This window comes from Phyllostomus hastatus, unplaced genomic scaffold (genome assembly GCF_019186645.2).
Source record: "Phyllostomus hastatus isolate PE091 unplaced genomic scaffold, TTU_PhHast_1.1 phas_contig_133, whole genome shotgun sequence".
Lineage (NCBI taxonomy): Eukaryota > Metazoa > Chordata > Mammalia > Chiroptera > Phyllostomidae > Phyllostomus > Phyllostomus hastatus.
In genome coordinates, this window is record NW_025333577.1 from 571,127 (window position 1) to 641,237 (window position 70,111).

At 41.4% G+C, this 70,111-nt stretch overlaps 4 protein-coding genes and 1 non-coding gene across 10 annotated transcripts in view; 4 read left to right on the plus strand and 1 right to left on the minus strand.

Moving 5' to 3' along the window:
• The window catches only part of ZNF471 (zinc finger protein 471), a 10,321-nt gene extending 9,847 nt beyond the window's left edge, over positions 1-474 (plus strand). The window contains exon 5 of the mRNA XM_045850415.1: positions 1-474. This exon is cut by the window's left edge and continues 1,765 nt beyond it. Within this exon, the coding sequence (XP_045706371.1) occupies positions 1-259 (259 nt within the window). The 3' untranslated portion in view covers positions 260-474.
• A 4,795-nt stretch (positions 475-5,269) lies between these two features.
• On the plus strand, positions 5,270-23,405 carry ZFP28 (ZFP28 zinc finger protein). Of its 5 annotated transcripts, XM_045850377.1 has the most exons (11): positions 5,644-5,679; positions 6,087-6,178; positions 6,735-6,782; positions 7,067-7,128; positions 10,094-10,141; positions 13,554-13,680; positions 13,819-13,914; positions 15,416-15,579; positions 18,050-18,161; positions 18,460-18,555; positions 20,398-23,405. In XM_045850377.1, exons 6-11 carry the CDS (start codon positions 13,647-13,649, stop codon positions 22,101-22,103), a joined length of 2,208 nt encoding a protein of 735 aa, XP_045706333.1. In that variant the 5' UTR covers positions 5,644-5,679; positions 6,087-6,178; positions 6,735-6,782; positions 7,067-7,128; positions 10,094-10,141; positions 13,554-13,646; the 3' UTR covers positions 22,104-23,405. The 5 variants fall into 5 exon arrangements, with proteins under 5 accessions (XP_045706325.1, XP_045706314.1, XP_045706346.1 ...); XM_045850386.1 differs by lacking the exon at positions 6,735-6,782 and having other exon boundaries at positions 5,637-5,679; XM_045850390.1 differs by lacking the exons at positions 6,735-6,782; positions 7,067-7,128 and having other exon boundaries at positions 5,636-5,679.
• Positions 23,406-45,440: 22,035 nt separating this feature from the next.
• ZNF470 (zinc finger protein 470) lies at positions 45,441-59,530 on the plus strand. Its single transcript, XM_045850445.1, has 6 exons — positions 45,441-45,738; positions 46,681-46,813; positions 49,234-49,318; positions 52,627-52,753; positions 52,924-53,019; positions 54,611-59,530. The coding sequence occupies exons 3-6, from the start codon at positions 49,262-49,264 to the stop codon at positions 56,485-56,487; spliced, it is 2,157 nt and encodes a 718-aa protein (XP_045706401.1). The 5' UTR covers positions 45,441-45,738; positions 46,681-46,813; positions 49,234-49,261; the 3' UTR covers positions 56,488-59,530.
• On the minus strand, positions 50,394-50,528 carry LOC123826942. The gene has a single exon (XR_006787149.1). It is a non-coding gene; the product is annotated as a small nucleolar RNA SNORA79 (small nucleolar RNA).
• A 5,318-nt stretch (positions 59,531-64,848) lies between the features above and the next one.
• LOC123826428 (zinc finger protein 420-like) overlaps positions 64,849-70,111 on the plus strand; it is a 13,609-nt gene continuing 8,346 nt past the window's right edge. The window contains exons 1-3 of one of the 2 annotated variants that reach the window (XM_045850434.1): positions 64,849-64,904; positions 66,181-66,249; positions 68,053-68,179. In XM_045850434.1, coding sequence (XP_045706390.1) covers positions 66,202-66,249; positions 68,053-68,179 — 175 coding nt within the window. In that variant the 5' untranslated portion in view covers positions 64,849-64,904; positions 66,181-66,201. Of the gene's footprint in view, positions 64,974-66,180; positions 66,250-68,052; positions 68,180-70,111 lie in introns of both variants that reach the window. The other variant, XM_045850427.1, reaches the window with a different exon arrangement.

Genomic DNA, 70,111 nt, shown 5'->3' on the forward strand with positions numbered 1-70,111 from the left:
TAAAAGAGTCCATACTGGAGAGAGATCTTACAAATGTAAGGAATGTGGAAATGTCTTCAGACAAAGTGTATACCTTGCTCAACACCAGAAAATTCATGCTGTAGAGTCTGCTCAGTCAGCCAGCTTTTCCTCATCCCTTATACCACCAAGTCCTGTGGATATATCTGCTAAATATTTTTGGAATTCATCCACTTATTTCAGTTCTCATTGCCCTAGTCCAAAACCGAGTCCTTTTTCCTGGACTATTCCAATTGTATAAGAACTGGTTTCCTTGCATCCTCTTTTGTCCCTCTTTTGAATCCCCTTGAAATTCATTGTTCACACTACTACCACAGCATTATTTTTAAAATGAAAATGTAATAATATTACTTTCCTCCTAAAACCCTGCTAAGAAATTTATTTTTTTTAATATTTATTTATTTATTTTTAGAGAGGAAGGGAAGGAGAAAGAGAGAAACAGCAATGTATGCTTGCTTCTCATGTGCCCCTTACAGGGGACATAGCCCACAACCCAGGCATGTGCCTTGGAACCCTTTGGTTCACAGGCTAGCGCTTAATCCACTGAGCCACACCAGCCAGGGCGTGTTAAGAAATTTTAAACTAGTCAATGCATATAAAGTGCTTAGCATAGTGCCTGACTCTTTCGTGCTTATTTAATGTTGGGTCAGTAATCTTAAGAGTCTGTTTTAATAAAACAGTAAACTCTGGAAAACAGTATATCAGTACCGGGATATCATAACAGGTTTGGAACTCAAATGCCATCTTTGATGGATGATGAAGATTAGCATTGGTATGTTTAAAGCTTGGTGTTGTAATAGTTAAAGAGTGGGTTTCTCATGAATCTGAGGCTGTGTTCTTCTGTTCGTGAGGAAATTCAGTATGACCTGATGAATAGTATATGTTACAGGTCGTGTTTGGAGCTCTGGATAAGACGAGAACCAATGAATTAGAATTTGCTGGGAAAAATTAATATTTAGTCCAGGAAGAGAAATAAATGTTACTAATAAAATTAAAGACATAGAGAACTTAAATAATCTAGCCCCTTTTCAAGTTGCCAGTAATTAAGCTGTTATAGAGTATAGAAAAATATATTTGAAATATTACATTTTTGTCATGAGGCTAACTCATCTGTGATGTCAACCCCAGAATAAAATGAAATTATAGATGAATTTACTCACAGTTATATATAGAAGGGAAATTATTACCCTCTACTGAAGAAGAACAGAGACTTGGGATAAATGGAGATCTATACAGATTTTTAGGTGGAATTTTCAACATTGTATAGATGTCTGTACATTCACTCAATTGCAGTCACAATCTTTGTATGATATTTTTGCATTGACTGTTTTCTGAAATTCATGTAGGATAGTAACTGGGCAGGCATCTCAAAAAATTTTTGAAAAAGATCACATACCCATCAATTTAGTATATTACAAAAATGGTATTTTTGACGTGTCATTGAGAGAGATGGATTATTTAAATGTTTGACAAGTAGTTCTCTAATTAGAAATAAAGTCAGATCTACATGTTATCCCTTACAGACAATTGCATTAACTATGGATTAGAGATGTAACAAAAGACACATATGAAGATTCAGGAGCAGAATGCAGAATATTTCTACCATTTTGGGTTGAGGAAGAAGACTTTGGTAAACAGAACACAGAGTTTAGGAGCCATAAAGAGAAGTGACATGTAGGACCATGTAAAAAATTTAAACCTTTTCCATGGTATAAGTCACTGTATGCAACGTTAACAGGTACAGAACAAGCTGAGAGATAGTTCAAATGTATATCATGAAGGATGTAGCCCTCATCAAAAGTACTATTGGAAACCAGCAAGGATAAGATAAAATATACAGTCCGGCAAAGCATACCAACTAGCAACTCTTCCATGAAGAACTTAAAACAATCAAATAAAATAAAGTCCTTAATAATACTAATTACCAGATAAGTGCAAAATTTAGAAGTCCTCACTAACAACATCCAACCCATGTGAATGTATAGGGTGACTAATATTTTCAGACCAAAGTACTCAAACATCTTCCATCTTGAGTAATTCAGTTCTCAGACATGTTGTTCATGGAAAAAATGTCTCAGTTGCTGAACACAAGTTCGGTTCTTGACCTTACAACTCTCTCATGCTGATACCTGTATGATGGGTCACACTTCTCTCAGGAGACAAAGGAGAGAATGTCTGAATATGACAATGATTTGGTTTTCAAGCAAACTGCTTCTTGAACAGCCTTCTAGAATGAATTAACTTCTAGATATCACTGTATCCAGTACTGTTGCAGATGTGAGAAATGATGTTTTTATACATTGGGAGGCTAAATTGTTGGAAAACCACTTTAGAGGGCAATGTGGCATTAACTGTCAACATTGTAAATGTATTTAATTAATTATTGTCACAATTCTACATCTAGGCATTTAACTTAAAAGTACAAGTGCAGAAATATACACACATAAGCACATTTATTATAGAATTGTAAATTACTTAGAACAGCTATAATGCCCAACACTAGTAAACTGTTTACTTAAATTATGGAAAATTGGTTCAAGAGATGATTATGCAGAATAAGACATCTCTATACTCACAGAAAGTGTTTGTAGTTTATTAATTGAAAATTTAATTTCTGTGACTATATAATATAATATGGCAGTTTTAAATATATAAACTATAAAGTTAAAATTATAAAAATGTATATATATCAGATAGTTTTTCTCTACAGTACAAATAAAAAACAAACAATTTTACACAAATTTCTTTGCTGAGCCACTTTGACCCACTTTGATATCATTCTATAAGGTTTTGCTCGTGTTAGCAGTTGTACAGGGTTCACTTTAATCCAATCACATACTCTCCTTGGTACACAGGCGGGAGATGATATGAACATCATTTGGCCACAATTCAAAGATGGTGCATAAGTTCCTGCTGTTCTTGCTAGAGGTAGCCTTGTACGTGTTCTTACCAGCTTGTATCCCAGCAGTAGTTTCTTCTCCTTATAAAATGAGATTAAATTATTTTGCTGTCAATCAAGGAAACCCAACCAATAGAAAAATTGGTAGTATAGGGTATGTTTCATGCAAAAGATCCTCAGAAAATGTGGATTATTGTTAAAGTTTGTTATTGGGTGAAATGGAGTAAAAGTTGCTGGGTCCTAATCTTCCTGTCAGGAAAGCATGCACTGATAGCAGCAGTCAGCTGTGGTCTAGCTCACTGTTGCCTTAAACCAATAGAAAGAGTACAAGATGTGCCAGTGTAAGGAATATGTGTGATGCCTGTCCATATGGAATTGGGTAATATAAAGTAAAAGAAAGGATGACTTACAGTTTAAAAATTTTGCTTTAAGGCATGAACTAGAATGCAAGCCATGTTTGTAACATAGTTGTCTAGTTGATTTCTTCCTTGTAGCACTGTATTTATGATTGCTAAATGTCACAGTGCCAATAAAACTCACTGTTTTGTTTGGCATTGTGGTTACTGAAATGAGGGTTTGGGAGAATTTGGGATGTTGTAACTCCAAACCCCAAGAAACCTTAAGGACCCCTGCCAACTAAAGCTCCATTGTTTAAGATAGTTATGGATGAAGGTTAATGAATTTTCCATATTATGGAAAAATCACTGAAGCCAATGATTATGGCTTCAGTGATTTTTTTTAAAGAAAAAACTTTTTATTTCACATTTTGAGTATTTCAGTTAGATGAAGTCAGGTTTTTTCACTCTACTGCCTTTCAGATAGATTCATAAAAACATAACTCAGGAAAGACTTAAACTCTTGGGCTGAGACTTTTTTCCCCATTTTACTTTTATAGTAGGTTAAGAATAAATATTCTTTACAATAAAAGACAAAGTTTGTTATATTGGTTTCCATTCACAAAACTATTGTTGGCACTTTTTCTTTCTACCCTGAACCTAAAAAAAGCATAATTTTAACCAAAGCTGAATAAAAGTATTTGAGGTTTAGAACAATTTTATTATTATTTTTATTCAGATGAAGTTATTCCTAGTATAGTAAGCATTTTTTTCTTAAATTACAGATCCATCTTGGATTTTATCAGATGCATTTTCCTCTCGTATTTAGATGATTAAAGGATTTTAAAAATCTTTTTTATTTTTTTAAGATTTTATTTATTTATTTTTAGAGAGGGAAGGGAAGGAGAAAGAGAGAGAAACATCAATGTGCGGTTGCTGGGGGTCATGTCCTGCAACCCAGGTATGTACTGGGACTGGGAATCGAACCTGCGACACTTTGGTTTGCAGCCCGCACTCAATCCACTGAGCTATGCCAGCCAGGGCTTAAAGGATTTTTTTCACTTTTTGTTTATTAATGATGACTTTCATTAACACATTTCCCACCCTGGCACTCCTATGACGTATTCTTGTAAATGAATAGAACTTCAGCTAACTCCGATAATGCTATGTAGAGGGTTTTAAAAGGTCATGAGGGGTGGTACTTGTGCCTGGGATGTTGGGCAGCCTTCTCTGAGATGACTAGTGAATGACACCAAGGAGCCACCCAGGTGGAAAAAGTTTGAAGCAAATGAATATTATTTTTAAAATTAAGATAATATACAGAGTTGCAAAGAAAATAAAATCATAATCCTACCACTGGTAACATTTTGGCCAACGTACCTGTCTGTATACAGAGCTATTCTTTTTATAAAAATAAGATTATAATATATTGATGTTATAAAATACATTATAAAGTATAATATATACTTCATAATTTGGGTTTTTAAATGTAACATTATGGGTAACTTTAATGATGTTAATAATTCATTGGATTGCTTCAGACCTAGCGTCGGCGAGTAACGTGGACAGCCGCCTTTGAAGGATAGGTGTGGCAGGTAGGGAGGCCGGAGTGTCGGGGAGTAGGGACCGCCCGGGGTCAAAGTGCGCTTCGGACACACGAAGTCCCAATCTCTCTCTCTCTCTCTCTCTCACACACACACACACCGTTAAACTCTGGTACCTGGCATCGCCCAGCATTGCTGCCCCCTATTCTGACAACGGTGCCACCCCGAAAGACGATCCTCCAAGGACCACCGGACCACCGTACTTGCCCCGCCCACCATAGTGTCCGTTCTCCTTGAGGCCCCGCCCTCGCCTAGCAATCGCGCCCGCCGCTCCTACGCCAGCGCGCCTCCCAGAGTCCCCTGGGGCGCGGCTCTGTAACGCAGGGTGGCCTGTACGCCTGGGGCTTCGCGGACGGACGCCGTGTGATCGCGGAGTGGACCTGCGCCTCGCAGTCAACGCTCCACGCGACGCCTTCAAGACCGTGGCGGGACTACGTTTCCCAGAGGGCGCGGCGGCGGCCCGCCCACTTCCTACCGCGGCTCTCCGCCGGCTCTCGCGAGCCCTGCGGGGCGTAGGTCTAGTCGGCCGGAGTCCACACGGGGCGGGGACAGGGCCGCAGGGGGCCGGGAGTGCCTAGCGTGGGTGGGTGTGTTCCTAGAGACATGCGAGGGGCGGCAAGGGCGGCCGCGAGCGCGGGGACGCACAAGCTGGGGTCCCCGGCGCAGCGAAGCGCCCTCCGCCCAAAGCCCGGGGCGGGCCGAGGCGCGACGGCGGCGTTCCCGGCTTCTCTGGCCCGCCGGGGCCGGGGAAGGCCGCGCTCCAGGAACGGCCTCATTTTTCAGGGCCAGCGGCGAGCGGTGATGACGGGGCCTGAGACCAGAGGTGAGGATGACAGGTGGCCTTGCGGGGTTGGTGGGGACGACCTCATCCCTTCAGGGTGAGAGGACCCAGAGTCTGGACTTTGAACGTGATTCAGAGCACCCCGGTACTGGTGCAGGCAGCGACCTGGACTGGCCCGGAGTCACCTGCCCGACGCTCCCGTTTTCGGGGTCCTGGAGACGCGACACCTCGTTCCTCCGATAGCCGCCAGAAGGGGAGTAAGGGCCATGTACTAGCTGCCCCTTCACGCCTGGCCTCATCCTGCTGGTGCCGGAGTGTTGGGTTCTCCACCTGCGGAAGCCCTTTGCGGTTACGGTTCGTGGGAGACTGAGCCTGAGGGCAGCGTCTCCAGGATGCTGAGTCAGGACGCAGATAGACCTGACCGCCCCTTTGTCTCCCCGGACCCCCAGCTTTGCCTTTCAGAGATGCCGCCCTTCTCCAGCGCAGGAGGCACAAGCAGGAGGCTGCAGCAACAGGAAATGAATCGGGAGCTACGTCCCAGGTGAGTTCATGTTTTCTGTCTCCACCTTGCTTTTCAGGACTGCATAGTGCTTATTTTCTTTAAAAATTTTTTCAGATTACTTTTACATTCTGTTTAATGATTACAAGTACCCACCTGGCACCATCTACAGTTGTTACATTATTGGCTATGTACCCTATGCTGTACTGCACAACCATCTGTTTTGTAACTGCCGATCTGTACTTCGTAGTCCCTTCCCTTTTTAAAAACAATCCTCATCTGAGGATCTGTTTATGGACTTTTTTTTTTTTTTTGAAAGAGAGAGAAAGAGAAAGGGAAGGAGAAAGAAAGAAACATCAATGGGTTGCCAGGGATCAAACCTGAAACCTAGGTATGTGCCTTGCTGGGGGATCAAGCCCGCAACGTTTTGTTGTATGGGACGATGCTCCAACCAACTGAGCCACCTGGTCAGGGCACAATCCCCTCACCTTTTCACCCAGTCTTGCAACGCCCCTCCTCTGTGGCAACCATCAGTCTGTTCTCTATTTATGAGTCTGTTTCTGTTTATTCGTTTATTGCTCTTTGTTTTCCTCTTTAGATTTCACTTAGCACAATACCCTCTAGGTCATTCCATGCTGGCACAATGGTAAGATTGCATTTTTTATGGCTAAATAATATTCCATTGTGTAAATGTACCACAAGGTTTTTTATCCACTTGTCTGTTGATGGGTGCTCGGGTTGCTTCCAGTTTTGGGCTGTAGTAAATAATGCTACAGTGAACATAAGAGTGCTAAAAGGTTTCAGTTGAAGAGATGTGCTCTGGGAGCTGGTTCCCATTTCCTCCCATTTTGGTGAGTGATGGGCTGTGGGGCTGCCCAGGGCCTCCCTCCTTGCTTCCTCTTGATCCCATTCAGTGTTCCTTCTTCATAGGCCAAGTGACTCAGCCCCTCCCTGTGCCACTTTACTTCGAGGGACTCTGAGGAAGCAGAAAGGTACTCCTTGGGGGAAACATGACCGCTCCTTGTGCTGTGCCTGGTTTGTTGGGTGTCCACTTCATGCCAGTCCCTGGAGAAACAGGTGGCTGAGCCTGAGCCCCTTCGAGTAGCCCACAGCCCTGTGGTGGAAGATGTGGAAGCAAAAAAGCTCCAGACTACAAGAGCTTGGACCAGTCCTATGACACGGGCTGTGCTGTGGAAGTAGATAAGGGAGTGTTTACTGAGACAGGATTTGAGCCATGTTTTGTTTAGCTTTTAAAAGATTTTTATTTATTTATTTTTAGAGAGCGGGGAAGGGAGGAAAAAAGAGAGGGAGAGAAACATAGATGTATGAGAGAAACGATTGGCTGCTTCTTGCAGGGCCCCATCTGGGTACCTGGCCCACAACCCAGGCATGTGCCCTAACCAGCAACCTTCCCTCAAACCGGCAACCTTCCAGTCTGCAGGCTGGTACTCAGTCTACTGAGCCATATCAGCCAAGGCTGTTTTGTTTGTTTGTTTGTTTGTTTGTTTAAGATTTTATTTACTTATTTTTAGAGAGAGGGAGGGGAGGGAGAAGCGGAGCAAGAAAATTATTGATTGGTGGCCTCTTACACGCCCCCAAGCAGGGACCCAGCCTGCAACCTAGGCATGTGCCCTGATGGGGAATCACTGGAGGCGTTTTGGTTTGCAGGCCGGCATTCAACCTCCTGAGCCATCTTTTGAAGGGAGAGGTGATATTTGGCAGGCAAAAGGGGGAAGGGCAGCATTTTTGGTACAGTTTGAAAGGGTCATTTTCCCACTTGATTGTGTAGCTTCTTAAAATGACAGTTGTTTTTGTCAGCTGTTTCTCATAAATATAGGAACCAGGTTCCACCTTTTTCGCCCAGACTGCTTTTAAGGAGGTCACCTGTGATCTCCACATTACTAAATGCAGTACTCAGTTTTTAGTCTTTTTTGGATTCTCTTTGGTTCTTGAAATAGCTCATGTGTTGGCAGGCTTTCAGGGTATAGAGCTAGGTAGTAAATATTTTAGGCTTTCAGGGGGCCACTCTACTCTTCTCCCTGAAGCTAATGCAGCCACAGACCTTAAGTAAATGGATGGTGGGGTTGTATTCCACTAAAACGTTATTTACAAAAAAAGGTGGCTGCCAACCCCTGATGGGGTTATCCCCACGCCTCCAATAGCTCCTAGGAGGCCTTCCTCTTCTGGCTTTTCTCCACTTTCCTGACCCTCAGTTTCTGTGGCTCGTTCTTCCTGTCCTTCACTATAACTGGGCGCACCTCAGGGCTCTTGGCTCTCTCTTGTCCGTCAGCACACCTTCCCTGTTGTCTGTGAAAACTAGCCACATGTTGGTGTCTTCTGAATTCTCCTTTCTAGCCCAAACCTCTCCTCTGAGCTCCAGGCTTGTGTATCCAACTCAACTTCTCCACTTGACACTACCAGACCCAAATTCCTGAGATTCTCCCCCAAACTGCTCCCCCAAACTGGCCTCTCCCCCAGTTGTGTCTGGCTCAGACTGTGGCAGCCCTGCTCTCAGTTACTCAGGCCAGAAACCTCGCACTGTGCTTGTCTTCTCTCTTCCCTCACCGACCATATTTGATCTGTTTGCAAGTCCTGTGGGCATTGTTTTAAATTGTGTCTGGAATCTGAGGGTCATCACCACGCTCCCCACCACTGCCTTACTATTGGTCCTAACTCTGCTTCTGTGACCTCCTGCTTCTGCTCCTGTTCCCAAGGTCACTTCCCAACACAGCAGGCACAGTGATATCACTTTCTGCTCAAAGTCTGCTAGTGGCTTTTCTGAATGAGGCTGGAATCTTTCCTGTGACTGGTGGCCCCACATGACCTAGCCCTTGTAGCTCTGACACTTCTGACTCTGTGCTTATTCAAAAATTGCCTTTTGCACTGGCCAGGTTGCTCAGTTGGTAGGAGCATGGTCCCATAAACCAAAAGGTTGCAGGTTCGATCCCCAGTCAGGGCATGTACAAGAGGTGACCAGTTGATGTTTCTGTCTTTCTCTGTGTCTTTAAAATCAATAAACATATTTAAATTTTAAAAGTTTTAAAGATTTTTATTTATTTTTAGAGAGAGGAGGAAGAGAGGAAGAGAAACATCTATGTGTAAGAGATACACCAACTAGTTGACTATTACATGCCCCCAACTGAGGTGCTAGCCTGCAACCCAGGCATGTGGCCTGACCAGGCATGGAATTGGTAACCTTTCGATTCACAGGCCAGCACTCAATCCTCTGAGCCACACCAGCCAGGGCAAAATAATTTTTTTTTAATTGCCTGCTCATTTTTCTGTCTGAAATTCCAATCCTTCCACCAGATCTTTACTTCCCTCATTCCTGCTTCACTTTCTTAAACTCTTTATCACCTATATATGTTTTACTTTTAAGTTGTTTTACTTTATTTATCTTGTCTGATTCCCTACTGCAGGGGTCACCTGACACCGACAGAGATTTTAGACAGTTTTGCCCCAGTGTCTAATACAGAAAATATTTGTTGATTAAATATTTTAATATAGTCTTAAAGTTCTCTTATAGCCAATGTCTTGCTAATTTAATATAGTATCAACTATTTAGTATATTCATTTTTGTACCTGAAAATGTGCTTTACCCTGGTCATTTCCTATGAATACGTTTGCAGATTTTCTTACTTTGTGAATTAAAGTTTACCATACTAAGATGAAATCAGAACGCTTTTAAAATTATATTTCAATGAAACAGCAATAGGGCCTCAATAGCTAAAATTCATGCTTTAAAAAAGAATTACCAAAAAAATTTGTTGCCAATTTTTGATTTGTATACTTTCTAATAAACTAAATTGAATGGGATCAAAAAACCTCTTTTATGAATTTTTCATATAAAATACTTTTTATTCAATTCTTGTGAAATATTAATACAAAATATTGTTCTGTAAGTATAGAGTTGCTTTTGCAGTTTGTCTTTAATGACTCTTTCTCATCTTTATTTAGATTACAAGTTAAACACCTAATCAAATTCTGACACCTGGAGAAGATTCTGTACGTGCGTGTTTTCTCTGGTTTAGTATGACACTGGGAAACCCATTTAGAAAGTTCCATATCTCTGTGGAAGTGACAGGAATAAGAATAGGGGCTGTACAGTTGAGAGTGTTTTGCATGTCCTGAATGAAGCGGGGTGATCCATCATCAGATAGTGAAAGTTTGTTTCATCTGAAAACCATGTTGTCCAGCGGACCTTGTTTTCTGTCAGGGTGATTGGGCATCAAGCATTCTTGCTGTGGTCACCGTGGAACCTTTTAATAGTGGCAGGGTCACATACTGGTCACAGGCATGGACTAGCGAGCCAGGCTGCCCGGGTTTGGATGCTAGCTCTAGCCTGTAATCACTGTATAACTGTAAGGCAACTTAAATGACCACATTTCTTCATCTGTAAAAATGGGGATTAGCCCTGGCTGGCGTAGCTCAGTGGATTGAGTGCAAGCTGCGAACCAAAGTATTGCAGGTTTGATTCCCAGCCAGGGTACATGCCTGGGTTGCAGGCCACGGCCCCCAGCAACTGCACATTGATGTTTCTCTTTCTCTCTCTTTCTCCCTCCCTACCCTCTCTAAAAAAAATAAATAAATCTTAAAAAAAATGGGGATAAAGGCAGCACTTGCCTCCTGGTTCTTGTCAGGGTTACATAAGTTAATACACGGAAGGTGTTGGCACGTGTTAAACTCACTGAGTGTCAGTGATCAGCAAGTCACACCATCTTGATTGCTGTATAAATTTACAGGCACACCCTTAGGTGACATTCATTAACCACACAATGTATATAATGTGGGACAGGTGGGCAAACTGACCTGTGGGCCACCTCTGGCTTCCCCCGTTCTTTTGGTATGCAAAGCTCATGAGCTGTGAATGGTTTTTACATTTTTCAGTGGATGAAAATGATTGAAAGGAGAATGATATTTTCTGACATGTGAGAATTAATGAATTTCACACTTTGGTGCTCATGAAGAGCTTTCTTGGAGCACAGCCTACTCCTTGTCCAAGGCTGCACTCCTGCTTTGGGGGCAGATGGAGTGGTTGTGGCAGGCTCCACGGCTCCCAAAGCCCTTTACAGAAGGACTTTGCTGGCTGTGATGTGGAGGGTGAGTGCATGGACTGTGGAGCCAGACTGCCAGGCTCAGGTCCTGGTTCTGCAGGGGACTGTGTGATCGTGGGCCAATCACAGCTCTGCTTCCTCACCTATAACATGGGAACAAAATCGGACTGGTTGTTGGGGTGTTAGGGGGTGAAATAGCTTGTGTGTCTGTCTGGAATATTGTAAGCACCGTGAGCCATGGTTGTTGTTATTTGCAGTACAGAGTATTGGCAAACACAAGGCACTGGTTGTGTGCACGGACGGACACCATGAGAATGGACACATACTGTGAATGTTGGGTCCCTCGCGAGCCCACGTGGGGTTAGACAGTAGAGAGGGGCCCTTTCTTATTAAGGAAAAATCATCAAACCCACAAGAATCCTGTTGAAAAGTCTAAGAAAATGTTAAACATAGGTTCTTAAATTTAACAGCCCACTCGTTTCAGTTTTCTTACCCAATGCAACGTGATAACAAACACGAGAGAAATGGGCATCATTTTCTTTTGTATCAACAGACTCACCGAGTTACTATAAAGATGCTGTAAACATATTGTAAAGATTTTTAAAACATAATTAGTAAAGGATGTCTGAACAATAGGTGAGTATTTGAAAGAAATAAGTGCGTGACTTGCCAGCCCAGGAGCAATTAGACTGGAGTCCGTGACCATGTCTGCTGTCATTGGGTCACAGACACAGAGCGGCATGTGTCCGAGCACCTGTGTCTTGGAACACAATTTAAAATAATTGCATTAAAATGGCTTTTTTGTTGTTAAACCACTTTCTTGAGTTATGATGGACGTGTAAAAAACTGCCTGTTTTTCATGTGTACCACTCTGAGTTTGAAGCTAAGTCTACACCCATGAAACCATCACCACCATCAAGACCAGGAACCTGTCCATCACCTCCCAATGTCTCCTCCTGCCCTTTATCATAATATTGTTTTTGGTCATAAGAACCTTTAACATGAGATCTGCCCTTTTACCGTACACTGTTGTTAGTATGAGCACTGGGTTGCGTACAGAGTCTCTGGAACTCACTCACCCTGTGTACCTGACTGTCCTCTCTGACCATCTCTGACCATCTGTCCTCTCTGACCATAACCTCCCAGCTCCTCCTCCCCTTGGCCTCTGGCAGCCATTGTTGTCCTCTCTTCTGTGAGTTGGACAATTTTATCTTCCACATCTGAGTGAGATCACAAAGTATTTGTCTTTCTGTGTCTGGCCTATTTTGCGGCACATTGAAATGTTAGAGTTCCAGGATACTTGAAGATGTCTACTGCTAAACCTCACACAGCATTCAAAATTTAAGACATTCAGCAAATTGCTGGTGTGATGTGTGTCAGCAACAGATCAACAGGAACAGCCACAGGGCTACCATGGTGTCTCTCTTATGAGAGGCACACTCCCATGCATTATTCAGCCCTCAGATCAGTCCCTCTGCTTGGTGGCCACATGCTCTGCCAGCCCTCCCACATTTGTTTCAGACCAGCTCGCTCAGGGGGGCACATGAGCATGTCTTTGGCTCAGGGCTCTGTATGCTGTTCTTGGCTCTTGCCTGCAAATACTGTTTGTTCTGTTTTAATGAACATTCAACATCTAGTGAACATGTCACGTAGAAAGCCTTAGAGCCCTGTCCGAGGTGTAGGGATTGGTTGTGCTGTTCTGAAGCATGTGCCCAGGTTTACTTCTCCATGTGTGTGCTGAGCACCCCAGGCGCTTAGAGTGTCCTCATGTGGAAAATGCTCTGCCCTGTCCTCAGGGAAATGCCCTGTTGTACATGGAACATTTTACTTTTGTGATGTATTGCTTGAATTGATGTCAGAGCTGTTTCTCACGTGTACCTCCTTTCACCCACACGGATATGCCAGTTCCCCTGGGCAGGGGCTGTCTCCATAGTTTTGTCTCAAGTTTGTGACATTAAACTAGATTTCCAGATTACCAGATACTACTCCTTACATGCTCATTCTCTTACCCAAAATGAAGAGAAGGCAATCCTTAAATCCTATGTTAGTTTGGGAAGGCTTCCATGACAAAATGCCACAGACTGGGGGGACCTGAACAACAGAGGCTTCTCCCACACTTCGGAGGCTAGAAGTCAAAGATCAAGGTGCCGGCACGGTTCGTTTCTTTTGAGGCCTCCTTAGCATGCAGACAGCCCCCTCTTGCTGCCTCTTCACTAAGTTGCCCCTCTGATCCCTCATTCCTGATGTTACTGGGGGCTAGCACTTCAACATACAAAGTGGGAGACACAGTTTTGTCCGTAGCAGCCCCCACATGTGAGGGGCATGAGCACTGGTTGAATGAGAACATGGCCTTGTCCTTGCAGAGCTTGGTGACGTTTGGGGATGTGGCTGTAGATTTCTCCCAGGAGGAGTGGGAACTGCTGACCTGTGCTCAGAGAACCCTATACAGAGATGTGATGTTGGAGAACTACAGGAACCTGGTGTCGCTGGGTAAGGGTGTTTCTGCCCTCTCTTGCACCTTCCCCTTGTCCAAGCCCATAACTCAGAAGTGTCATTCCTTGAGCACCTAGCCCTCTCCCATCACAGACCCACAGCCCGACCACCACCTATTTCTTTTTATGGATTTAGGACTTTGTTTCTCTAAGCCCGATATGATCTCCTCATTAGAACAAAGGGAAGAGCCCTGGATGGCCAAGAGAAAGATGACCAGAGGCCCGTGTCCAGGTGAGCATGGGGGACCCTGGTGGGGGAGCCACTGTGGGTCACATCTCAGCATCCTCAGACATGCAGGATCATCAGCAAGCTCTTCCTAAGCTCTGGGCCTGGGAGCAAATTAAGTCCTCTTGAAAATGGACTCCCCAAATTTTTACCCCAAGGTTGCCCCTCTTCCTCTAAACATAACTTGATTCCTATACTCTGGCTCCATTTTTACCCCAGCTACCTCTCAGACCCTTTGACATTCAGGCTTACGTAGTAATCTCCTTTCATTCAAAAATCTTTGGCTGACCCTGATGTTGTTTTTACCGTCTTCTTTTTGATGAAATGATTGTTTGGTATACAGACTTTTTAAAACCAATTCTTCCTGGGTGTCAGCTTTGAGCATCAGGTGCTGGCCAGTAAGATGGGTATCTGCCAGTAAGAATCAGCCACCTCCCAGGGGAGACAACACATACCTGTACATGACTTCATTGAAATGGAAACTGCCGTCCTACGTCTGATAAGTGCAAGAGAGGCTAAGAGGAAGAAGAAATGCATTCTGAGTTTCAAGCCAGGAGAATGAGATTGGAGCCTTTAGTGGGAACATAAGAATTAGGTTAGGAGATGAGTTTGGGTTCAGCCGTAATGGTTTGGGGTTCACGCGGACTGCCTGGTAGACAGGCAGCATGAAGTTGAGTGAGTGCTCTCAGAAGAAAAGAATATGGTTCTGATTTGATGGACTATTCTTACAGATACTGTGGTGCTATTTGCACCACTAGGGAATACAGAGATGTTGACCACAGTGTTATTTCTGGAACAACAAATTAATCAAGTAAGACTAGAAATCAGAATTGCAGATCTGTCAGAGGTTACTATAACAGGAAATGGTGAGGAATTCTGAGGGGTAGTTTTGTGAGACCTCTTTGTTCAAATCCTGCTTCAGAGGGACCGTGGTATCTACAGGATGGGTGCCCACAGTGACAAATGACAACGGCTCACGTGTCATCGGGTGGCACAGAACTGTAGGGGTATTTTGGTCAAAATTTTCCATTTAACTTGCATATTTAATCCCATTTTTATTATTAACAAAAAAAGAGGCATATTGGGCTAGAGAAGACATTTTGCTGGATAAAATGGGAATTGCCAAAGCAACTTCTACAGAATAAGCTCAGATAAGGATTATACAGCATTTTCTTCTGTAGTCTTCCCTCCCTGTTTGTCTGTATTTGCCACATTTTATCTTAGATGTAAATTTTTGTGAGCTCGCTTATCTGGTCTTCGATTTCTTTCTTCATTCTTCTACTAACAGCATAATGTGCCCTACATAGTTAGCATTTTGGTGAGAAAGCTTATATATCATTTAGGGTTAAAGCTGCACAAATTGGGGAACATAAGGCTGGTTAGTCAGGGAAATGCTTTCAAAATGATATGTTCTCCTGAGGATTTTAGTTCATCTGGTTATATTTGGGAAGTTGTCTTCATACTAATCCATAATGAAAGCGATGCCTACTGTTTTGCTGTCTTTCAGACTGGCAGGCTCTGCCGGGGGCCACGGAATCACCTGCAGAGGGGGCTGTGTGTGAAGCCCCATGGTCTGAGGCAATGCTGATGGAGAAACTTGCCAGCTGCCATGTGCAGTGCTCCATATTAAGGGAACGCTGGGATTATGAGGCTCTGTTCGAGAGGCAGCCGGTAAGGCAGACCATGTGTGGAGGGAAGAGGGCATGTTCCTGGGTAACTTGCATGAGGAGGAGTTTGCAAAATTTGCAGCAGGTCACTAGAGGGCAGAGGAGAGGGTTCCCAGGCACGGCTTCCTTGTTTCAGTGGCACAGAGTAGGCAGAAGTCAGACCAAGGAGGCAGTGCCCTGCATTAAGAAACTCATCCCAGGATGGAGACCATGGCCACGCTCTGAGTGCAGTGCCCCCTGCAGACAGGCTGGCCTCCAGGAGGAGGAGCATAGAGTCATGAGACACGTGGGAAAAGCAGGGGGGTTCATTTTTTAAAATATATTTTATTGATTATGCTATTACAGTTGTCCCATTTCCCCCCTTCACTCCCCTCCACCCTGTACACCCTCTCCCATCCATATCCCCACCTTTAGTCATGTCCATGTGTCATACTTATAAGTTCTTTAGCTTCTACATTTCCCATACTATTCTTACTCTCCCCCTATCTATTTTTAACCTATAATCTATGCTACTTTTTCTCTGTACCTTTTCCCCCTCTCTCCTCCTCCCACTCCCCTGCTGCTAACCCTCCATGTGATCTCCATTTCTGTGGTTCTGTTGCTGTTCCAGTTGTTTGCTTAGTTTCTTTTGGTTTTGCTTTAGGTGTGGTTGTTAATAATTGTGAGTTTGCTGTCCTTTTACTATACATGTTTTTTCTGTATCTCCTTTTCTTAGATAAGTCCCTTTAACATTTCATAAAATAAGGGCTTGGTGATGATGAACTCCTTGAACTTGACCTTATCTGAGAAGTACTTTATCTGCCCTTCCATTCTAAATGAAAGCTTTGCTGGATAGAGTAATCTGGGATATAGGTCCTTGTCTTTCATGACTTGGAGTACTTCTTTCCAGCCCCTTCTTGCCTGTAAGGTCTCTTTTGAGAAATTAGCTGACAGTCTGATGGGAACTCCTTTGTCAGTGACTGTCCCCTTATCTCTTGCTGCTTCTAGGATTCTCTCCTTCATTTTTACCTTGGCTAATGTACCTTGGTGTGTTTCTTCTTGGGTCCAACTTCTTTGTGGCTCTCTGAGCTTCCTGGATTTCCTGGAAGTCTGTTTCCTTTGCCAGATTGGGGAAGTTCTCCTTTATTATTTGTTCAAATATGTATTCAATCTGTTGCTTTTCCTCTTCCCCTTCTGGTACCCCTATAATTCGGATGTTGGAATGTTTAAAGATGTCCTGGAGGTTCCTAAGCTTCTCCTCGTTTTTTTTCATTCTTATTTCTCCATTCTTTCCTGTTTGGTTGTTTTTTTCTTCCTTCTGGTCCACTCTATTGTTTTGAGTCCCAGTTTCCTTCCCATCACTATTGGTTCTCCGTGCATCTTCCTTCATCTCTTTTATGGTAACCTGCATTTTTTCATGTAATTTGCGCCCAAAATCAACCAATTCTGTGAGCTTCCTGATCACCAGTGTTTTGAACTGTGCATCTGATAGATTGGCTATCTTTTGGTCGCTCAAAAGGATTAGTCCTGGGGCATTGATCTGTTCTTCTGTTTGAGACATGTCTCTCTCTCTCTTTTTTGGTCTGGTCACTTCTGTTACAGTGAGGGGCGGAGCCTTAGGTATTCACCAGGGCTGGGCACCCCAGTTGCTAGATTGTGACATTGTACGTGGGGGCGGGGGCAGGAGGGAACAATGGTGGTAGCTCCGCTCTCCTGGGACCTCAGTCCCTTCTCTGGGATCCTGGGTTGCTCACTGTGCCCTGCTCCACAATCGCTGCCTCACTGGGTCCGCCAGCTGCTGCTCGCATACTCAGGGTCCACCCGCTGCGATCTTGTGCCTTACGCATTCCTGGTTGCCTAATGGCCCAGTTCTCCCTGTTCTCCGCGTGCCACGACCCACACCTGGCTGCTCCTCTCTGTCCCTCCGACCGGGTCTGGATGAACTGGTCTACTTCAACTTCTTGGCTGTCTGACTTCCATTCAGATAAATTCTCTATCAGTTCTGGGTGTTATTCTGCCTCTAAATTGTTGTTGTTCCAATCTTGGTTGTGCGTGGAGGTACGGTGTGTCCACCTATGCCTCCACCTTGCTGGAAGTCCCAGGGGGGTTCATTTGTAACAAGTCTAGTGAGATCAGAAATGTTCGACATGTAATGAACATGAAGGAACCTCAGGCAGGGCCACAACCTTTCCTTTTCATCAGAGATTTCATGTGAGAGGAAAAGCCTGCAGACTTACCCAATAACGTGTCTTGAATGTGGGGAAGCTGTCAGTCAGCATAAGAAAATTCATACTGCGTGTAAGCTGTTCTCTGCAGAATTATAAATTCTCTTTCCCCCAAACATATGTGCCATTTATGACAAGGCACAGTCATCACGTGACCCAGATCACTGGGAACCTAGAATTCTCACAGTGTGTGGACACCGGCCACCCTGCCAGCGCCATTTCAGGTTTGCGAGTATGGTTTGGTTAGAAATTGTGTTTGTGCTATTTCAGGGCTTAGTGACCATCGTGAACATGGCCAGTGACTTCTCCCAGCAGCCAGATCCATCTCCAGAGAGTTTCCGTAAGAACGTGACGTGGGAGACCCGTGACCTGGAGGCAGCAGGTGAGGCTGTGCCTCCCCCCAGCTCTTTCTTTCCTCGGTTCTGAATTGTGTGTATGTGTACTGGGTCTTCTGAAGCATTGGACTGAGTTTCTGCTCTAGGTTTCTAAAGTAAGAGTTTGCCCCTGGTAGAACTGAACGTTGGTATCTTCATTATGCTGGAAGCCTTGTCCCTGCTGTCAGGCATTCCTCGCTTTCCTTTCTGCTTTTTCCTGTAATAACACTTTCTCTCAAAGCCCAGGAACTGGTTCTCCAGGATGCCAGGATCATGAGTGGACCCCCTGTCTTTTCCCACACGCAGGATGCTGTGTTTCTAGGCCAGATGTGGTGTCTGTATTGGACCAAGGGAAGGAGCCCTGGCTGGTGAAGAGAGAGCTGACAGACAGCCTGCTTTCAGGTGAGTGCAGGAGGCTGGGCGTGAGAATGCCACCATGGCTGAGATGTAGCTTTTCCTGGGGCCAGGTCCTCACTAATGTGCAGGAGAAAACCTTACCAGGTCTTCCTACAGAGAAATGAGGCCCACCCTTTCAAAACTATTCTTCTTACTCCTCCTTCTATGGGGTGGCACTCCTGCCGAGTTGTGCTCCTTCTGTTCCCAGCCACTCGGTTCCTTCAGTGACTTTTCCTGACCCAGAGTGCGTTTGAGCTGTCTTCCAAAGGTTCACTCCTCCACGGCCAAAGGCCTGTTCACTTCCTCATGCTTTCATTCCTATAAGAACCACAAGTTGGCCACACAGCTTGGCATTAGCAGGTAGTAAGAGGGAATTTACACATATGTTACTCAAACCATTACTCTAATGGGGAGCGGGCTGTGGGGATAAGACATATTCACAGGTAACTGGCATGAGGAAGACTTAGCAGAATTTCCAGTAAGGCATTGCAGGGGCAAAGGAGAGGACCCCAGGTGCAACCTTGTTTTCACACATGGTGAGTGGAAGTTGGATGACAAGAAAGCATCAGTGGAAGATTTTTCTCATTTGATACACAGAGGAAGGAAAAGACATTCTTTTAAAAAAAATAACACTTTGTAGAAAATGTAATCCTCCAGTTTTGATGACTTAACTTATTAGGTCTGATACTTAGCTTGTGAATTCTTTTGGGTTCTATATGTGAAATAACATCATCAGCAAATGTGGATGCCTTTTATTTCTATTTCTAATTGTTCTGGCTAGGACATCCAGACCAGTGTTGAGTAGAAGTTGTGAAAGCAGACCTCCTTGTCTTGCTTTGATCTAAGAAGGGAAGTTTTCAGTGTTTTTTTGTCCTTTAAAAAAAGACTTTCTCCTTTTTCCTTTTTTAACATCATCATCTTTTTCTAGACATTGTCTTTCTGCATCATTTCCTCATACCAATTTCATCTATGTATATTTATTAAGATATAACTACATCTGAACAATTTTTGGTATATGCTAACTGATTTGGCAAAAGGATTGCAGATATATTTACTCCTCCCTATAAGCTTCAAGTATGAGATAAGATGTATACATTTTCAGTAGTATATCTAAACATAATTAAATATAATATTAAGAGTCATCATTGTTATAAAAACAATCTCTTCAAAATGAGAAATTAAATTGCACGACCCTATCCTCAGTAACTGGCCAGGAAAGAAGTGAAGATTTTGTCAGGCTTGTGGACGCAAGCAGGTAAACAAATGTAAAAATGATTTTATGGGACCACTGAACTGTGGCCATTGGTTGGTAGTGCAGTTTTGTTAAAATTACTCAAATAAAATATAGTTTACAGAAGCACCATTTTCTGGTTGTAGGAAAATAATCTGGCTTTCAGATACTCCTCATGAACGTTGTCAAGTACAGTCTCTTTTTTTGTGCTTTGGGATGTTTCTTGGAACAACTTTTGTGATGTGATGACTGCCCTGGCATCCAAAGCAGGATCGATGGAGAGTGAGAGAGAAGTTAAAATCTGTGCATGTTATAGTGTAGTTTTAAGTGGTGTGATTGCAGAATGTTTTTTCAAATCCTTGCTCTTCTGATACGTAACCAATTGTACACATATATATATATTTTTTTCTACTAATGTCTTCTAAGGTTCCTGTATGAATTCAGTCTGGGGTCTCTTTTACATACACCATAAGCAGCATGTTTAAATAATGCAATAACTTTAGAAATGCATAATTTTTATGGTTTACCATTTAGTGAATTCATTTACAATTTTCCTTTTAGCATATATTTTTCTAGTATATGATAAAAGAAATATTTGTTTTCTTGATATGTTTCAGGCCACCAATCTCTACATGAGACCCAGGAATTATTCCCAAAGCAGGATTTATTTGCTGAAGTGGTAACAGACAGAACTTTATGCACTAATGTGGAGTGTTCCACTGTCAGAGAAAATTGGGATTCTGAGGGTGTGTTTGAAAGGAAGCTGGTAGGTCAGGAGACACAATACAGGGAAGAGACAATCACTAATAACAAAACCCTCTCTAAAGAAAGAGAGCATACATATACCAAACCTAGAAGATGGTTCCCTTTGGACGTTTCAGAAGAGAGAATTCAGAATCATGATTCAGTTAAGAAGAGTTTCCCCCAAAATACAGTCATAACAAAACATATAGGAATCTATGCAGGAAAAAAACTTTTCAAATGTAATGAATGTAAGAAAACTTTCACCCAGAGCTCATCTCTTACTGTTCATCAGAGAATTCATACAGGGGAGAAACCCTATAAATGTAATGAGTGTGGAAAGGCCTTCAGCGATGGCTCCTCCTTTGCCCGACATCAGAGATGTCACACTGGCAAGAAGCCCTATGAATGTGTTGAATGTGGGAAAGCCTTCATACAGAACACATCCCTTATTCGTCACTGGAGATATTATCACACTGGAGAGAAACCCTTTGAATGCATCAACTGTGGGAAAGCCTTCAGTGATCACATAGGACTTAACCAACATAGGAGAATTCATACTGGAGAGAAACCCTACAAATGTGATGTGTGTGACAAATCCTTTAGATACGGCTCATCCCTTACTGTTCATCAAAGGATTCATACTGGAGAAAAACCATATGAATGTGATGTTTGTAGAAAAGCCTTCAGCCATCATGCATCTCTCACTCAACATCAAAGAGTGCATTCTGGAGAGAAGCCTTTTAAGTGCAAAGAATGTGGAAAAGCTTTTAGGCAAAATATACACCTTGCTAGTCATTTGAGAATTCACACTGGAGAGAAACCCTTTGAATGTGCAGAATGTGGCAAATCCTTCAGCATCAGTTCCCAACTAGCCACTCACCAGAGAATTCATACTGGAGAGAAGCCCTATGAATGCAAGGTTTGTAGTAAAGCCTTTACCCAAAAGGCTCACCTTGCACAGCATCAGAAAACTCACACAGGAGAGAAACCATATGAGTGTAAGGAATGTGGGAAATCCTTCAGCCAGACCACACACCTTATTCAACATCAGAGAGTTCATACTGGAGAGAAGCCCTATAAATGTATTGAGTGTGGGAAGGCCTTTGGTGATAACTCATCCTGTACTCAACATCAGCGACTTCACACAGGCCAACGGCCTTATGAATGTATTGAATGTGGAAAGGCATTTAAAACAAAGTCATCCCTTATTTGTCATCGCAGAAGTCACACTGGAGAGAAGCCTTATGAGTGTAGTGCATGTGGCAAAGCCTTTAGCCATCGTCAGTCCCTTAGTGTACATCAGAGAATTCATTCTGGAAAGAAGCCGTATGAATGCAAGGAATGTAGGAAAACCTTCATCCAAATTGGACACCTTAATCAACATAAAAGAGTGCATACTGGAGAGAGGTCCTATAATCATAAGAAAAGCAGAAAAGTTTTCAGGCAGAGTACACACTTTGCTTCTCAGCGAATTCATGCTGGAGAGTCATCAACTCACCCCTCTTTACCTTCTACATCAAGTCCTATGGATCTGTTTCCCAAATATCTCTGGAACCCATCCTCACTCCCATCCCCATAGGCTCAGTGTCATTATTTCAGCTAGACGGACCATACCAGTCGTTAAAAACTGGCCTCACTGCTCTTGTATTTGTCTTCTACAAGTTTAGTTTCCACATGTCAGTCAGATTGATTTAGGCATAAATGTAATAATTCCTTCACTTTTCATGTGAAAATATGCATTGAGGTCCTTTTAAACTGGTTAGTGCCTAAGATACTCCTAAAACAGTGCCTTGTCCATCCAAAGTGTTGAGTAATTTTAACTCTTTTAAAAATATTATTTTGGGACATTGAAGCTTTACCATAATTACCTCTGAATAAAAATGATGCATAGAACAGGCAGGCACGGGAGTTCTGGGTTGTCAATAGCTTTGCCTATGTTGGTTTAAAATTTGATTTCATAATGTTGAGTTAGTGTTGTGGTTTTCCAATTTATTGGCATAAATGTAAGGTGCACTTGGTGAGGAAATTTAACATTATCTCTGACCACAGTTTTAGAAAGCAAATAGAGAATATGGATGAGTGGGCCACCTGGAACAGTCAGAAAAATGTGAACTTCATATGAATAAAGTTAAAACTACAGACATGTTAAGAATTAGAAAATCTGGCAAGATTTAATCTATCTAAAGCTACCTGGACTCATAAATGAATTCTGTTAAACTCCCAAAGGACCATTAACCTGAACTACACTCATCAAGAGTGGGGGTCTGCAAACTGAGTCATGGCTAAAGTCTCATTGAATATTTTTATATGGCCCATGATCTAAATTGTTTTAGAATGTTTAAATGGTTGAACAAGTGAAGAGGATAACATTTGATGACAACATGAATATTATATGAAATTTGAATTTTAATGTATGTAAATAAAGTGTTGGTTCACAGCCCCATTCTTCTTTTACATACTGCCTCTGGCTGCTTTCACTCTACAAGGTCAGAATTGGGTATCTGTAGCAGATACAACATGGCCTGCACAACCTCAAATATTACTGCCCTTTTACAGAAAAAGTTTGCCCTTGCCTTATCACAGAGAAGTAATATACAAAAGTTTCAAATTATTTCCTTGAGGAAAATACAACTCTCACATCAACAAGAAAAACTGTCAAGCGATTTATAAGTAGAGGCGAAAGGAAACTATTAAACCATGTTGAACAATAGAAAATATGTCAAAAAGATAATATTTTTATATATGAAATACTTGATATTGTTAAATACTGTTAAAATATTTGTAAATTGTTTTCCACAACAGAGTCCCAGTAGGATATGTTCACTTCATCAGGTGTTTTTTTTTATTAAAAACACATGAGGAATGATAATTTGTAGATTGTAGCGAGACATTTTAAAAATTAGTTTCTAGCGCTGGCTGGCGTAGCTCAGTGGATTGAGCGTGGGCTGCGAACCAAAGTGTCGCAGGTTTGATTCCCAGTCAGGCCACATATCTGGGTTGCAGGCCATGGCCCTCAGCAACCACACATTGATGTTTCTCTTTCTCCCTCCCTTCCCTCTCTAAAAATAAATAAATAAAATCTTTAAAAAAAAATTCCCATAGGCACATGTTCTTTAAAAAAAAAAATTAGTTTCTGTGCATGTGAGATTTTGGTATATAAAAATACCTTTTTAAAAAAATTTGGGGGGCAAATGATATTTTGACAGTACATTACCCTCCAAAAAAAAAAACCACATTTACACCTTCCAGGGACATATAATTTTATATAATACAGATGAGTTATCTAAGTAGGACATAGAGTCCTAGAAGACACAAGGAAGAAAATAAGTTGGCCTATATAAAGATTTAAAACTTAGGCATTGTAAAGGCCAAAAAAAAAAAAAAGATGTAAAAGTCAATTGACAGGAAAATATACAAAACTTGCATTAAAAGAAAAGCTGTGCTATTTAGGAACAAAGTGCTATAATACATTCAAAGCAGTGGGGGGAAATTTGACAGTGCATACCAGCAGGCCTTGCACAAATCACGAATTCAAATGGACAAAGAAAATTTCTTACATTAACTGTGAGAAAGCAGGCACTTGTTCATCATTAGCTGTGTATGTTTTTCTCATCGTTTTGAACACAATATGACATCTATCCACATTAGGAATGTGCATTTGTCTTGAAACTAATTCTAGATCTAGGAATTTTTATTCCATTGCAATAAATAGGTAGATGTAAATAACATTTATTGCAACATTGTTTTAATTATGACAAACCGGATTGCAGTGTGCCAAACAGATTAAGTTGATTATTCAACACTATTGTCCAGTCAGTAGAAGGGGACTAAGATCTATGTGTGCTTCTATGGAATTTCCTGTCCACAATATATTCAATAAGATATGTGTGATTTGCACAGACTTTGGTGTAATATGATCTTGTAGTCATAGCATCAATATTATTATTGAATATATCTTTGCATGTATATACATCTGTGTGTATATATATTTTTCATTATATATGTTAAAATCTGTTTCTGTCTTTAACACACTTTTCTTGGTTAATGCTTTTACTTCTATATTGTTTTGGGAAACTACCAGTTACAAGGCTTCAATTGAGGCAATCAGATTGTTTCATTCTTTGTGTTTTAATTGGAGATTCGAGGACAGGAGCAAGGTCAATATTTGGCTTAATGTAACGCCTGAATAGATGCTTTCTTTCAGTCAGTATTCACTTTGATTGGTTGACACCCTTATTGTACCTTCTGTTAACTACATGAAACATCACTCCTGGACCAGAAGTAGTTGTAGTTGAGTCATCCTTGGGCAGTAACCTAAAGATTTCTGCCTCTCTACCTATCATTCATCCATTAAAATGTTTTCTGCTTTTTCACATGCTAATTTTGTTCTAATTCTTTATATCTGCAAGGTACCTTGTATTCTTCTAATATTTAACTTCTAATTCTAACTGAGAGTTATCATCTTTGAGCCAAAGAAAGCTAGCCTGTATAGGAATTGGTGTTAGAGAATGATTGTCAGATTGTAGAGAAGCAAAGTGTTAAGGATTGACAATTGGATGAGGAAGATCAAAAGACAAACCTGGACCCCTGTTTTGTACTAGGGAAGGGTATGCATGATACAGCAAGTCATAATAAGCCCATTTTGCATTAGGGGCTGGAAAGATGTTACCACAAATTACATGTAATGAGGGATGCTAGTTCCAGAAGTTTGTGATGCTTCTTCACAATGAAATGAGATCATTACAAGTAGAAGGCCTCTTAAATTTTGACCTTAAGCAAGACATTGAAGTTAGGACTTTTTTATTAGTTTTTTAGGAGTCATCTTACTGCTGCTAATCATGGGGCTGCCGTTGGTGGAAACCAGATGGAGCAGTAGATCCAGGTAGTTGCTGACCTATGGTGCTTGACTAGATTCCCAGCCTTGCCACTTCTCTTAAATGAAATTGAAGTCCTGGGAAAGGTGGGGATGGGGCTATCACAAAGGATTATGCATCTTAGAAAACTTTGGCTCCCTCAAACCTTAAGAAACTTCCCTACTAACTTTCCTTTTCACACCTTCCTTGTGACAGAAAACTCTTAATTTGAGTCTGCTCTTGTAGTCCCGCCATCATTACTTGGTTGGTAACCAACATCTGAATTTAATATGACCTGTAGTTTGAAAGATAGATAGGAGATTAATCTCATTCAGAAATATTTACTGTTCTTCACTAATTATACCATCAAAAATTTAGGAAATGGCACTGGCTGGTGTGGTTTGGGTTGAGTACTGTCCTGCAAACCAAAGGGTTGCCAGTTCAATTCCCAGTGAGGCACATGCCTGGGTTGCGGGCCAGGTCCCCAGTAGGGGGTGTGGAAGAGGCAACCACACATTAACGTTTCCCTCTCTCCCTCCATTCTCCTCGGTCTAAAAAATAAATAAAATCTAAAAAATCAAAATTTTAGGAAATGTATTTAGATGGTTAGGATTTAGTTTGTATAATATATTAAGGACAAGCATTTATACTGCTGGATTGGATCATTTATGTTTATGCCCCTAACATATCTTTTGAAGGACCCCTGTCCCAGACCCAGTAGCCTTTCCATGTTCTTTTGAAATGAAAAAAGCACCAACATCTTAAATTTTTTCTTATGTTTTGTCATCTAGATACTGGGTCTTCTCATGAGAGCAATTGCATTTGGAAAGGGTATTGAGCTTTGGCATCTGTAATAGCTGAATTACAGGGAAGCAGTTAACCATGAGAACAGAGTGAAATGGTCCTAATAAACCTCAGAATTCCTCCACTGCACTTAATAATTGATCCTTATGGTTGAGACTGCATTGGAGTTTTAATTAAAAGCACTCCCATGACATGGTTTCGAGTACCACATCCACTTGAGTCCATACAAAGAGGACTGAGTACACTTGAATGATTATAATTAAAATCACCATGAACATTTCCACTGGAATTCCTGAAGGATTTTAGTTTCTTTTATACAGAGTGAGGAATTTGGGGGGAGTTTTATCTAATGTAGGTTATAGCAGTTCCAGTGACCACAAGTCCATACCGTGGTTATTTTCCAAGATCCTGAGTATGTATTGGTTAATGATATCTACAATATGACTAGATGACCACCAAAAGTTTGTGCTTTTCTTTCTAGTGTCTGGAATTGATTCTGGAATGTGACTGCCCAGGCACATCCTACATTACTCAGCCACTATTGCTTTTAGTTGTGGCTATTAAGTTAATTTTCTTCAGTGTGGTTTGAACAGGAGTGATATATGTCACTTAGGACTTGGTTCTTAAGAAGAGGATGTACCTTCAAGCCAGAAGAAGACTGTTAATTGTATGAAATGGCAAAGCAGGAAGATGGAAGAACTCTGGGCCCTGAGTCACCCAGGAATACCATCAATGGGTCATTATATGAGTGAAAAGTAAATGTATATGTGCTAAGGTAAATAAGGTAATGATAGTTGGGTTTTTTGGTTTGTTTTGTGTGGTTTTTTTTAAAGATTTTATTTATTGTTAGAGAGAGGGAAAGGGGGAGAGAAAGACAGGGAGAGAAACATCAGTGTGTGGTTGCCTCTCGTGTGCCCCCTACTGGGGACTGGGCTTGCAATCCAGGCATGTGCCCTGACTGGGAATCGAACCAGTGACCCTTCACAGTCTGGTGCTCTATCCACTGAGCCACAGCAGCCAGGGCAACAGTTGGATTTTAATCATAATAGTAGCTACTGTAATTCTTCTTAACATGGTATCTTTGACTACAGATAGAGTTTCTATGTTATCAATAATTCACTGAATCAGAATAAGCTGTGATAGTATGTTATTGTGTAACAAATTACCCTCAAGCTTAGTGGCTTAAAACAAACATACATTATCTCACAATTTCCTTGGGTAAGGGATCCAGACGTGGCTTATCTGGGCACCTGTGGCTCCCACAGTCTCTTTTACAAATTTGTAGTCACCTGAAGTCTTTATTTGAAGAGAATGATCTTCCAAACTCATTCAAACTGTTGGCTGCCCTTGAGACCTCACTGATTTTTGGCTGGACACATCAATTCCTTTCCATGTGGGCAGCTTGCAACATGGCAGCTGGCTTCCTTGAAAGTGGGAGGCAAGAGAAGGTACCCAAGATGGATGTGAGAATCTTTTTGGAAACATATTACAACTGACATCCCCTGATCTTGTATTTGGTTAATTAGAAGTGAATCACTAGGCCCAGCTTGCTTCCAAGGGAAAAGCATTATGAAAAGGTATGAATAACAGGAGGCTGGTATCATTGGGGTAACCATCTTAATGCTTACCTACCACAGTCTGGCCCTTAGTGATTTGTGTCCCTTCCACATGCAAAATACACTTACCCCTTCCAAGGCCCTCTCAAAGTCTCCTCCCTTAACATCAAGTCAAAGTCAATAACCTTGTCAAGTAAATTGCATACGAGTGCTGCTGAGGCTCATAAGGTTTAATTTGTAAAGTACAGCTCCTCTTGATCTGCAGACCTTTGGAAATAAGACTTTGTCTGTTGCCCCCTCTCCCAGCCAAGAGGGTGAGGTCACTGGCACATAGCAATTCTGAAATCTGGCCAGAAAAATGTTTGGAAATTCTCGATTATATTTCACAGCCTAGGAATAATTCTTCACTCTCTGGACTCTTGATTCTGCCATGAGTTGGCAGCTCAGTTGTTTTCTAACCTTGCTTACTGGCATTTTAATTTTTGGAACCCAGTGGTCTCTTTATTTTGAACCGTCTTTATCCTTGTTGCTCCAAGCTGGTGGTGTATCTGCTGAGCTAATTCCCTTGAAAACTTTGTGAATTTCATGTGAATCTCATTGAGAAAAACTTCCTAGAGGCCTCATCATGTAGATCAGAGTACTTCTAAAGGTCCCCTTTAATCTCTTTCCAGAGCTTTTGGGTGACTAAATAGTATTCTGGGATACCAAGAATCTTTGATCTTTTGAAGGTTCCAACAAAAGATTTTATAGTTTTATTCTTAGTTTTTTTTTCTCTAGACCAGTTCCTAGCAGTACCCTGGATTTTATCTTTGCCTAGAAGCTATTTGTTGATTTTAGCATCATCTGCCATCAGTGAGGCTATGGATTTTCAAAAGCATCAAGTCCTGACTTGTTAACAGTCAGTCCCTCAATTTTTATCTCTCCTTTCACATGTTTTTATAGACACCAAGGATAAAACAGCCAGAATCTTCAACACATTGTTGAAAGTCTCCTTACTTCTACTTTCCACATTAACTGCAAATAATAGAATTGCTAAACTTTCTGCTACCACACAACAAGAACCCTCTATACTCTTAATTTCTAATAAGATTTTACTCACTGTTCATTACACCTTCATCAGAACTTATTTTTTAAAGTCCAAAATTTTTGACTAATCCCTTACAAATGCAAACATTGGACAAACTCCAAGCATTCAAGCTAATGCTGAAAGAACTAAGTATTTGCTTCAGCTGCCACCTAACTCAGAAAAGACAGAGTTTGGAGATTGAGTTTAACCAAACTCAACTTTTGTTCAACTTAAACAAAAGTCAGTACTCTTTACAGGAACATAACAATCCTTCTACATGTATTTTTCATGATATCTATTATGCAATAAAAATTATTAGATATATGAAAAAAAAAGAAAACATAGCCATATGCAAAAGAAAAAGCAACTGAGACCAATGCTGAGACAACCCAGATATTGGTGTTAGTAAACAAGAATGTTAAATTCCCTATTATAATTCTAGAGGATATAAAGGAAAGTGTGGAATTAATAAATGAGCAGATAGGAATTTCAGTCAGTGAATAGAAATAATTTGGATATGGGATTTCTAAAAATGAGAAATATAGTATCTGGATGTAAAAATTAACTGGATAGGTTTAACAGCAAAATGGAGGTGGCAGGATCAATGAAGTTGAAAAAGGTACATTAAAATACAGAGAGGAAAGGATTGAAAGAAAATGAATAGTGCTTCAGTGATTTGTGTGATAATATCAAAAGTTTTTACAAACAGAATTTTTAAAAGGGATAAAATAACCTGCCTGGCGTAGCTCAGTGGATTGAGTGTGGGCTGCAAACCAAAGCATCACAGGTTCGATTCCCAATCAGGGCACATGCTGGGTTGCAGGCCATGGTCCCCAGCAACCGCACATTGGTGTTTCTCTCTCTTTCTCCCTCCATTCCCTCTCTAAAAATGAATAAATAAAATCTTTTTTTAAAGCATTTTTAAAAAAGGGATGAAATAGAAAATCTGCTTAAATAATGTTCAGCAATTCACTAAATTTGGTGAAAGATACATATGTCCACATTCAAGAATGTGATAAAACCCCCAAAACAGGATAAATACAAAGAAAACCACGTCTGAGCATATCATAAATTTGCTAAAGCCCAAAGATAAAAAGAAAACTTCGAAAGTAGCCAAACAAAATGATACATTACAGGCAGGAACAATAATATGAATAATGACTGGCTTTTCGTAATCAGAAGCAGAGGCCAAAGTACAATGGGATGGCTTTTTTTTTTTTTACATGCTGGGAGAGAAAAAAAGGAAACTTTTCAACCTAGAATTCCGTATCTAGAGAAAATGTCCTTCAAAAATGGAGGTGTAAGAGACTTTTTTATATAAAAAAAAAGACATGAATTTCTTGCTAGTAAATCTGCATGGCATTAAGTACTAAAGGAAATTTGTTCAGGCTTGAAGTAAATACTTGAGAATACTTGGATCTCCAGGAAAGAATGAAGAGCACCAGAAGTAGTAAACGTGTAGTTAAAAATTTTAAAACCTACTATTTATTCTCAGTTTTTACCAACTGTTTAAAACATGATTATTATAGTCAAAATTATAGCAATGTATTGTGGAGTATATAGTGTGTATAAATGTAACATGTATCTGTATCATAAGTGATAAGTACATAAGTAGAACTGTATGTTTCAAATTCTTTACATTTAACAGGAAAGGGCATGATCTTTTTTTAAAATATTTTATTTATTTATTTTTAGAGAGGGAAAGGAGGGATATATATATATATATATATATATATATATATATATATATATATAGAGAGAGAGAGAGAGAGAGAGAGAGAGAGAGAGAGAGAAACATCAATGTGTGGTTGCTGGGGGTTATGGCCTGCAACCCAGGAATGTACCCTGGCTGGGAATTGAACCTGGGACACTTTGGTTCCCAGCCTGCGCTCAATCCACTGAGCTATGCCAGCCAGGGCCTGAAAGGGCATGATCTTAATTTCAAGTACATTGAAAAATTAAGGAGGTATAATACCTTGAACAATCACTAAAATATACTCAAGACAGCATAAATGTAAAATATACTAAGTGTAAAGAATTATAGCTAAAAATCAGTTAGCACTGGCTGGTGTAGCTCAGTGGGTTGGACACTGCCCTGTGAACCAAAAGGTTGCTGGTTTGATTCCCAGTCAGGGCACATGCCTGGGTCCCTGCTTGGGGGCCTGCGAATCACTATTTCTCTCACACATTGAAGTTTATCTCTTTCCCTTTTCCTCTCTCTGTCAATAAAATCTTTTAAAAAATCAATTAAAATAAAGCTCTAAAAAATACTAGTTCAAAAGAAGTCCGGAAAGGAGAACAAAGGTAGCTAAAACAGGAAGTTAAGAAAACAGCAAAATAATAAATCTAAATCCACCTATATCAATAATTACTTTGAATGTAAACGGACCAAATACTCCAAGTTAGAGATTGTTAAAATGGATTTAAAATAATGGGAATTAGGGAAAATGGTGGCTTTACTCTAGGCAGCGTTTTTCTTGGCTTCTGTGAAGAGGAGGGAAACTCGCGGATCAGTGGAGAAACAGAGCAAGTGGACTAGGTTACCGAATCATTTTTGAAAGCAGGACATCAAAAATTATTGCAATCACTGAAAAACCAGATGGTAAGGAGACTGCTTCAGGACAAAAGGGACCCAGGGATCAGCACGGGGTCTAGGGGTGTGCAGTCCCCAGGTCCGATGCTCCCGGGTCTGCCTCAGGGCTCCCAGGAGAGGGGAGTCGCTGCTCCCTCCCCAAATACAGGGGGGGTGAGCAACTCCAGGAGAGAATGTGTTGCTAGAAGGAACAGATTGGCCAATTGGACTGGGAAAAAATCGCCCAGGGACTATGAACACCCGTCCAGAGACCTGGGAGAAGTGAGGGCCTCTAGCTGACACAACCAGGGGCAGCCTGGAAGAGCACCTGCACCCCTAGCCCCGTGGAAGTGCAGATGGGTGGAGAGCACAGAGCCAGGCCTCGCTCAGCTCGCACCCCATAGGGAGGCCTGAATCGCGCACTATGATCCCAGGACAGATGTGGCACTTGGTGCGTTCCTACAGTAGTGGCTCAGAAATTTCCAGCCAGCCCAACCAGGGGAGCCAGGAAAGGCGCCAACACCCCAGCCCCATTGGAGTGTGGTTCAGCGGGAAGCGCGGAGCTGGAAAGGGCTGGGCTCGAGCACCATCGGGAAGACTGACTTTTGCGCGCTGTGAACCTGGAAGGGTCGCGGCGAGGCGCTTAGGGCAATCCTAGACCCTGAATCTCAAAACTTTGGGGGATCGCCCTTTTACGATTCCCAGGGAGGGCACAGTGAATCCCAAAACATCGCGGGTGCCTCCTGAGATCGTAGAGCTGGAACCCTGCAGGACCCCGGAGTCCGGAAGAACGAGGAAGTGAGATCCAGAGAGCCAGTGTGCTCGGGAGCGCCCAGGGTACCTGACAGACTTGCTGAGATCTGGCTAGGAGAAAGAGAAGCATTTCAAAGGTCCCTCAGCCGGCTGAAGCCAACAAGATCAGAAAAACTGGTCTGGCCACTTAGAAACCAACAAGAGGTGTTTTGTTTGTTTGTTTGTTTGTTTGTTTGTTTGTTTGGTTGGTTGGTTTTTGTGGCTGTTGTTGGGTGATTGATTTTATCTTGTGTTTTATGTGACATTTTATTTTTCAATTCTTATTATTTTTATCTCTCAATCCCTTATGTTTCTCTTCCATTCAGCCTAATACTATTTTTTCCACTCCAAATTTATCTCTCCTGCACTACATCTTCTGCTTTTCTTTCCTTTTTTTTAATCTTGCAAGTTACTGTAAATTTGTATTATCTTTTTCTCACTTTTCCAACATTTTTTATTTTAATAATATTTTGGTATTCTTTTTCTTTCTGTATAATCTTCTTTGCTTGGCTGGTTATACTGTCATTTGATAGGTTCCCCATGGTATCTCAGTCACAATGTGTTGATAAGTTACTATCCATCTGTATTCCATTAATACACTTCTCAAGGTTCTATACTCTTTATTCTTTTTATCTAGACCTCATCGATTCTGCCACAAGACTGTCACTTTACTATTACTGTTAGTAAGACCTAGTCTATACAACTGTAAATACTACTCAATACCCCTACCTGATCTCAGCCCACTTTGCAATTTTCTGAACTATACTATCTTGTGGGTTGTCTCTATTCTTTTACACACTACTCCCATATACTAATCTTTAATCCAACCCTACCTTAGAATCTGACCTCCCACAGCCTCACAGCTTCCTAGATCCAACTAAGAATCCTCTCGTCCCCAATAAGAGTCTTACCTTCTTTCCAACCTTTCTAAAACGTGGATAGTGGGGTGGAGGATCACAGTTAACACTATAAGGAGCCAAAGGATAACCCATCTCTTCTCTACTGGCTGCTAATGTAAATATCATAGTATACTGTCTTGCTGTCTTAAACCATTTTGCCTTACTTCTCCAAATGATCACAAAAAAGAGTAGGGGGAAGCTGTGAACACCAGGATACATGAAGGAGATAGCACCACTGATTCTCACAAATATTCTACCACAGAAGTTCACACCATAATTACAGGGAATCAGAACAGATCAATATAACAAACAAGAAGAAAAAAGAAGAAACAATGAGAAAACAAAGAAACAACCCCCAATTGAAACGAGGAAGCCTCAGGAAAAATGCTAAATGAAATAGAGGCAACTCAACTATCAGACAGTGAGTTCAAAACGATTATCAGGAAGTTCGATGAACTCACAATGAGCTATCAGAAATTAGAGGGAAACTACATCAATCTTACTGCAAACTATATAAACATGAAAAAAGAAATAGAAACTGTCAACAAAGGTCAAGAGGAAATGAAGAATACAATTTCTGAACTGAAGAACACAGTAGAAGGAATGAAAAGCAGGATCGATGAAGCAGAAGACTGGATTAGCGAGCGGGAGGACAAAGTAGAAAACAACATCCAGAAAGAGCAAGAAAAGGAAAAGAGGCTCAGAAAGAATGAAGAGGGATTAAGAGAAATGCAAGACAATATGAAACATAATAATATACGTATAATAGGGATACCAGAAGGAGAAGAAGAAGAGCAAGGGATCGAAAACCTAGTTGAACAAGTAATGAAGGAGAACTTCCCTAATTTGATGAGAGAAAAAGTCACACAAATCCAGGAAGCACAGAGAGGCCCAATCAAGAGGAACCCAAAGAGGCCCACCTCAAGACACATCATAATTAAAATGGCAAAATTTCAAGACAGAGAGAGAATCTTAAAGGCAGCAAGGAAGAAAAAGGAAGTAACATACAAGGGAGCCCCAATAAGGCTAACAGCTGACTTCTCAATGGAAACACTTCAAGCCAGAAGAGAATGGCAAGAAATACTCTAGGTAATGAGAGCCAGAGGTCTGCAACCAAGGCTACTATATCCAGCAAGGCTCTCAATCAAGATAGAAGGCCAAAGCTTCCCAGACAAAAGAAGTCTAAAAGAATACACCTCGACCAAACCAGCTCTGCAAGAGATTCTACAAGGATTGCTTTAAGGAAGGGAAGGAAGAGACAGAGAGAGAGAGAGAGGAACACACGTACATAAAAGACAATGAATAAGTACCTATCAATAATAACCTTAAACGTAAATGGATTAAATGCTCCAATCAAAAGACATAGAATAGCTGAATAGATAAGAAAAAATGACCCACATATCAGCTGTCTACAAGAGACCCACCTCAGGATAAAAGACCTACACAGGCTGAAAGTGAAGGGCTGGAAACAAATCTTCCAAGCAAATGGACAGGAAAAAAAAGCCAGGGTAGCAATACTCATATCAGACAAAATAGACTTCCAAAAAGGTCCATAAAGAGAGACCCAGAAGGTCACTTCATAATACTCAAGGGAAGAATCCATCAAGAAGACATAAATATTGTAAATATATATGCACCCAACATAGGAGCACCCAAATACATAAAGAAAATCTTAGAGGACTTCAAGAAAGATATGGATAGCAACACAATTATAGTGGGAGATTTTAACACCCCACTATCAAAAATGGACAGATCTTCCAAACAAAATAACAAAGATATTGTGGCATTGAACAATACTCTTGATGAAATGGGCTTTACTGATATATACAGAACGCTCTATCCAAAAGAAGCTAAATATACATTCTTTTCAAATGTGCACGGAACATTTTCAAAGATGGACCACATGATAGGACACAAAACAAGCCTCAAGAATTTCAAGGAAATTGAAATCATACCAAGCATTTTCTCAGACCACAAGGGACTGAAGCTAGAAACCAACCCCAAGGAAAAAAAACCCAAAACACTCAAAATCATGGAGATTAAATAACATGCTATTAAACAAGGAATGGGTCAAGAATGATATTAGGGAAGAAATCAAAAGGTTTCTGGAAACAAATGAAAATGAACTCACAACAACCCAAAACTTATGGGACACAGCCAAGGCAGTCCTGAGAGGGAAGTTCATAGCAATACAGGCCCACCTAAAAAGGTTAGAAACATTCCAAACAAACAACCTAACCCTATGTCTACAAGAACTCGAGGAACAACAACAAAGGCAGCCCAGAGCAAGCAGAAGGAAGGAAATAACCAAGATCAGAGCAGAATTAAATGACATAGAGACTAAAAGCACAATTCTAAGGGTCAATGAATCCAAGAGTTGGTTCTTTGAAAAGATAAACAAAATTGACAAGCCTTTAAGCAGACTCATCAAGAAAAAAAGAGAGAAGACCCAAATAAACACAATCAGAAATGAAAGAGGAGAGATTACAACAGATGCCACAGAAATACAAAGGATTGTAAGAAATTACTACAAAGAGCTATATGCCAAGAAATTTGAAAACCTAGATGAAATGGACAAATTTCTAGAAAAATATAATCTTCCAAAACTCAATGAAAAAGAAGCAGAAAGCCTGAATAGACCAATAACAACAAAAGAAACTGAAGCAGTAATCAAAAAACTCCCAACCCACTAAACCCGGGGACCAGATGGTTTCGCAGGAGAATTCTACAAAGCATTTAAGGAAGAGCTAACCCCTATCCTTCACAGACTATTCCAAAACATCCAAAAAGATGGGAGTCTCCCAAACTCTTTTTATGAGGCCAACATCATCCTAATTCCAAAACCAAATAAAGACACAACAAAGAAAGAAAACTTCAGGCCAATATCACTGATGAACATGGACACTAAAATCCTCAACAAAATACTGGCAAACTGCATCCAACAATACATTAACAAGATCATACACGATGACCACGTGGGATTCATTCCAGGGATGCAAGGATGGTTCAATATTCATAAGTCAGTAAATGTAATACATCACATAAACAAAAGCAAAGACAAAAACCACATGATCATATCAATTGATGCAGAAAAAGCATTTGATAAGGTACAGCACCCATTCGTGATAAAAACACTCAGCAAAGTGGGAATAGAGGGAGCATTCCTCAAGATAATAAAGGCCATATATGAGAGACCTAAAGCCAACATCATACTCAATGGGAAAAATTTAAAATCTTTTCCACTAAGTTCAGGAACAAGACAAGGCTGTCCACTTTCACCACTTCTATTTAATATAGTACTGGAAGTTTTAGCCACAGCAATCAGACTAGAAAAAGAAATAAAAGGCATCCAAATCAGAAAGGAGGAAACAAAACTGTCACTGTTTGCAGATGACATGATAGTATACATAGAAAATCCTATAGACTCTATCAAAAAACTGCTTGACCTAATAAATGAATTTGGCAAAACAGCGGGATACAAAGTCAATAGCCAGAAATCAAAGGCATTTCTGTACACCAACAATGAAACAGCAGAAGCAGAGATCAAGAAAAAAATCCCATTTGAAATAGCAAAAAGAAAAATAAAATATCTAGGAATCAACCTAACCAAAGAGGTAAAAGACCTGTATTCAGAAAACTACACAACACTGAAGAAAGAAATCAAGGAAGACACAAACAAATGGAAACATATACCGTGTTCATGGATTGGAAGAATTAATATCATCAAAGTGTCCGTACTACCCAAAGCAATTTACACATTCAATGCAATTCCTATTAAAGTACCAATAGCATATTTCACAGACATAGAACAAACACTTCAAAAATTTATATGGAATCATAAACGACCCCTGAATAGCTGCTACAATTTTGAGAAAGAAGAGTAAAGTAGGAGGGATCACAATACCTGACACTAAACTATACTACAAGGCCACTGTAATAAAAACAGCCTGGTACTGGCATAAAAACAGGCACATAGACCAATGGAACAGAACAGAGAGCCCAGAAATAAACCCAAGTCTCTATGGTCAATTAATATTTGACAAAGGAGGCAGCAACATGAAATGGAGTAAAAATAGCCCCTTCAACAAATGGTGTTGGGAGAACTGGACAGCCAACGTGCAAAAAAATGAATCTTGAGCACCAACTTACACCATATACAAAAATAAATTCAAGGTGGATAAAAGACTTAAATATAAGACGTGACACCATTAAAGTCCTAGAGGAGAACGTAGGTAGAAAAATCTCAGATATTTCACGAAGAAACTTTTTTACTGACTTGTCCCCTAGAGCAAGGGACATAAAGGAAAGAATAAACAAATGGGACCTCATCAAAATTAAAAGCTTCTGCACAGCTAAAGAAAACAGTATCAAAATTAAAAGAGAACCAACTGTATGGGAAAATATATTTGCCAATGATACCTCAGACAAGGGTTTAATATCCAAAATATATAAAGAACTTACAAGACTGCACTCTAAGAAGACAAGGAATCCAATTAAAAAGTGGGCAAAGGACTTGAACAGACACTTCTCCAAGGAGGACATACAGAAAATCCAAAGACACATGAAACAATGTTCAATATCGCTAGCTATCAGAGAGATGCAAATTAAAACCACAATGAAATACCACTTCACACCAGACAGAATGGCCATCATAAACAAATCAGCAAACAACAAGTGTTGGAGAGGATGTGGAGAAAAGGGATCCCTAGTGCACTGCTGGTGGGACTGCAGACTTGTACAACCACTATGGAAAGCAGTATGGAACTTCCTCAGAAAACTAAAAATGGATCTGCCTTTTGACCCTGCGATTCCACTGCTGGAACTCTATCCTATGAATACTAAAACACCACTTCAAAAGAACCTATGCATCCCAATGTTCATAGCAGCACAATTTACAATAGCTAGATGCTGGAAGCAACCAAGATGCCCATCAGTAAATGAATGGATCAAAAAACTATGGTACATTTACACAATGGAGTTCTATGCAACAGAAAGAAAGAAGGAGCTCCTACCCTTTGCAACAGCGTGGATGGAGCTGGAAAACATTATGCTAAGTGAAACAAGCCAGGCAGTGAAAGACAAATACCATATGATCTCACCTTCAACAGGAACCTAAATAACAAAACAAAGAAACAAGCAAAATATAACCAAAGACACTGAAATAGAGGTCAGGCTGACAGTGCCCACAGAAGAGAGTAGAGGGAATTTAAGGGGACAGTGGGAAGGGTTCACGGGAACAAACTTATAGGACACAAGGTCATAAACTAAGGGGAGGGTGGGTATGGGAGGGAAGTGGGGAGGGTTGGGAAGGGGGCTGGATTGGGACTAAAAAGGAGAAAATTGTATTTGAACAATGATTAAAATAAAATTTAAAAAAATAATGGGAATTAAGGAATATTTTAAAACATGATGAAACACTACGTGGCTGAAATTGTGAGATAATGAAGTTTTGAATACATTTATCATGAAATTAGGTCAATAACAAAATATGTATTTCAGTAAAGAAATGTGTTAAAGAGCAATTGGACATAGACAAGAGAAAATCAGTGAAATACAGAAAGATAGACAACAGAACCTGGAGTTCTGTCTTTATTTTTTTAAGGTTTTATTTATTTACTTTCAGAGAAATCAGAAGGGAGGGAGAAAGAGAGGGAGAGAAACATGAGTGTGTGAGAGATACATTGATCAGTTGCTTCTTTCTCTCAGGGACCTGGCCCACAACCCAGGCATGTGCCCTGACTGGGAATTGAACCAGCAACCTCTTTTGTTCACAAGCTGGTGCTCAATCCACTGAGCCATACCACTCAGGGCTCCATTTTTTAAAAGCTTTATAAAATAACACCTTTGATGAGAGAAGCAAGAGAAATTTTCTAACCAGCTGAACAACAAAAGGGTGAGAGACAGAAGAATGCAGAATAGAAAAACAATAGCTTTAGATACAATAGATAAACAATCAAATGTATATCTAAATGAAAATAACTTCTTTAAAAAATATAAAATTGCACAAGGAAATATGGAAAATAATTCAAGGCTCAGAATGTCAGACACCACTCGTTCTAGAAAAATACCATTCAGATAAGTGGCTTTAATGGTGAGCGCTACCAAAATACCAAGAAATGGTTTATTCCTTACATAAATTATTCCAAAAAATAAGAAAAAAGAAAATGTTGCTCAGTTTATTTTATAAGGTTCATGTAATTTTGGTTCCAAAATAACACAAGAACAATATAAAATAATGGAAAGGTTCATTTCACTTAGAAAGATAGATGCTAAAATTTTAAATAAAGTATTACCTAACTATATTACCGGGGTTTTTTTTATTTTATTTTTAGAGTGAGAGGAAGTGAGGGAGAGAAACATCAATGTTATTAGAAGAAACATTGATGGGATGGTTTGCTCTTGCATGCTCTCAGCTGGAGATCTTCCCTGCATCCCAGGCATGTGCCCTGACTGGGAATTGAGCCAGCCTCCTTTCACTTCTCAGGCTGGCACTCAACCCATTGATCCACACCAGCTAGGGCTGTTATCAGTTTCTTAAAAATTAGCATATGATGGTCAAATAGTGCTTTTCCACAAAAAGCAAAGATTGCTTAATATTAGGAAATGTATTAGTCTTTCATCACATTAATAGAAGGAAAAAAATCATATGATTACCTTAATGTAGAAAAGTGCCAGTTAAATAAACCACAGAAAAACATTAATAATACAATGTGCACTAAGGACAATTGTACTTCATGCTTTCACATTGATACTAAGAGTAAGACAGGTACATCTATTGTTGTTACCCTTCTTTGGCTTAATACTGGTGTTCCAGCCATCTCCTGGGAAGAAAAGGACTTAAGAGATGTAATGATAGGAGGAGACTAGATAGAGCTGTCATTAGTAGGTGATGTAAACATCTGTGCATGAAAACCAATTATAACCTGTAAGAGTTTGGAAGATTGACAGCTAACTTACATAATCAGTATTTTGTTTCTCCCTCTGTGCCATCTTTGGTTTTAATTGAGAATTTTTTATTATTCTGGGGTTTTTTTCCTCTTAGGTGTTTTGTTCCTCTAGCTTCCTTCAGAATTTTGTCTTTGATTTTCTGTGTCTTGAATATGCTCTGCCTATGTTTACATATATGTGTGTGTGTTATGTATGTGTATATTGTGTGTATTTGTATTTCTTGGTATTCTCTGTGCTTCCTGAATCTCCAGTTTTGTGTTTGTTATTAACCTTGGAAAATTTTTAGCCATTGCTATGAATATTCTGCTTCTTTCTTTTTCTGGTATTCCAGTTATGCATATGTTATACTTTTTGTAATTGTTTCACAGTTCTTGGATATTCCGAGGCATTTTTGTTTTTATACTTTTTTCTCTCTCCATTTCAGTTTGGGAATTTCCTATTGACATATCTTTGAACTCATTTTTTTTAAGATTTTATTTATTTATTTTTAGAGAGAGGGTAAGGTATGAAAAGTCCAAAATCTCTGCCATATCTGAGTCTGTTTCTGATGTTTGCTTTGTCTCTTCATACTGTGTTTTTTCCTTGTGCATGCCTTGTAATTTTTGTTGATAGTTGGACTAATGTTCCAGGTTAAATTTTATGTTAATCTGGGTAGGAGCTAGGCTGTGTTTAATGGTTGATGTAGCTGTGGGTGCCAGGGGTTTTTGTTTTTCCTAGTTTCTTTGCTTTATTCCCACTGCCCCGCCCCCCCCCAGTATACTTAGATTTCATAACAACTGCTTTTTTAAAAAAGATTTTTATTTATTTTTAGAGAGAGGGGAAGGGAGGGAAAGAGGAAGAGAAACATCAGTGTGTGGTTGCCTCTGGTGCACCCCCTACTGGGAACCTGGCCTTCATTCCAGGCATGTGCTGTGACTGGGAATCGAACTGGCAACCCTTTGGTTCGCAGGCTGGCACTCAACCCACTGAGTCCCACCAGCCAGGGTCCAATAACTCCTTCTTAAAAAGAGTCTTTGTGTGTGTGTGTCTTGCTGCTTGTTGCAATCCATTGTTAGACTGAGGCCCCATTGGTGTAGTAGTAAAGCACTGGGAAAGGGAAGCATTCTGTAATCTTAAATTTAACTCTCAGTTGGTCAGGGGGCTTAAGTCTTTGGGCCATGACCTTCAGAGTGCTTCTCAGCCCTGACTGAGACAGGAAGGCTAGAGGGGCTGGAGCTATCCAGTTGGCACTCCACCCAGTTCAAAAACCCCCTAGTACTTAGTTTTCCTTGGAGTTCAGGGCTTTGTTATGGAGAATGCTCTGAGGTATGTCAAAATGTTTACTTTTCCCTGCCCCCTACCCCCCAAAAGGAGGTTCTTCCCCACACACATACCCTGATTCCTAGTTTGAGAAGTTGGTGGAGTTTCTGGAGGTAAAATCCATGCGTTTGTGGGGGTTCCCAGGAGTTTTTAAGTCCCATCAAGTCCACACTAAACCTCCAACAATCCATCAAAATTGCTCACTAAGAATTTGTAGTTTATGGCTCCAGCAGCTTCTGCTTCAGGTCAGCTGATACTTGCTGTGATTTTCCTGCAGTCCCCTAACTTTCCAAATTTTCAGGTGGTGATTTCCTTTGTGCCCTCAATTCCCTGATAGATTGTTTCAACTTTTTTATTTTCAGTTTGTTGGATGTTTTTTCTGGTTGTGAAGATGTGAGTGAAGGTCTCCAAGGTCTTTATATGCTAGTTCTAAAATAGAAAGTATGGATATTGTTTTTGCCTGACTCCGATAACCAGCCACAATATGTTATAAACACTAAGATTTCATTTTTAACTTTTTAGAGATCACATCATGGCTAGACTTAGCTTCACTATGGAGTCCATGAAGTCTGAGGGAAATTGGATCCTGGAAAACTAGAGTCAGATGTGACTGTGTGGCTTTCAGTGATTGGTTATGTCTGAGAGAGCACCTTAATTTTTAGGTAACATGTGGTGGATCAGTCTCTAGCTGTGTCATGTTGAGATTGCTAATGCTAAATTAAGTAATTTTTAAATTTTTTTAACTGAGCATTTATTATGTGTGCCACATAATGACATTTTAGTCAGCTATGGACCCCGTGTTCAACAGTGGTCCCATAAGATTATAATGGAGGTGAAAAATTTCTGTTGCCTAGTGACATAATAATGCAGTGCATAATTCACATGTTTACAATGATATTGGTATAAACAAATGTACTGCATTCCTTTATAGTATAGTACATACCATTATCCATATTACATGATACTTGATAATGATGGTAAATATGCTGTGTTATGCTGGAGCAGCCTCATAGAGCTCATGTTTACTATAGCTCTTGATTGCATAATTTTCTCTTGTGCTTGACTTAATCTTATGTCGTTCTGTTCATCATAGCCCCTAAGTGTACAAAATCCACTGCTAATATTGCCATTAAGAGGCCACATCAAGCGATTGACCTGGAAACAAAGTTAAAAGTGATTAAAGACTATGAAGGTGGAAAATCAGTGATGGTTACTGCTCACCAGTCATGTATGTCCCATTCCACCACAGCTATGATCTTGAAAAACAAGAACAGAGTAATGGAAGCTGTTAAAGGATCTGCTTTATTGAAGACAACAAAAGTAACAAAAATTTGAAAATGACCCATATCAGTCATGGAGAAACTTCTCATGACCTGGATTGAAGACCAGACTCAGAAGTGTATCCCTCTCAGCACCATGACGATCAAAACCAAAGCAAAAAGTTTGTTTGCGATGTTGAAAGAAAAGACTGGACCTGACTACAGTGTTGAATTTACTGCTAGCTGTGGCTGCTTTAAGCGATTCAAGACCTGTTGTTCCTTACATAACGTGAAAGTGAGTCATGAGTCGTGAGTTGGCCAGTGCTGTCATAAAGACAGCTGAGGAATTTTTGGAAACTCTAGCTAAGCTGATGGTGGAGGAAAATTACTTGCCAGAGCAAATATTCAATATGGATGAAACTTCACTATTCTAGAAATGGATGCCTCAAAGGACTTCCATCCACAAGGAGGCCAAGTCAACCCCAGGTTTCAAGTCTTTTAGGGACAGGTTAACAGTCTTACTTGGGGGCAATGTTGCATGCTACAAACTGAAACCCTTTGTGATCTGGCACAACGAGAATCCTAGGGCCTTCAAGCAGATCAATAAGCACATATTGCCAATGTACTATAGAAGCAATAAGAAGTTATGGATGACCCAGCTTCTCTTCCGAGATGCTCTCCTGAACTACTATGCTAGCAAAATGGAGAAGTGTTTGGAGAATGACATAACTTTCAAATTTTCACTTATTATTGATAGTGCTCCTGGACATCCTCCTTTTATTGGTGATCTTCATCCCAATATCAAAGTGGTGTTTCTACCTCCAAACACTACCTCTTTGATCTAACCAATGGAGCAAAGAGTTTTAGCAGCTTTCAAAGCCTGTTACCTGAGGAGGACCTTTGCCCAAGCTATTGCTGCAATTGAGGAAGACACTGAGAAGACACAGCTGCAATTCTGGAAGGATTACAACATCTATAACTGCATCAAGAACCTTGCTGGAGCTTGGGATGATGTCACCAAGGAGTGTAGGAGCAGCATCTGGAAGCAGATACTCAAGAGGTTTGTCTAGGAATTCAAAGGATTTGACAAGGAGGAGGAGGTTGCCAAAATCAGTAGGGCTGTGGCTGAGATGGCAAACAACTTTAACCTGGGTGTGGATGAGGACCACATTGAGGAACTCCTGGACATGGTTCCTAAAGAACTGACTGAGGAGTTGTTGGAAGTAGAACAGCAACACATAGCTGAAGAAAAGGCAAGAGAAAAGGAAACAGCAGAAGAAAAAGGAGAACCCTCAAGAAAATTCACTGTGAAAGGTTTAACAGAAGCTTTTGCAGATCTCAACAAGTTCCTTTAAAGTTTTGAAAACATGGACTCCAACACAGAAAGGTTTTCATTAATAGAGAGGAATGTTCATTGTGCATTATCTGCTTACAAGCAAATCTATGATGAAATAAAGAGGTCAAACCACCATGGACATATTTCTAAAAAGAGTAACAGCTCCTCAAGAAGAGCCTCAGGCAGCTTCTACAGGAAGCATTCATGAAGGCATTGTTGTCATAGATGACAGCTCCATGTGGGTTACTGGCCTTGAAGACCCTTCAGTGGGACAAGATGTAGCAGTGGAAGACAATGATATTGCTGATCCTGGCCTTGTGTAGGCCTAAGTTGATGTGTTTGTGTCTTAATTTTTAACAAAAATGTTTTAAAAATAAATGCAAAAAAATTCAATAGGAAAGAGCTTATAAAAATAAGAATGTAAAGAAAAATTTTTGTGCAGCTGCACAATGTGTTTTTTAAGCTAAGTGTTAATACAAGAGTGGGAAAGTTTTTAAAAAATTAAAGTTTATGTAAGAAAAGTACACTAAAGTCAGATTAATTTATTCTTGAAGATAGAAAAATATTTTTAAGAAATTTAGTGTAGCCTAAGTATACAGTAACGTCCAGGACCTTCACAACACTCACCCTCACTCTCCTAAGGGCAACTTCCAGTCTTGGAAGTTCCATTTATGGCAAATGCCCTATATGGTGTACCATTTTTAATATTTTATATAGTATTTTCACCATATCTTTTGTTTTTACATATATAAATGCTTAGCATGGTGTTAAGTTGCCTGCAGTATTCAGCAGGGTAACATGCTGTGCAGGCTTGTAGGCTAGGAGCAATAAATAAGCTATATTGCAAACCAGGTGGGTAGTAGGCTAGACCATCTAGGTTTGTGTAAGTACCTCCATGATGTTCACACAAAGAAATCGAGGAAGGATACATTTCTCTTAAGTCCCTGTAGTTAACCGACACATGCCAAACACTTTTTTAGTTGGTGGGAACACAAGCCTAAACAAGACTTCTAGCCGAGAGGGACAAAATGGGGTGCGAGGAGTACATACCAGCAAGTGAGAACTGATTAAGACAGGTTACCCACACACACTTCAAGTGTCACAAATCACCAGTGCACAAAACAGCAGACGTCTAAATCACTTTCCCTATCCTGAAGGCCGCAGCCACAAACCCCCACTTCCCAAGTTCACCTCCGTCCCTGGGTTTCCAGGTCCCAGGCTCCCAGAAGCCCCCGCGCTTTGCTGGTATTGTGGAGGGGGACTGTATTTCTGGGACCCAGGGTCGGGCCTGGGAGGCCCCTGGGCAACTATATTACCGAAGAGGAGTCACTCGTAATGGACCGAAGGCGTTGATCACTAGACTGGGAAGGGAACAGTGCTAGACAACTTCGTTTCCCGCTTTCAGAGCGGCTCAGTTCCTTCCAAGAGAACTACATTTCCAAGGGGGCGTTATTACGCAAGAGCACGCCCACTTCCGGTAAGGTTGAATTGCGGGCGAATCCGGGGCGGGGGGTTCCGAGGCTAGAGCGGGAGGGGCTGCGGTGCTTGGCGAGTGCGTGCGGGTGCGAAGGGGCGTGGGTTTAAGTGTGGGAGGATGCGACAGGTGGGGAGCACGGGCCTCGCTTTTCTCGGTGGATGCTAGTCTCAGCCGCTGGTGAGGGACGGTGGGAATTGGCATAAGGGGTTAACGTGGCTGCGAGCTGGATCCCTGAGGAGGAGACCACTCTCCTCATACCCAGCTGCCCAGGAGCCAGCGTCAGCCAAACCTCGGAGGCCGGGGCGGCCAAACACCTAGCTGCGTTCAGTTGGCGATACGGACTGAGTGCTGAGGTAAGAGTGACAGGTGGCTGCGGGAAGCGCTATTCCTGGAGGCCTTCCGAAGAGCTGAAATTGGGGAAGGATGTTGACTTGCCTGGCGTCGCCTAACCGGACACACCCTTCGCAGATTTTTCGGCCTCGCCAAGGACCTGGGGAGAGAGCATCCGCTCTTCAGGCATTACCTCAGTATTGACGTGTCGGAGTCCTGTGCTGTTTGCACTGTGGGGTGGAACTAGGGTGGAGGGGAGGTTCCCAGTCTTATGGCTCAGTTATCTTCTAGGAAACGAACAAAAATATTCCCGGTCCACCCTCTCAGTTGTGTGTGTCCTGACCCCCGACCCCAGTGACTAAGGTAGAAGGGAGAAAAAGTTCTACTCGCCCTGCCTGGTGACTCATTTGGTTAGACCCTGGTCCTGTACAACGAAAGGCTGTGGGTTCCATTCCTGGTCAGGGCACATATGTAAGGCAGCCAGTCGATGTTTCTCTCTCCCTCCTTCCCTCTCTGTCCCCCCTTCCTCTCTCTGTAAACTCAATAAACATATTTTTTTAAGTTTGTTTTTATTTATTTATTTATTTATTTATTTATTTATTTATTTATTTATTAGAGAGAGGGGAGGGAGATAGAGAGAGAAACATCAATGTGTGGTTGCTGGGGGTTATGGCCTGCAACCCAGGAATATACCCTGGCTGGGAATCGAACCTGCGACACTTTGGTTCGCAGCCCACGTTCAATCCACTGAGCTACGCCAGCCAGGGCCAATAAACATATTTTTTAAAATTAAAAAACAGTGCTGCCTTAGCCACATTCTCTGTTTCTTTCACTGCATGCAGTCACAGTTGCTAATGGTTACCATGCACTTACTGTGGGTCAGACACAGTTGTGAGACTTTTGGGAGCGTTAACACCAAACCTCAGAACCTGTGATGTGGAAACTGCCTTGTCTCCTTCTCACAGATGAGGACAGTGAAGCACAGCGAGGACAAATAACCACTAGGAAGAGGAGCCAGGATTCCCATCCAGGACACACTGACTCCATACTCCTCCCTCTGTACTGGCTCTCATGTAATCCCCTCCACAGGGGCTCAAGGTAGGTTTTCTCAACCATTTTTGACCATTGAAACCTACTCTGAGAGGGTGAGTAACTTTAAAAATATAGATCCCCAAAACCTCCACTGAATGTTTTTTTTCTTTCTCCTTTTTAAGAAGAAACAGACTTGTTGTTCCACTTTATTTATTTATTTATTTATTTATATTTTAACCCTTACACGAGAATATCTTTATTAATTTTTTAGAGAAAAAGAGGAACATTGAAGTGAGAGAGAAACATCGATCAGTTGCCTCCCATACATGCCCCAACCAGGGATTGCACCTGAAACCTAGGTATGTGCCCTGGCTGGGAATCCAACTCACAACCTTTTGGTATACAGGATGATCCTCCAACCAACTGAACCACCCAGCCAGACTTATAAATAAGCCACACATATTTATATATTTATTGGTTGATACTTTAATGTGCCCTAACCAGGAATTGAACCCATTATCTGGGCATACTGGGATGTTGTTCTAACCAAGTGAGCTATCAGGTCGGGCTACATTTTTTATTTCCTTAAATTTTCTGAACCAGTGTCTCTTATATAAAATAGAGATGATACTATTATATAGCTTGTAGGACTGTTAGAAGGATTAAGTAAACCCATACCTGTAAACACAGGATATAGTCCCTGCCACATAGTAACTGCTCTATAGATGTCCCCTCTTAGGGTTGGCCAAAAGGTCTGTTACATTTTCTTCCATATGATGGCTCTAATAGTGCTTAGTTGTCTTTACCTTCATTCAAAACAATTTTGTTAGATTGTACTGTGACAGCTGTTATAGCAGCATTCATAAAAAAAAGTTACCAAAATTGGTGAATTTTTGTATAGCCATTTTAATATTGAAAATGGAAGAAGATATGCAATATTTTTTGGCATATTATGCTTTATTATTTCAAAAAAGGTAAGCCCTGGCTAGTGTGGTTCAGTGGATTGAGTACCGGCCTGTGAACAAAAAAATTGCCAGTTCAGTTCCTGGACAGGGCACATGCCTGGATTCTGGGCCAGGTCCCCAGCTGGAGACATGAGAGAGGCAACCAATCTATGTCTCTCTCACACATCTTTGTTTCTCTTCCTCTCTTTCTCCCTTTCCCTCACTCTAAAAAGAAATAATAAACTTTTTTTAAGAAAGGTAAAAATGCAACTAAAACACACAAAAACTATTTGTGCAGTACATGGAGAAGGTGCTGTGACTGATCAAACATGATAAAAGTGGTTTGCGAAGTTTCTTGGTACTACTGACATGTTGGCCAAATAATTCTTTGCTGTGGGGCTGTCTTATGCATTGGAAGATGTTTAGCAACACCCCTGATCTCTACCCACTAGAAGCCAATAGCAGGAGATAGTTGACATACTCAAAGTATCTAAATCAGTAAAGTTATTGGTGAAAGTGAAAAATGTGTTTTTTACTTTACAGAAAAAACAATGGACTTTTTGGCAAACCCAATATTATCATTATAACCATGCTTTCAGAAAGCAGTATTTAGAGGAAAGAAACCACAATTGCATCAGAACTTTTCATGATGGAGGAAACTTGGCTTAGAGGGCACAAGGGACTTTTTTATTTTTTTAATCCTCTCCCGAGGATATGTTTACTGATTTTAGAGAGAGGGGAAGGGAGACAGAAATGTCAATGTGAGAGCAAAATTCATTTGGTTGCCTCTAGTACATGCCCTGACAGGGACATCAAACCCACAACCTAGGTGTGTGCCCTAACCGGGAATCGAGCCCTCAGGCTTTTGGTGTACAGGACAAAGCTCCAACTCAGCCCCCTGACCAAGGCAGTACTTTTTAAAAATTACTATTTGTCACAATGCAAAATGAGAACCTGGGTCCGCTGATAGTTTTTTGATCCAGTGATCTGCAAGCCACATAGATTCTTTCTGGGGAAGATGTTTTTTTTTTCCCTAAGTCTTATAGAATCTATATGAATCCCAGCTAGGTAGTTGCACTGGGGGCATATCTTCTGTTTTCTGGTGTCTGCTTGAGCAAATAACTTGGATGATAGAGTCAGGCAGGCCTAGGTTGGTGACTAGCCTCCATTATTTACAAGCCATGCAACTTGCGCAGAAGACTTCACTTCCCAGAGCTTTCATGTGTGAAGTGGTGATAGTATTTCCTATTTTCATTGAAGACTGTGAAGGTTAAATCAGAGTATTAATATATGCAGCCCACCTGATACATCTCTGTTGTTAACTAATGGGTGGCTTTGGGAGAGGGAGAAGTGCTCAACCTGAAAACCCAGAGCAGAGCAGAGAACCCCAGCTATAAATTACAGGACTCCTAGCAAGTGCCTGGACTGAGGGGGAGGTTGGGTGGGAGTGAGGGTGAAAACAGAGGGAGCTGATGGAAGGAGTTTCTAGGCTGTGATTCTTAGTGTTCCTCGGTCTCTCACTACTGCTTTCTCCTCCTCCAGCTCTGCCCTCCCAGGTGAAGCCCTTCAAATGAGGAGCCAGGAAGAGGAGGGGGTGATGGGAATTGAACTTAAAGCCATGTCCCTGGTGAGTTAGTATACCCTCTTTTCTCCTTATAATAGTTTTGCTTTTCAGGATTTGGTAATATTTCATTCTGAAAATTGCCTGCCTAATAGTTGCACCCTGGGGCCTGGTTTCTATTTTCTCCCTTTCTGATGAGTAGTGTGGTCACAGGGAAAGACTCATAGCCCAGTGTCATCTCAGAGCTTCCTCCTCTTCCTATTTGGTGTTTATTCTTCATTCAAAAAGTGACCCACCTGGCCCCTTCTCTTGCATTGTCTTTTTGTAAGAATATGACTATGTAGAAAGTCTTTTGAGGATATTTGAGAAGGAACTGGGGATCTGCCTACTTCCTGGCTCTCAGAGAGCTTGCCATCTGTTGAAGAAATGAAAAGTCAGCAACCATTTATTTATACAGTGTAACTAGTACTGCACTGGACAGTAGACTTCCTGTGGAGCAGTGGAGAAAGGTCATTAATAGCCCACATGAGCACCTTTGATTGCATAGAGAAAGGTGCTCCTTCCTCTGGACTGGTGAAGCTCTGTGACAGGCCACAGTCAGGCAAGTGAAAATCTACTTTATTTTACCTCCATTTTGCCTCCTTGGGGAGAGAGGTTGTCAGAACTTGAATCACAAGTCATCCTTAAGGAAGTGATCCCTGAGTTGCTTCTTAAAGGAAGTGGAGGAGATCAAGGATAACCTAGGCCCTCGCCAATGTGGCTCAGTTGGTTGGAGCATTGTTTCATAATCAAAAGGTTGTGGGTTTGGTCCTCAGTCTGGGCGCTTACAGGAGGACACTGATCAGTGCTTCTCTCTGGCATCCATGTTTCTCTCTCTAAAAGCAATTAAAAAAAAAAAAGTCCTCATGTAAGAAAAAAAACTTAAACCAGTAAAAATTGCTTTCATTTTATATCAAAAACTTTTATCAAAGTCCCAAGAAGCAACTTACATGAAAGCCAAACACCTTTTCTTACCAGATACAATGCCAAAAACATGTACTACCAAGGGAACTTACTTCTTAGAGCATTTAAACATTTTAAACAAAAACATTATTGTTGTCAGAGGGAAATGTTTTTTTTCTTCTTTGTTTTTCTTTTTTCTAAGTGTTTGATTCCACAAATTTCAGAAAATAAACAGATAATCCCATTATCCTAATATTTTCTGAGTAAAGAAAATCAAATTTTAATTTATGATGACCTAAAATCCTAGTGTGAGGGAAACATTTTAAGAGTGTCAAAGTATGGCATAAAGGTTAATAACATGGACTCTGGAACCACACAACATGGGTTCAAATTCTATATCCACTATGTACTACATATATCACCTTAATTTCAGTTTCCTCAATCATAAAATGGAAATAATCATAATAGTACTACTTTATAGGACTATTGTGAGGATTAATGAGTTAGTATATTGTAAGTGTGTAGAGAAGTGTCTGGCACATACTAAGTACTATATAAGCATTAGTTCTATGTGCTGCTGTTTGCCTCTATGCCCATGATGTGGTTTTTCATACACACATATATAAGCTGAATAACTGCAATATGATGTTTGATGCAGAAGAAGCACTGAACATGAGGATTTTTATTTCCAGTGAGATATTAACTTTAAAAATAATCATTTACACTGAATTTGGGCAAGTCCTGGTTTTGGGTGAGAAGGACTGAGCACGATCCACCCTGTCTTCCCCACTGAATGCTGCTGGAGAACCAGAAAAGGGTGTCTGGAGCAGCAGTTTGGGATTTCTAAAAAGAAAACAGTAGCAGTAAATTAGAAGGAAAGCACAAAACGTGGAGTACCACCAAACATGTAGTATGTTTACTGTTTTTCCCCCTCCCTGTATCTCCTAGCATAAAAGCCAGAAGTACATATTGGCATAGATAGAAAGAACTACAGGAGAAACCTTTAGGTTCAGACTCAGGTAATGGAAAAGGGATCTAATGCTCAGAGAGCTGGGGCAGAAATCTTCCTTTTAAAAAAAACTTTCTCTGCCCTGGCTGGTATGGCTCAGTGGATTGAGAGCTGCCTGTGAGCTAAAAGGTCACCAGTTCAATTCCCGGTCAGGGCACATGCCTGGGGTGCAGGTCCCCAGTTGAGGATGTGTGAGGGGCAACTGAGTGATGTATTTCTCACATGTTGATGTTTCTCTCCCTCTCTTTCTCTCACTCCCCTCTCTCTAAAAATAAATAAATAAAATCTTTTTTTTAAAAAAAGCTAGTAACTTAAGATAACTGAACAGAATAGGATTTGGAACATAGGTAGTCTGGGCTTTAGAGACCATGTTTTTAACTGCTGTAGTATTCTGAAATTACGTAAAATATAAGTAAAACTTTTGTTAAAGTATTAAACCAAATGTTTCCCCTTTTTGTTCTCCTCCTCCTCTAACTTCTCTCCCATCCCTCCTCCATCCAGAGCCTGTAACTTTATTTAATTTTCACAGTGCTGCTGTGAGGTAGGTGCTAAAATTATTCCCATTTTCCAGGTGGATAAACCAAGGCACAGGGGAGTTAATTAACTTAGCCAAGATTACCCAGCTAGTCAGTGCCAGAGTCTGAATTCCTTAAAATAATCTGACTTTTTATCCTTAGATGTTGATATAAGTGAAATAACAGAATAAGGAATGGAAAATTTGCCAGCACCCATGCAGTGGATGGATGATTGGTACCACTTGCTAGCTGGCTCAAAAATTCAGCCCATGGAAGAAGAAAACACACATTGGTTGATGTGCTTACTTCATATGATCTCCTGATACTTCTTGGCAGATCATCAAAAAACAACTTTCCAAATGTGCTCTTCTCTTGTAATTCAAATATATTGTTATTTCAAAATAAAAGAATGTTGTTAGGCATTTTTCCTTTTATTTTCTTTAAGCACACCTCTTAACACCTGAAGAACACTAAGATTTCTTGGAATATGTATGTAGATTGAAATCAGTGTTCATGTCAGCATCCTTCCTTCAGATGTTCCCAGAGCCATTTAATTTCTCCACATAGGAAGGTGATAGACCTCCTAAATAGATAAAATAATTTAATACTTGATGATATTGTTTTGAATGCAGTCAACTTTTAAAAAAATAAATGCTCATAAATTTCATAGGACTGTAAATGCACTTGGAGCATTTACAAGAGTGTGTCTCATATTTTTTATTTTTCCTTAAGCAGAAAAGTTGTCTAGTAACTAACCACCATACCTGGATCAGTTAGACCCCACAGTACAATTACTTACACACATGTTTTTTTACCCCCAAAGTGTGGACAGCATAATCCTTTACCTAGAGCCAGCTGAGTGCAGACATGAACACTGACTGAGCAAGATTATATTTGTGTCATTTCAGGATTTAGTGACTTTCACAGATGTGGCCATAGTCTTTTCCCAAGATGAGTGGAAATGGCTGAATCTTGCTCAAAGGACATTGTACAAGAAGGTGATGTTGGAGAACTACAAGAACCTGGTTTCAGTGGGTAAGAGTATCTACCTCTTTCACCTCCCCATAGGAATCTTTCTACCTCAGTCATCTCACATGCCTTTATTAGCATTTTCCTACAACATCCCTCTTCTCTCAGTCCCATTTGAACTGAGTTATAGTTCTGGGATAGCCACAGCATAACCAATTTTCTTACCTTATATGCAGGTCTTTGCCTGTCTAAACCAGATATGATCTCCTTATTGGAGCAAGGCAAAGAGCCCTGGGTGATAAATGGAGAGATGACAGGAGGCCTGTGCCCAGGTAAGTACAGGATTACTAGAGGTGGAAAACTAGTCTCAAAATGTTTTTCTCAAGCTCTGGCTGGGTATCTCAGTGGGTTGGAGAGTCATCCTGATATGCCAAGGTTGCAGGTTTGATCCATAGTCAGGGCACATACAAGAAGCAACCAATGAATGCAACAATAAGTGGAACAATAAATCAGTGTCTATCTGTCTGTCTGTCTGTCTCTCTCTGAAATCAATAAATAAAAAATAATAATAATAAATTTAGCCCTTGCTGATGTGGATCAGTGGATTGTGTGCTAGCCTACAAGCTGGTTCTATCCCCAGTTGGCACATACCTGGGTTACAGGCCAGGTTCCCAGCTGGGGGCATGTGAGAGGTAACCAATCTGTGTATCTCTTGCACATTGATGTTTCTCTCCCTCTTCCTCCCTTCCCCCTCTCTAAAAATAAGTAAGTAAAATCTTTTAAAAACTAATGAATGTAAAATGTTTCTTCCCTCTAAGACGTGTTGGAAAACATCTCTCAGAATCCTTCCCAAATTGAAACATCTGATTCTAACTCCATTTTTGAAAGTGGTTCTTCTGTTTTTTACTGCTTTGTTGTACTACCTGTACCTTTACTGATTTCGTACAGATTCCATAGTCTCTTTCTGAATTCTGTTATATTCCACTTATGTTGACCTATTTTTGCTCATAATCATTCTGACTCTCAGCATTTCTGAATTCTTTAGACAAATTTGTGTATAGTTTTCTGAACTTGTTTAAAACTTTTCTGCCCTGGCTGGGTGGCAAAGTTGGTTGGAATGTTATCCCGTACACCAAGAAATTGTGGGTTTGATCCCTGGTCAAGGCATATACCTAGGTTGTGGGTTCAATCCTCAGTTGAGAGCATATAGGAGGCAACCAGTCAATGTTTCTCTCTCACACTGACATTTCTCTGTCTCTCTTTCTCTCGCTCTCTTTCCCCTTCTCTCCCTTACTTTCTCTCTAAAATCAAAAAAATATAACCTTAGGTAAAGATTTAAAAACAAAACAAAACTTAGATTAAATAGATAGTATTTTAGATTATAAATGACCACAACTGATACCACACAAGAGAGAGAATTTCAACAGACCAGGTACAATTTAAGAAATGTAGAGAGTTATCTAAGAACTGCCTCCCACAAAAAGCAAATACTCCAAATAGTTACACAAATAAATACTATAAAACCTTTAAGGGAAAATATCGTCAATGTTGATTAAAGTGTTTTGTGACAGAGAATAAAAAGAACTTTGAAAAAATGTGTTTATAAAGACAGCATGACTTTCAATACCAAAATCTTAGCCAAAATAGCACCCAGGAAGAAAATTACAGAAAAATCTCAATTATGAGTATTGGTATAAAATCTTAAATTAAAAGTAATGTTGAAATAATATACCTTAGATAAGGAGGCTTTATTCCAGATATGTAAAATTAGATTGCATTGCCTAACTTCACCTAAGAGCTGTCAAAAACATTAACCTCTGTGGGTTCAGTAACTGTGTGTGTGATTCACCTGTTTTCCTTTGGGAAGTTTCCATTCTTCTAGAATTAAATAAAGAAGGCATTTGCTTTCTTAATATCTTTCAGACTTGGAGTATATGTGGATGACCAAAGAGTTATCTCAAAACCAGGACATTTATGAAGAAAAATTATCCCAGGTAATGATAATGGGAAGACTTACAAGCTCTGATAACCTTGAATGTTCCACATTAGGGGAAAACAGGAAGGGTGAAGACCTGTTAGAGAGGGAGCTGGTAAGTCAGCAGCCACATTTTAGGCAAGAGACAGTCAGTCATATAAAGGCACTTATCGAGAAAAAAGGCCACTCTAACAAATCCAGGACAATTTTTCATCTGAATACATTATCTTATATAAAACACATATTCCCCGTTGAAGAGAGAATATGCAATTTTGACACAGATAAGGAAAGCTTAAAAACACATTCATTTGTCAAAGAACACAAGCAAGTCTATGGAGAAAAGAAACTTCTGAAATGTAAAGACTGTGAGAAAACTTTCAGCAAAATCTCAACCCTTATTCTTCATCAAAGAGTTCACACTGGAGAGAAACCCTATGAATGTATTGAATGTGGAAAAGCCTTTAGCCAGAGTGCCCACCTTGCTCAGCATCAGAGAATACACACGGGAGAAAAACCCTTTGAATGTACTGAATGTGGGAAGGCCTTCAGCCAGAATGCTCATCTTATCCAACATCAGAGAGTTCACACTGGAGAGAAGCCATATCAGTGTCGTCAGTGCACTAAAGCCTTCAGCCAGCTTGCACACCTTGCTCAACATCAGAGGGTCCACACTGGAGAGAAACCCTATGAATGTGTTGAATGTGGGAAGGCCTTTAGTGATTGTTCATCCCTCGCTCACCATAGAAGAATTCACACTGGAAAAAGACCCTATGAGTGTGTGGACTGTGGGAAAGCATTCCGGCAGAATGCTTCTCTCATACGACATCGGAGATATTATCACACTGGGGAGAAACCCTTTGACTGTATTGATTGTGGGAAGGCCTTCACAGATCATATAGGACTTATTCAGCATAAGAGAATCCACACTGGAGAGAGACCTTATAAATGCCACGTGTGTGGGAAGGCTTTTAGCCACGGCTCATCCCTGACCGTGCATCAGAGAATTCACACAGGAGAGAAGCCTTATGAATGTGCACTCTGTGAAAAAGCCTTCAGCCACCGTGGCTCTCTTACTCTGCATCAAAGAGTTCACACCGGAGAGAAACCCTATGAATGCAAGGACTGTGGCAAAGCCTTTCGGCAGAGCACACACCTTGCTCATCATCAGAGAGTTCACACTGGGGAGAAACCTTATGAATGTAAGGAGTGCAGCAAAACCTTCACCCAGAATGCACATCTTGCTCAGCATCAGAAAATACACACTGGAGAGAAACCTTACGAATGTAAGGAATGCAGTAAGGCCTTCAGTCAAATCGCCCACCTTGTTCAACACCAGCGGGTTCATACTGGCGAGAAGCCTTATGAGTGCATTGAGTGTGGAAAGGCCTTTGGTGATGGCTCCTATCTTGTTCAACATCAGAGACTCCACACTGGAAAAAGACCATACGAATGCCTCGAATGTGGAAAGGCATTCAGGCAGAGGGCATCCCTGATTTGTCACCAAAGATGTCATACAGGAGAGAAACCTTATGAATGTAACATATGTGGGAAAGCCTTTAGCCATCGTAAATCCCTTATCCTTCATCAAAGAATTCATACAGGAGAAAAACCTTATGAGTGCCAGGAATGCAGCAAAGCCTTCAGCCAGATTGCCCATCTTACACTGCATCGGAGAATCCATACCGGAGAAAGGCCCTATGAATGTAAAGCATGTGGAAAAGCCTTCAGGCAGAGTGTACATCTAGCTCATCATCAGCGAGTTCACACTGGAGAGTCATCCTCAATCCTTCCCTCCTCCTCACCCCCATACCACCAAGTCCTCTAGATTCAATCTCCAAACACCTCTAGAATCCATCCACTTTTTCTCAATCTGTGTCCCATCATCATAGTCCAAGATTGTTGCAATAGCATTACTGCCATTTTCCCTTTTGCTGTCCTCAAGTACATAATTTAAACTGTAGCCAGCTTAATCTCTTAAAAGTAAAAATTTGTATTCATGTTACTTTTCAATACAAAACACGTTTTGAAGACTATGTTAAATAATCCATTTACTCCTTAGAATATAATTAGTGTCGTTAAGGTTAGGGTTGGTTGCCTAACAGTCATGTTCAGCCACAAGTAAAACGAAACCAGTAGCTCAGGATTAAGAAACCTGCACATTTTACAGCAGACAGGGGACTCTTTACTCTGCTCCAGGTATGAAAGACAAACACATTCTGAATCGAAAGATTCTGAAACACCAGTACCATGGTGGCTCACTGCTCCCTCTGCGTGAATAAATATGAGGACACATAGCATTGTTGATGAGGAACTCTCTTCACCTGACACTTAAGTAAAACTAGGCCAATTGGACAAAAGCATTTGGTAGAATGTAGGACTAGCCAGGGACAGTATTTAAAAAAAAAAAATAAGCTAGAAAACAAATAGATTTATAGCCATGAAATAAACTGAAAAAGGTAGTTCAACACCTTGACCTGTAGAAATACACCACAGACAATTTCTGAGATACTTATATTGTTCTAGAGTGTAAAATAAAGCTTCCCATCTTGTGTGAAACTAAAGACTGATAGCAACAAAACATACACTGTAAATAGCTTATAAATGTACATGTTAAAACATAGTTAAACTTATTTCAGAAGTAGATGTGTATCTATAGAAAGACTCAGTCTGGCCAGAGATGTAAATTCATTGATGTTCCAATAAAAATCCCATATATATATCTTTAACTTACTTTTTAAATTTTATTTATTTATTTTTAGAGAGGGGAAGGGAGGGAGAAAGAGAAACATCAATGTGTGGTTGCCTCTCACACATCCCCTGCTAGGGACCTGGCCTGCAACCCAGGCATGTGCCCTAGAGTGGGAATTGAACTGGTGACCCTTTGGTTTGCGGTCCAGTGCTCAATCCACTGAGCCACACCAGCCAAGGCAAAATCCCAATATATTTTTAAGCTGACAAGCCAGTTCTGACTTCTTATAGAATTATGATATAGCAATGTGGCTAATTATAGATTAGTATGTGGCTAATGTATTGTATTACTCATTATTTGTTAATTGAGCTCTTAGTAATGTGCTAGGCACTGTTTTAGGTGCTGAGGATACAGCAGGGTGGAAAATGGATGGAGAATCAAATGGGAGAAGACAGAAAAAAGCAGAAATACACATGATGTGATAAGTATGTGATATGTACCATCATGAGAAATAATCTAAAGAAGGGGCTAGGGCCCTGGCTGGTGTGGCTCAGTGGATTTAGTGCCAGCCTGTGAACCAAGGGTCACTGGTTCGATTCCTAGTCAGGGCATATGCCTGGGTTGCAGGCCAGGTTCCTAGTAGGGGGCGCTTAAGAGGCAACCACACATTGATGTTTCTCTTCTTTCTCCCCGCTTCCCCTCTCTAAAAAAATTAAACAAATAAATAAATAAATCTTTTCAAAAAGAGAAGGAGCTAGGAAGTTGTGAAAGGAATGCCTTACTACCCCCCAGAACATGTGGGCATTAGAGGCAGGGGGGAGGGAAGAATGAGAGGTAACTATTGGACACAAAAGGTGTAATGATAACAGTCACAATAGTCCCAAGGCAGATAGTTAGGACACTTTGAGTGGTGCAGGAAGAGAGAATTCATGGTTTAACAAGGGTCATGAGAGTCTGTTCACTCTTTAGCAATAGTGGTTGAGAGCCTGGTGAAGGGTTTTTTTTGTTTGTTTGTTTTTCCAAATTACCACCTCACTGATATATAATTCACATACCATATAGTTCAGCTATTTCAAGTATACAATTCAATGACTTATGTTCAGAGTTGTGTAACCATCACCACAGTTAATTTCTGAATATTTTCATCACCCAGAAAGAAATCCTGTGTCCTTCAGTAGTTCCTCCCACCCCTGGAGTACTCTCACCTGGAGTGCCAGAGCTCTTGGCTTCCATAATGACTGCCGCTGACGGCAGTATAGAGGGCCATATGAGGGGACTGGAGCTTTGGGGTGCCCTCTTTACTTTGGCATGGAAGCTAGATGGGCAGGCTCATCCAGAATGTGTGGAGGTTTTATATAACCCCTTATATATGATAAAAAAAGGATTCTTCTTTGCATTGGGAAAAACGGAGTGATCAGATGGCTGTGGGACACTTAGCTCTCTGGAGAGACAGTTATATCCCTGGCACACTAGAAGATTAAAGATGAATATGTAAGATATTAATGTACAAGACAAACTTAGAATATAATCTTGGCTTAAAACATACCTTCTTAAGCACTGCACGTAACCCAGGAGCTGGTTTTTATGTGGTTTACATCAGAGTCAAAGTTAATAAGACAAACAAGAGGCTGAAAGAAATCATTTGCAACTAATAAAGGAAAATCCTGATCAAATCAGTAATACATCTGCAACTCAGTATTAAAATGGACAAAGCTAACAGCTAGTTCAAACAAGATGAAATAAAAACAGCTAATGAAAATTACCCAATACCACTAGTAATAAGAAAAATGTAAAATAAAAGTGATGATATATCTACTTTTCCCCAATAAATTGATTTTAAATCACAAAAGAGTGATAATACTCAGTTTTGGTAAATGTGTGAAAAGACAATGCCATTGTCACTTATATAAGTTGCCATATGTGTACAGTGTTTGAATCAATATTCCTCAGAAACCAAAGTATACAAAGGTAGGTAATTGTATAATGGCCAAAATGAGTCAGGAACTGATCATAGGCAGGATAATGGTAATTATTGTATTTGTTTGATAGAATTATGCACTTGTTTAAAAAATATAAATGTGTATAGAGGCATAGAAAGATAACTGTGCTATCCAAAATGACATAAAATTTTCAGACCTGTATTCTAGTATGAACTCATTAATTGTGGTATCAAAAATAAAACCCAAATTATGTACTTTTCTGTTTTTCTCTGCCTGGTTTTACTTGCCTCCTTTTTTAAATTTTAATTTGTATTTTTAAATTTAAATTATTTTATTGCTCTTCAATTACAGCTGTCCATATTTTCTCCTGAACCCCTCCAAACCCACCTCCCTCCCTTGCTTCCACCCTCCCCCTTGGTTTTCTCCATGTGTTCCTGAAAACCCTTCTCCCCACTGTCCTCTCCCTCCTCCCCTCTGGCTGTTGATATATTGTTCTTAATTTCAATGACTCTGGTTATATTTTGTTTGCTTTTTTCTTTTGTTGATTATGTTCCAGTTAAAGGTGAGATCATATGGTATTTGTCCCTCACCACCTGGCTTATTTCACTTAGCATAATGCTCTCCAGTTCCATCCATGCTGTTGCAAAGGGTATAAATTCCTTCTTTCTCTCTGCTGCATAGAATTCCATTGTGTAAATGTACCATAATTTTTTGATCCACTCATTTGCTGATGGGCACTTAGGTTGCTTCCAGCACTTGGCTATTGTAAATTGTGCTGCTATAAACATTGGGGTGAATAGGTTCTTTTGGATTGGTGTTTCAGGGCTCTTAGGGTATAATCCCAGCAGCGGAATTGCTGGGTCAAAAGGCAGTTCCATTTTCAGTTTTCTGAGGAAATTCCGTGCTGTTTCCCATAGTGGCTGCACCAGTCTGCATTCCCACCAACAGTGCACTAGGGTTCCCTTTTCTCCACATCCTCTCCAACACTTGTTGTTTGCTGATTTGTTTATGATGGCCATTCTGACCAGTGTGAAGTGGTATATCATTGTGGTTTTAATTTGCATCTCTCTGATGGCTAGTGAGGCTGAGCATCTTTTCATGTGTCTCTGGGCCCTCTGTATGTCCTCCTTGGAGAAATGTCTGTTCAAATCTTTTGTCCACTTTTAATTTTTTTTTCCTTCCTGGAGTGGAGTCGTGTGAGTTCTTTATATATTTTGGAGATCAAGCCCTTGTCCAAGGTGTCATTGGCAAATATGTTTTCCCATACGGTTGGCTCTCTTTTCATTTTAATGCTGTCTTCTTTAGCCATGCAGAAGGTTTTTAATTTGATGAGGTCCCATTTGTTTATTCTTTCCTTTATGTCCCTTGCTTTAGGGGACATATCCATGAAGATGTTGTTGTGTGGAATATCTGAGATTTTCCTGCCAATGTTCTTTGCCTCCTTTTGACTATAGCATCTCTTATCCTTTGATGAACTGGCCATCCCTGCCATATGGTTCTGACGAACCTGGCTGACCAAATTCTCTGGGGTTTGAATGCAGTTGGATCTGTGTTGTCCAGTGGCAACACCTTGAAGGGGGTGATCCTTGGAGCCACCCTAGGTATTGTGCTTTCTAAGGCTGTAATCTCTCAGGCTACTCATTATCCTTCTAACTGCCCATTTTTCCTGCCATCAAACAAACTTAACTAATGATTTGGTGTAGAGATTGAGTAATAGGCAATAGGATCCTCAGAAAATGTGAGGTGTTATGGATTGTTTTGGGGTGAGATGGGGCAAGTGAGACTCCTGTTTCTTTTCTGGCATAGGAAAATAACAGCTCAAAGTGTGAGCACTGAGCAAACATCCTGTGAATTATTATTAGTTACAGTCTCCTGACAGAACAGAGGTGTACAGTCCTCATAATGACCATTTTAAGAGGAAGAGGAATGCTAGTCCAAAGAAAATACTTGATGCTGGTATCCAATTGCTTTGGGTAATTTAAAACTCAGTTTATCAACTTTTCATATCAAGGCAAAAAAGTTCAACTAAGGTTTTTGTATATTGTTGAAAGATGTCTTACAATGTTTGAAGTTATATTGTTAAGATTGTTCAAGCCCTGGCTGTGTAGCTCAGTTGGTTAGAGCCTTGTCCCAATACACCAAGATTGCAGGTTTGATCCCTAGTTAGGGCACATACAAGAATCAACTAATGAATACATAAGTGGAACAAGTTGATGTTTCTCTCTCTCCCCCCATTCCTCTCTCTTGAAACAAAATTGCTCAAAACCAAGCTCAAAACCAAACTGAGAGTATCATTTCATTGGTTGCTAAAGTGGGATGTTGTTGATTCCATGTTTAGTTGTAGAGGGGTTGCTATCCCCACCCCAAAAATTCATATGTTGAAGCCTTCAACCCCAATGTTTAGAAATAGGGCCTTTTTTAAAAAGATTTTATTTATTTATTTTTAAAGAGGTAAGGGAGGAAGAAAGAGAGAGAGAAACATCAATGTGCAGTTGCTGGGGGTCATGGCCTGCAACCCAGGCAAGTACCCTGACTGGGAATTGAACCTGGGACAATTTGGTTCGCAGCCCGTGCTCAATCCACTGAGCTACGCCAGCCAGGGTAGAATAGAGCCTTTAAGTTGGGGATTAAAGTTCAATGAAGCGGTAAGAGTGGGTTGCTAACTTGACAGGACTGGTATCCTTATAAAAAGTGAGAGACTCCAGAGCTACTACTGAAAGAAGTTGTGACAACAGAGAAATGTTGCTGGCAATTTACCCCAGAAGGACTGACCTTTACAGGAAGTTGGTCTGGATATTGACACTGGAGCCATGTGATTAGCTGAGGGAATCAAAGTTTCTAGATCATAGCAGGAAAAACTCCCACCATCCACGCCAGACATGGCCTTCACACGATCTGTTTATGCCCCTTGTATCCAGGGAGCTTGGAACTCATGGAATGTTCTGGAACACTCCTCATAAACTCAATAAGTGATCATCTGTGGACTGTTCTTCTTGCCACTAAACATTATGAAAATGGTTCCCAAAAGTTATTGTGATTTAAAAATTGTGACTGACACCACTGAGCATGTCTTTTTACCCAGTATTTCTGAGTTTTTAGTATCTCACTAATGTTTTAAAATGTGTTTTCAGGAGAAATACGAAATCAAATTCTGAATAATTTTAAAGGTGATCTAAGAGAGAAAATGTGCCTCAACAAGTTGAAGAGATATAAGAGGTTTAAAAATGAATATTAATGTTGAAAAATCAAAATAATTTAGAAAGAATACATTGTTTTGAAAACACATAAAATATGTAAAGTTTTGTTGGGGTCCATAAACTCAATCAATTATGTAAACTTATTAGTTGAAATGATTTATTTTTTAAAATCTGAGTATTTCCTTCCTAGAACAAAAATATAGATTTCCTGAAAATGTTACTTCAATAAGCAGAACAAGAACAAAGACATTGAGAACAAGAGTCAGACGAAGTAACAAAGGAATCTTTTTAAATGCATGAATTATTTTGTAAGTAGCTAAATGCACAAAAAGTTGCCTATCATTCCAGACTTCCAGAAAGTGACAAAGGAAAAAAAAATATCAGAATCTAATTTTCAGAAGGAGGGACGGAGCAGAGAGAGAGACAGAACATGTGAAAATTGGGTACCAGCTGGACTCTTACCCTGGGCTCCTGGTCCTAAGGATAGGAGGAAAGTCTGTCTCCCCCTCGTATGCTCTTGCCACATCTCTGCCTCTGGAGATCATGCAATGCTGAATTCAGAGGGGACAGCTGCTTCTGGAACACAGGCCCCAGCTCTGAGACTTGGAAGATTTTGGAAAGAGGCCTGATAAGGGAAAGGGTCTACTCAGCTGGTGTAGATAATCCAGGTGGGTCCATAGGTAAAGAGGAAGCCAGCCCCCAGAGCAAGGTGAGCACCAAGGCCAGAGTAACCACTGTTACACAGGGACAGTGCTGGGAACAGGATGTTCCCCCATCCCAGGTTCACGTGATGAAACCTAATTCCCAAGGTGCTGGTATTAGGAAGTGGGGTCTTTTGGAGGTGATTAGGTCATAAGGGTGGAGCGCCCTAATGAATGGGATACCAGCCCAGTTCAGAGTGGGAGCCCACACTCCATTCCTTGTATTGTCCCCCAAACCAACTCCATACCTGGAACTTGCACTGAGGCTGTCATATCAGTATTGCTATCTAACAGTAGGTTCTCTCTCTCTCAATCTCTCAAATCAATAAAACATCCTCGAGTGAGGAGGGAGGGAGGGGAGAAATCATTAATCACTACCTAAGCCGGCTGCTGTTTGCCTTTTTCTGGTCATTCAGCAAATCCTTTGGCACATGGCTTTGTGGTTCATGGTGTAAGAGTTCCCCAGCCAGGAGGCCTCTTTGCCAGCCCAGCTCCCCCATTTTCCTCTCCTTTGACCTTCCTCGTCTGTATCACTGTCCTCATCTGAAAAGTAGCTTGTTGCGAAAATTAAATGAATTTGTGCATCTTTAATGATACCCAGAGCCGGGAGGACCGCTGGGAGCGGGTAAAGGGCTGGAACAGGAGAAACCACCACGGGAGATTCGAACCAACACAGCCAAGGCGAGGCAGTGGACGGGCTGCTTTGTCTGGTAACGGAGCGCCTTTTGAAAGCTCAGCACACAGTCCAGTTACCCACCCGCTCCTGCCCCCCCCCCCCCCCGCAACCTCCCACCCCAGGTATGGAGCTTCCAGCTCTGGGTGGCAGACGCCCGCCCCCCTCCCCAGGCAAGATGGTGGCTGTAAGAAATAGGGCACTGAGCATCTGCAGGTTAGCAAGATACTTGGATAGGGGAACCTAATTGGAGGTGGGACCAAGAGAAGGCTGGCAAAGGCGCCGTAGAGGGCAGAGTAGCGTAGAGGGCAGAGTAGCGGCAGTGGGGAAGTGCTGGACTGAAGAGGCCTGTCAGTGTAGTCTGTGGAAAACAGGATTGGTGGCCGGATCAGCCTAGCCTGGGGAAAGGAGGAGTGGTGGTGGGTGGACACAGATCTTCCCAGAGCGCGCGGAAGTTTGGTGAATTAATTAGCAATTTTTACCGTCGCACACCTGAAACTAATATAAATCCAGGGGAAGAAAAGGATGCTCTCTTGCCCACCTGGTAAACGTACTAGTTCGTTCCAGAACGCTGAGTTTTCGGGACCTTGGGCCCTGGAAGCGGTCTGGCTGATGTTGGCGCAGGGTCGCAGGCGGGTCCCAGGAAGGAGACTGAAGCCAGACGGCCGCCTGGAGCAAGCTGAGCTGCCTGGGTGACCCTACCCACCAGTCTCATCAGTTCTCTAGCTTCTCCCAGTCCTCCTTCCCCATCTTCCCTCTACCGTTTTCTCCTTCTCGTCCCCCTTCCAGGCCCCCCATTCCCGCTGTCCATCCCATCCCTGCTCCCCTGCAAGCCCTTCCAAAAACCCCGCCTTCTGGAACGGGGAGCCGCGGGGACCCCTGGGAGACTGAGCCTGGTGACTGCTTCTCAGGTTTGGGTCCGTTTGGTAGTGGAGGAGCCTGTGGGGCGCGGGCTTCTGGGAAGTGTAGTCCGACGTCTGCACAGGCGCAGTGCGACAGGGGGCCTAGTGGGCGCCGGTCACTTTCCTAAAGGGAGCTGCGCGTGAGTCCGGTTGCGGACTGGGCGGGAGGGATGCGAGTGCGTGGAAGGGAAGTGTAGACTCGGGATGAGGTGAGGATCAGGGAGGGTTGTGCATGTGAAGGTGATGCCTGTGGCTGTGTGTGTTTTTGTGTGTGTGTTTCGTGCTGAGACTCCCAAGCTGTTGCTGTGTGTCTCCGTGTTTGTCACCGCCTGGGTCCAGGTGGTCTCCCGTGCCTCATCTTTGCTCGCGTGTGTGTGTGTGTGTGTGTGTGTGTGTGCGCGCGCGCGTGTGTATAGGCTGGCTGTCTTGGTCTCTCCGGGGTGTCTTTCTGTGTGCACCTCTGTGTGCGTGTCGTGGTGCAGGGATAGGAGTCAGATTCCTCAAGTCCATAAAGAATACGTTTGTAAAAAGTAAATTCTGTTTAAAAAATCACGAAGTCATTGTCCCCAAGGACATAACATAACTCCTGCTTCCTAGAGGTGACCTGAAATTTCAGACTGGTTGCCCTGCCTTATACCCCTTATTTATGGTTTACTTGTTGGTTGGTTGGTGTCTTGCTTCTAGGAACAGTGCTACAATAAACATCGTTTGTATATTTGTTGATTTTAAAGAGAAAGAGAGAAATATGGATCTGTTGACTCCCATATGCGTCCCATCCAGGGATCAAGCCCACAACATTTTGGTGCACTGGAAAACGCTCCAGCTGAGCCTCTCTGCCAGGGCAGGACCAAGTTATTAACTGTGTGCCACAAGCTCCAGGCTCCCTACATGTATCTGTTCATTGAGCCTCACAATAACCCCACAAGATCTGTGGAAGCCCTGGGGCTGGCGGTGGTGCTGGGGTGTGTTCTGGGGCCAGCACTCAGACCCAGGGAGGTGGCAGAGGGTCCTCTTCCTCCCAGTGGTGGGACTGGCAGTGTGCGCATGAGTGTGTGTGTTGGGGAATGTCAGTGTGTGGGTATGACCTGTGCACCAAGCATATGGACCTGGATGTACTCAGCCCAACTCCAATCCCAGCTGTAGTCTCAGGCAACTGGTTTATCTCTTTGAGCCTCAGTTTCCTCATCTGTGAAATGGGGTGAGTGGAAATAGCCCCCACTTTGTAGGGTGTGAGGAGGGTTAAATCAGAGACGTTTGTCACGTGCCTTGGATGCCATAGGTGTTGGTTATGAATGTGCATTCCTGTCCCTGTCTGCCTGTCTTTTAGTGGGTGTGTCTGTCTGTCCTGTCTGCTTTGTGGGTCAGGCCTCAACCAGGCCTCTCACTGTGCCTTTCTCTTTCTCCCCCTGTACACAGCCTGCCCATCCCCTGGTCTGCATGGGCAGTGGAGAGATGGCCACCCAGCTGCTGACCAAGAAAGCCCTGGTGAGTCATTTCACCCTCTTGCACCTCCTTCCTAAGGATCAGGCTCCCGGACTGGGATGACCCTCTGCACACCCAAACTCCCCTCAGGGCCCAGTCCCAGTTTCCTGGGTCTCTGTACTCTTTGATGCGGGAGGGTACTGTCGTAATATTGGCTTTTGTCAGCCACAGGGGACAGGGTAGCTCAGGAGTGAGCTGTCCTACCCTGGGAGCTCTCAGGAGACCCCAGCAGGTACCTGGGAAGTGGGGGCTTATACATGTTTGGTCAGGTGTGACAAAGGCTCCTACAGAGGCCTCAGGCAGCACGTGCTGGATGAGGGACCTTCAGAACTGGGCAGATGGCACTAAACATCCAGGGGGCAGAGGGGGGCCATTGGGAGGAACTCGTATACATCCCTGATCGCTGTGATGTTTTATGATGTTTTAATGGGTGGCTATTTGTGGTATTTTTCTCTAAATTTCCTCCTATACAAGAAATACTTTACAATAATAAATATATACATGACCCTGGCCATGTAGCTCAGTTGGTTAGAGCATCATCTTGATATACCAAGGGTCCAGGTTTGATTCTTGGTCAGGGCATATATAAGAAGCAACCACTGAATGCATCAATGAGTACAATAACAAATCTCTCTCTCAGATCAATTATATATATATAGCTGGGCATAAATATTAATTTTTATCCTCAGAAGAGGATGTTTTCTGATATTTATTTTATTCCTCACTTGAGGACATTTTCATTTGCTTCTTCTTTTCTTTTCTTTCTTTCTTTCTTTTTGAGAGAGAGAGGGGGAGATTGAGGAAGGGAGAGAGAGAAACATCCATGCGAGAAGAGCATCAATTGGTTGCCTCTGCATGTACCCAGACCACAGAGGGATCCAAGCCAGGATATAATCACAGGTGTACAGACCAGGGCTCACACACATCAGTCCTGTCTCTTTAGGGGCCACCCTTCTCCAGTGTGACCTCATCTTAACTCAATACACCTGCAATGACCCTGTTTCCAAATCAGGTCCCATCCCAAGGGGCTGGGGGTTAGCACTTCAACATAGGAACTCAACACAAACTGAACCAGTAACATGGCTTAAAATCTGGCATGGAGTAACTGCGTATTGACTGACAGGTGTCATTACTGCTGTAGTGATGACATTGTCATCTTGTCATTTCGTCATCGTCTAGTGCATGCTCAGCCATGTTCATTTCATGTATAGGGTCATGGTGTCTGTGTCCTCTGTGCTCTGTCTGCCATTTACACCTCAGGTCTTGACCCAACTGCCCCCACCTAGAATCTCCCTCCATTGACCTAACCACATAACATATCTTCCAATTTCCCAGACACTCCCAAGAGCTTCAGCTCCTCAGACCTGTCACGATGGTATTGCCCAGATTGCAGGTCTGTTACAGGGGTTTCTGTTTGACAGGTGTGAAGTGATTTCTGTTTGACAGGTGTGAAGTGATATCTCATTGTGGGTTTAATTCTCAGCTCTGATGATTAGTGATGTGGAGCATTTTTTCATATGTCCATGGGCCATCTGTGTGTCCTCTTTGGGAGAAGTGTCTATTCAGGTCCTTTGCACATTTTTGAATTGTGTTGTTTGCCATCCTGTGAACAGCCCTGTAGTTTATTTGCCTGTGTGAGGACCATCCAGTGTACTTAGGCACCAAGGACACTGAGTGGCCAGGCCCTTCAGAGCTCCACACCTTGTGGACACCACGTCAGGTGCATCTGTGTGCCTTCCTGATCCTCTCAGCCCTTCTGGCCTGTTCTCCCGACCTGCAGTGAGTGGTGTGCACATCCTCTTACAGGGGTTGGTGACGTTCAGAGATGTGATTGTGGACTTTGGCCAGGAGGAGTGGCAGCAGCTGAAGCCTGCACAAAAGGACCTATACAGGGATGTGATGATGGAGAACTACTGGAACCTGGTCTCGCTGGGTAAGGGGGCAGCTTCCTCTTGTTATTGATAACTCTGTCACTTCAGGATGACACAGAAATAAAAAAAAAAAGGTGGACAGATGTTACTAGGTAAGACATTTAAGTGACTTGAAGCTAAAAATAAAGTTAATAGGTGATGAAGTGGGGAAGAGAATTTATTGCATGTATGAAAGTTAGAAGATTATAAATACATAAATAGCTCCTGAAAATAAATAAGAAAGAGATCAAATGAATGATGGAAAGTTGGGCCAGACTTATGAGCATGCAATTTGTAGATGTAGATATGCATGGAGTTAGACTTTATAAAAAATGTTTAAATCGTACTGATAGTTAAAGAAGTACCAATTGATTCTCATTAATACAGTTCTCGCTTGTGCAGGACACAGAGCTGAAGAAGAAAACAAACCTGGCTGGCTACCTCAGTTGGTTGGAGTGTTGTGCCATACACCAAAAGATTGTAGGTTCGATCCCGGTCAGGGCACATATCTAGGTTGTGAGTTTGATCCCCAGTTCGGGCACATGCAGGAGGAAACTGATCAGTATTTCTCTTCCCCTCCTCCTCTCGCCCCCAAGCCCTTACTCCCTCTATAAGCAAATACTCAGGTGAGTCTTAAAAAAAGAAAGAGTAACAGCATCCTGTATTATGAGGGTGTAGGGAAAGGGCCTCTTCATTTTAGGAGCATGAAGTTGAGGCAACTCTTCTGGAAGACAGTTTGGCATTATCAACCAAATTTTAAACAATTCCATTTCTAGAATATATCCTTTAACATTTTTCCTATACATGTGCAGATTTTTCAAAGGAAGAAAAATCTAAAGAAATGCCCTAGCTGCCCACCTATGAGACTGCCAGAACAAATCGGGGTGTAGCAATATGATGGAAATCACGGCGCTCTTCAACAGTGAGCGCCCTTTGTAGTCACTGACACAGATGTCCCTGGATAACATTGTTCAGGAAAAATGCCAACTTTCAGAACTGGAGTACGGTCTCATTTCATTAACAGCTTTGGTGGAGGTTTAACTGACCTACAATTAACTTCACATAGTTAATGTGAACAATTTGATGCATTTTGATATCTGTATAAGAGGGAGGACCCAAAAGGAATCGGAATTTATTTATAAAAAGTTGTGTCTTTACTCTTACTTGTTTAAACTTCAGTCACCTTCACTGCACTCTCCATTTGATGCAATACACTATCATGACTTTTATCCACTGCTCAAAACAGCTTTTTCTGCCCTGGCTGGCATAGCTCAGTGGATTGAGCGTGGGCTGCAAACTAGGCATCACAGGTTTGATTCCCAGTCAGGGCACATGCCTAGGTTGCAGGCCACGGCTCCCAGCAACCCCACATTGATCTCTCTCTCTTTCTCTCTCTTTCTCCTTCCCTTCCCTCTCTAAAAATAAATAAATAAAATCTTTAAAAAATAATTTTAAAAAACCAGTTTTTTCTTTTAAAGATGTTATTCCATTTAGAGAGAGGGGAAGGGAGGGAGAAGGAGAGGGGGAGAAACATGGATAAGTTACCTCTCGCACACCCCCCAGCTGGTGCCCTGGCCTGCATCCCAGGCATGTGCCCTGACTGGGGATCGAACCAGTGACCTTTCAGTTCCCAGGCCAGCACTCAATTCACTGAGCTGTACCAGCTAGGACTCAAAACAGTTTTTGAGCTCATCAATTTTTATACCTTTTAGGGCTTCTGCCATTTTTTGTTTCACCTCTTCCACATCAGCAAGACATTTCCTTCTGAGGACTTTTCTCATCCAGGGAAAGAAACCACTTAAAGCAAAATCAGGTGAAGAGGGAGGGTGTGGCACTGGGTCAGGCTACTTTAATAAATCACCCATCATGAAACGGAAAAACTTGTTCAAGGAGTCTTCAGAAAAAATTCACTGAAGCCAAATGCATCTTCACACAACAATGCCAGCCGGCATACT

Excerpts from the sequence above, each read along its gene's own strand:
- ZFP28 (XM_045850358.1), top strand. The coding sequence starts at position 5,460 with ATGCGAGGGGCGGCAAGGGCGGCCGCGAGCGCGGGGACGCACAAGCTG. Across the intron at positions 5,680-6,086 it reads GACGGGGCCTGAGACCAGAG|CTTTGCCTTTCAGAGATGCC; the intron begins GTGAGGATGACA and ends CCGGACCCCCAG. Across the intron at positions 18,162-18,459 it reads CCGTGACCTGGAGGCAGCAG|GATGCTGTGTTTCTAGGCCA; the intron begins GTGAGGCTGTGC and ends TCCCACACGCAG.
- ZNF470 (XM_045850445.1), top strand. The coding sequence starts at position 49,262 with ATGAGGAGCCAGGAAGAGGAGGGGGTGATGGGAATTGAACTTAAAGCC. Across the intron at positions 49,319-52,626 it reads AACTTAAAGCCATGTCCCTG|GATTTAGTGACTTTCACAGA; the intron begins GTGAGTTAGTAT and ends GTGTCATTTCAG. Across the intron at positions 53,020-54,610 it reads GACAGGAGGCCTGTGCCCAG|ACTTGGAGTATATGTGGATG; the intron begins GTAAGTACAGGA and ends AATATCTTTCAG.